The 72,089-nt window shown below is 42.1% G+C and overlaps 1 protein-coding gene, 1 long non-coding RNA gene and 1 other non-coding gene across 4 annotated transcripts; 1 reads left to right on the top strand and 2 right to left on the bottom strand.

Moving 5' to 3' along the window:
* Positions 1-4,274: 4,274 nt before the first annotated feature.
* On the bottom strand, positions 4,275-4,375 carry trnal-caa (transfer RNA leucine (anticodon CAA)). The gene is given in 2 exon segments: positions 4,275-4,320; positions 4,338-4,375. It is a non-coding gene; the product is annotated as a tRNA-Leu (tRNA).
* A 22,279-nt stretch (positions 4,376-26,654) lies between these two features.
* Positions 26,655-31,320, top strand: LOC134631899 (uncharacterized). 2 transcript variants are annotated; one of them, XM_063480466.1, is made up of 5 exons: positions 26,655-26,864; positions 27,468-28,267; positions 28,847-28,921; positions 30,789-30,870; positions 31,065-31,320. In XM_063480466.1, exons 2-4 carry the CDS (start codon positions 27,686-27,688, stop codon positions 30,846-30,848), a joined length of 717 nt encoding a protein of 238 aa, XP_063336536.1. In that variant the 5' UTR covers positions 26,655-26,864; positions 27,468-27,685; the 3' UTR covers positions 30,849-30,870; positions 31,065-31,320. The 2 variants fall into 2 exon arrangements, with proteins under 2 accessions (XP_063336536.1, XP_063336535.1); XM_063480465.1 differs by having other exon boundaries at positions 28,847-29,340.
* A 25,992-nt stretch (positions 31,321-57,312) lies between these two features.
* LOC134631898 (uncharacterized) lies at positions 57,313-66,043 on the bottom strand. Its single transcript, XR_010094422.1, has 3 exons — positions 65,871-66,043; positions 64,882-65,050; positions 57,313-58,037 (listed from the first exon to the last, which is right to left on the bottom strand). It is a non-coding gene; the product is annotated as an uncharacterized LOC134631898 (long non-coding RNA).
* Positions 66,044-72,089: the final 6,046 nt, after the last annotated feature.

Below are 72,089 nucleotides of genomic sequence, written 5' to 3'. Positions count from 1 at the left end.
TCCTCCGGAGCGAAATGGCAGCACGTAGCCTTAGGTGATCCGGACTGGGATGTTGGAAACGCCTTCACTGTTCGTTATGACCAGACTCGAGGTCCCCGTTCTTTGATATTCGAGACTGTACGTCCCACACTTAAAAAGGGACTGTCTATTCACCTCTATGAAGGTGGTTACACGTGTCCCGCTTATAACGAAAGTGTCACCGTACCCGTGAAGATATTCCTGGATTTACTGACCACGCTTCTCACACACGACACAAAGTGTGAGTCCGATTACTACAATTTTATGCCGTGCGCCGAACAGCCTTTGAATGTTATGAAGGGGTTGCCTGCAAGCTGTCCAGATAGTGGATGTCACCATGAATATTTATTTGACGCTGGGGATGAGATTGATCCTGATGCTGTCAAGGATGATGATGATGATGATGATGATGATGATGATGATGGTGGTGACGATCGCAACAAAAATCGTCCTCGGTGTACAATCACAATACCAAAGCCGTGCGACCGTCATTCACTAATGACCGGGCTCACAGGCTCTGTATGTTGTAGTATGAACAGACAGCCCAGAGGTCCTGTTTTTCTCATGACCTCTGGTTGGCTGGGGACAAAGGATGATGAGAAGTCTGTCATGATGCCGGCAGAGTTCGATGACATCGAGCACGTGTTCGCTTTATGTCACACCGAGCACCTGGCGGGGTTTGCGGTCGCATTTCACAAGTGGCTGGATTGTGATTACCGCACCCTAGGCCTATCCGTGACATGCCACGTTCCCAGTCAAGTAGTGCTCGTACCTAAGCCCACCACATTGACAAAGGACAAGAAGAGCTACCGCTACACTCCCTCAAATTTGGACAAGCATTGGCCTCAACTCTCCGGTTATAGCTTAAGTGGGATGTGGCAGACCACGTATAACAACACCCCATTGTCTGTAGAACCGATTTACGATCTCTGTCGCCTGAAAATGCTCAAGTGTCCCTACAGTACGAGACACTCCCGTGCTGACAAACGGTAGCCGCTATAAGATGAGGGAAATACGGATATTGTTATGTGTATATGTGAAAAATGTTTTCTGTGTGGTCTTTCTATTTCCACAGAACAATACATACCTTCCATTTCACATTCATTTTTGTACATGTTCGTATGTTTGGTTCGCATGAATAATAAAGGTGTCGTACATTGTCTTCGGGTACCCATGGCTTTTTCTTTAAAAATAAAACACTGTGTCGCGTGTTTGTGATATGGAAATGTTATAATTTTTCCTATTGTAAAGATGGCTCAAAAAATACATATGGTTGAATGTTTACTTGCTTTATACAAATACTTTCTCTAAATGATTGATTGTTGCCAAACTATTGTATCAGTTACTTGAAGTCCAACATAAAAAAACGGATGATATAGATCTAAAAAGTAAACACATGTGTATGTGTTCCGGGACTACTGTCACGATCTCATGATGTGAGTGATGCTTGTTGTATCTCATATAACCAACACAGAACACTCTGCGTGATACACGGAAGAAAGGAACGGTTTGACACACGGAAGAAAGCAACACCGGTTTGACAATAGCATGTTTATTTTGCACATGACATAAAGAGTAATACATGTACATTTCATTTCAGTCAAATCAAGTGTATAACAAGCATTGATGACAAGCAGACGCGTGGTACAGACGGTTAGGTGACGTGCAATAAAGTGAGAATGACACATATCTGGTGTACACGCCTAACGACTGATATAACGTGTCCTCATCTCATTCTTTTGACGCTTTGCCTTTGTTGCGCCAGTGTCTCTTATTATAGGGACAAACCAGCATTGGTGCTCGGCATACACCGTACAGCGGTTCCACGGACAGCGGACGGTGGTCGTAGGAGGTGTACCACATACAACGTTGGTTGTAACCGGAGAGCGGGGGTCAGTACATGTCCACATCTCTTGGGGTATAACGATACCCCTCGGATTCCGAGGGCGTGGGTATGAGCAATATCTCGCTCGGCACGCGACATGCAACCGAGAGGCCTAGAATGCGGTAGTCTTTTTCCAACCACTTGTGAACAGCGGCCACCAGCCCTGGCAGGTGTTCCGTGTGACATAAAGGAAACACGTGGTCTATATCGTCGTCATAGTCTGTCGGCATCATGGCTTTCTTCTTTCCATCGCTTTTCAGCTGCCAGCCAGAGGTGGCAAGAAAAACTGGACCTCTGGGCTGTCTGACTATAGTGCAACGTACGCCGGGTGTAATGCCGGTGAGCCGTAAATGTTCATCAGACACTTTTGGTATCGCGAAAGTAGCACAATCTCGATCATCATCATCATCATCATCATCATCATCATCATCATCATCATCAGCACCATGGTTCTCATATGAAAAAGCATGGAAACATCCCGCGTCATCACATGTTGAAGGTAAATCCTCCATGACATGTGCAGGCTCCTCATCATATGGATAATACTCTGTGTAATCGGACTCGTACTTTCTGCCGTGCGTGAGAACCATGTGCAGTAAATCCAAAAAGATCCTCAAGGGCACGGTCACACTCTTGTTAAAACGTGACTCTGTGTCGGTACACTCAGTGAGCATAAACTTCTGTCCCGACTGAAGTGTCCGATGGTTACTGTCGAACGTCACACAAGGCAGGCCGCGACTGGCATCGTAACGAACAGTAAACTCGTTTCCCACATCCCAGTCCGGTTTGCCTAAGTCGACGTGTTGCCAGACTTTCATTGTTGGACTCGTGATCGCGACGGGGTACTGCTCAACATCAGGCCGCTCCAGTTTGATGGGTCTGCGTATCTTGTGCTGCGTTGCAACGTGCGCGACGCTACGTTCGTGGCCCGGGTCCGCGTGGTGTTGCGCTATTTCGGTCATGGCCCTTGCGGGTTCGGTCACTGGGTATTGTTGAACATTAGGACGCTCCAGTTTGATGGATATGGGTATGTTGTGCTCGCGTTCATGTACAACAGACGTGAGTTTGCGATCGCACATCCGCGCTCTTATGAGCGTTGCTGGTGTGTGATAGTAGTATGTCCAATGGTGGGGACACCGGACCATAACATGTCGACATCTACCGTACTCTTCTTCTACGGGCAAGATCTCACTGTCGTACATAGTCTCCCACATGCACTCCTCGTCTGTCATGGGCCAATATTTTCCCATGGCCCACTTTGTATACATATGACACTCTGAGGCCATGGGTTTTGGTATCAGCGTCATTTTCTTGGGTACTGCGCATGTAACCAACAACCCCATTTGCTGGTAATCCTCTTCCAACCACTTGTGAACAGCCGCCACCAACCCTGGCAGGTGTTCCGTGTGGCATAAAGGAAACACGGCTTCAGATTGTTCATCATCATCATCTCGCGCTGTGCTGACCATAGGTATTTTATGTCCTGCAGCAATGGTAATGTGCCAGCTCCCGATGGCAAGAAACAGTGGACCGCAAGGGTATCTGGCTATAGTACAACGGACACGTGGAACGCCAGTGTACCGCAAGTGTTTTTCTGCTACCTCCGGAATCCTGATGTGTCCGGTGTCATTTGCTACACTATCTTGACGCACACAGAGGCGTTCTATGGCATCGCTACTATGATCTATGGACACAGTGTGAGAACACCCTATCTTTGAGCAAGTATTACAGACCACGTTGTGAACGGGCTCTTTCCAGTCAGGAATCCGATTGTCGTACAGGTGTAGATATTTTTCTTCATTATGCGTAAGATGCACATGCAGCAAATCCAGAAATATCCTGAGCGGGACAACTACTTTGTTAGAAAAACGCTGTTTGGTATCCAGCTGCTTGGTATCCATATCGGTTGACAGTTTTACGGTATTGGCAGCCCGGGGATGCATGCTCATCACCGTCACACACGGGAGTCCAAGCGTCACATCGTACGTGATGAAAAATTGGTTCCCCACTTTTAAATGCGGCTTGCCCAACGTAACTTCTCGCCAGTTTTTCCTATGCGACAGGTCCCCCGCAACGACATCCACTGGCTGCTCGTTTGTGCGCTTACGGTTTGCCATGTTATTACTCATGTTTGCTTGAGCGGCGCGTTCAGATCATGGAATAGCTGGGTATGGGGTTTAACTGCAGTGTGACGTATTAATAAGGTGCTTGTGTGCTGTGTTCACCACATTGTACAATAAATACTTGGTGAAAGGGACCGTGCTTTCAGTCTAAGCGTGAATACCAAAAAACCCCGGGACTCCGTGGAGACACTGAGTGTCAGGAGAGGAACCACAAAAAGAAAGCATCATTGCTCATAAAAAAAGACTATTGTCAGAAGTGGGATTCGAACCCACGTCTCCATGTGGAGACCAGATACCCCGTTTGGTTTAACCTTGAGTCTGGCGCCTTAGACCGCTCGGTCATCCTGACAGCATGTTGAAATAATAAAACAAAAACTCCTATATTCGACTCACTGTGTCACTAGGGGTTTGTTTTTTGAATCAGATAAAAATATACGTTGGTCAGGAACGTGTAATACTTGAGCGAACACCCATGTACCCTAGGTACTTTCGTCCACAATACCTCGGTCGGGAAAGTTTATTAGTTGAGCAAACATACCTGCATTTTAGGTGTTTTCGTTAACAAAACCATGTTTTGAGAAAAGTGTATGTGGTCATAGTAGTTCAGCGAACACCCATATATTCTAGGTGTTTTCGTCTACAATACATCGGTCGGGAAACATTATACTGTGGAAAATACACCCCCCTTGGTTTCTAGAAGGAGGAGTTTAAAGACAAGGTCTATAAAAACAAGCGCTGAATCCCGGGACTTTTGTATCGTTACGCTTGTTTTTGATCAACATCATCAGCAGAGCTTTGACATGTCTTTGACGCTTATCCTTGCGACTGTGCTCCTCGCCGGCGCTTCATCGGCGGTCCCATACACCTGTGACGGTTGGGCCGACACTGAAACTCTACCCAAGGGAATGACCTGTTACACGGACTATGACAGCAAAATATTTTGCACTTATGTTCGTGACCAGACTACCGTAGACAAAATCTGTGATCTCATGGCCATTTACAGGTCTCGCTATGTGTCCTATGATTTGTCATGCACCATGGACTCCAAATCGGACCGATGTGTGATGGCTCACGAGATGCCTTACGCGTTTTTGAGTTTTCACGTACTGAACCTGCGCATGACCTGCAGGGGTTCTAGTGTGGAAGATGAAGTTGTGGTGACGGGCAGATTCAAACCCTCTTGCAACGTCCAACTCGACAAACCCACCGTGTCTTGCGCTGCTCACAACTGCACATTCAGGTCTTACGAGCACGAACGGTTCCATTCTACCGTGTCCTACATGTACCAAGTTTCCAAAGACAACGGAGTCACTTGGTCTGATCCTAAAAGGCTATCAGGGCAACCGACCGAAGACACCACTTTTGTCGTTGAGGGTCTCGAAGACGGTGTTCCTACATCCATCAAAGTTTCAGCTGCTTACACGCCTGAGGACAAGTACGGCGTCAACAGCAATTTTGGACAATTCGCAACTTTCGAATGGACTCCTTGATTCTTCAACTCTAGGTTGCCGCACATCAAGTGTATGACTTTGGTGTATTGCTTATGTATTTGGGATGCGTACATGGGCTTTGTTTTATGTCTAACAACCTGATATATGTTTTTGTATAACTAACAACACAACCCCCATTGCAGATAAGACAAACTATATGTGTTTTATTTTTGTGTCTTTTTTTAAATAATCCGAGGCTCGCATTGTATGTATCGGGCTCATTTATGTGTATTGTTTTTTTTTTTGCTTTTTCGATCAATAAAAACCCAAAGTCTTGCTGAATCCACCTTGGCATTACCTTCATTTTTTTCGTGGGGGTATGCAATTGGGGCTATGTGAATACATCCAAAAAACCAACATAAGCTTTCTGCTAACTCAGCTACGGACGTACTATTTAAATGAAATTACCTAGAATACAAACATGTTTGTTTAACTACACTTTCCCGACCGAGGTATAGTGTTCTCCGACCGAGGTATAGTGTTCCCCGACCGAGGTATCGTGTTCTCCGACCGAGGTATCGTGTTCTCCGACCGAGGTATAGTGTTCTCCGACCGAGGTATAGTGTTCCCCGACCGAGGTATAGTGTTCTCCGACCGAGGTATAGTGTTCCCCGACCGAGGTATAGTGTTCTCCGACCGAGGTATAGTGTTCTCCGACCGAGGTATAGTGTCAATATCTCCTCTTCTCGACAAACACCCTAACATTAAGCACACCTGCTCTCAACTGCATCAATTTCTGCAGAATAAATAATATCGACAATAGAAAGATACCCCAGGAGAATATAATGGACGGATACCGAACATATGTCGACCGCCTCACAAAATCCCGTTGTGAGCTGATCAGAGCGGCCAACAAGCCCAAGCTGGCATTAATCGCCGACGCCCTGATGGAAAACCGCTGGATGTGCGGAGAAAGCTACGAGCAGTTTATGAACATGGCAACATCTGCGGAGCAAGCTAGATTTCTGATTGATCGTGCCTGTAAATATGGAGAAAAGTGCGCCGCTGTTGTTTGGCAAATGTGGCAGCCATTGGCGCCGGCTGCAGCATCCACACCATCTTCTTCATCAGTAGTCTTGGCCCAGCATTCTGTTTCCTCAGCCATACTGAATGCTTTGGAAGATCTGTCTTCCGAGGAAATCTCACTTTTGAAATTTCACATGAGGTCAGGAAGTAAAGACTTCAGGTTGTCACAGTTGGAGGATTTAAACACACCCTGTGCCCTGACTAAAATCATCAGGTCCAGATTTCCTGGAGTGAAAGCCGTATCAAAGCTGGCCGGGTACCTCAGAAAGATGCACAGAAACAACACCGCAAATGAACTGGTACAGAAGTTTCAGCTGGATGACAGCCTGTCTGTCTCAGATGAGGAGGACACCGGCAATAAATCTGAAGACCTGACATCCTGGATGGAGACTTCTTCAACCTCGTCACCTAGCCCAACACCTGCAGCCGTAGCCTCTAGCGGCACTTCCTCAACACACAGCGGGCAAAAGGATGTTCGGTCTAGCGCTGGACCGTATCTCTCCCAGAAGAACGCCCGGCGGGCCATGACTTACATGCACAAGGCCACCTGTGCCTTCGGAGACCTGGCAAAGTCAGACGTCCGCAGATTCTGTTGGTATCTCGACCTATCTGACAAGGCCCCGAAGAAACCAGAAGATTTGCCAGCGATGATCATGGAAAGTGTCAACTGGCACACCCCGTTTGCTCATATCATCCTGACAGCTACCCTGAGTAAAATACCCCGCATAGACATAGTTGAGCAGCTGCAGGCAGCTTTCGACTCCCAATGAAAATATGCGTGTGCAACACTGTGATATTGTATAACGATGTAATCATTCAATGTATTCACTATTGTAATCATTCAATAAATTCGTTATTGTTACACTGAGTACTGTATCACGGGAGTATTTTTTTCCACGGATGGCCCGTACCGTAAAACCATACTCCTTTGCCACACAAAACACCCAGCAGACCGGGAACGCCTGTAGCACATTTCACTGAGAACTACAGAGGTGGAGTTACACTTAGAGCTGCCAGAAGAGGTGGAAAGGACACCATCTTTAGTTCATACTGTCATCATGCTAGCCGTGAAGATACTTCTCCGTTAAACTGATGTGTAAATTTAAGACTAAAAAATGAAAATAAATGAATTACATTTATTTTTTTATTCACGTTTGTTGTCTGTGTCTTGTTTTTGCTGCAATTAAATTAGCGGGTTAATGTCACATCTTCCTCTTACTACATGAGTATGCAGTTACGACAATATCCTTATTATTGCTATCGACCATGTACTCGATAATACTCAATAACAGCAAACAGGAATAGTTCCACAGTGAATTCTTTATTTGTTCTAGACAACAAACACCTAAACACATTATTCCTGCCGCAAAAAACAACCTCTTTTTCCTACCAAAACACCACGCCGCCCGGGAAACGCGCTCGGGCGGGGGGCATACCTTTGGGGACATGCACAATAGGGGAGTGCGTTTTTAAAACGCCCCCCTGTGGCAGTATTTTTTTGTACAACATGAACAAACTGTCCGTGTTTCTGTGGCTCGCTCGGTTAACCCTTGTGCACCCGGCCCCTTGGTGAGCGCTGGGGTGTCCTAGTACCCCGATGGGGTATAATGTTTATTTTTTGTGTGTTTAACCCTTGTGCACCCGGCCGCGAAGACCCCTTGGTGAGCGCTGGGGTGTCCTAGTACCCCGATGGGGTATAATGTTTATTTTTTGTGTGTTTAACCCTTGTGCACCCGGCCGCGAAGACCCCTTGGTGAGCGCTGGGGTGTCCTAGTACCCCGATGGGGTATAATGTTTATTTTTTGTGTGTTTAACCCTTGTGCACCCGGCCGCGAAGACCCCTTGGTGAGCGCTGGGGTGTCCGAGTACCCCCCGTCACGCGAAGACACCCCAGTGTATTATTATTATTATTATTATTATTATTATTATTATTATTATTATTATTATAATAAAAACGCTATACTATGTTACAGTTCGGTCACAAATACACGGACGCAGGACATATTGTATGGGGATATATTTACATCAAACAATACATTAGATTACAATCCATCATCATCATCATCATCATCATCATCATCATCATCATCATCATCAGTCTATGTTCCTGTCTTGCCCTCCGCGGTGCGGTATTGTGTTTGTTTGTTTGTTAATCTGCGCCGATGACTTGAGCCTCCAGATGCAGCTCGGCCACGGTCTTGACCTTCTTCATTGGCACAGTACAGCGCAGCCTGGGATCGGACGACGGGTTCCGTTCCACGTTGGCTTCGAAGGTCTGTACGATCTCGTTTGTCATCTTTTCGTAGTCGTCCTCGTCGTCCGGCACGCTCGTGACGTCGACTTCGGAAAGGGCCCGAACCTTGAAGCCGTAATCGGTCGGGAGTTCGTACTGCAGTTTGATCACCTCGTGGTACCTCTCTACGTCGTCGTCCTCTCGGGGAGCGCCGTAACCCTTGACGTATTTGGGTACGACCTGCTTCTCCGAGACGCCGCAGTATGGAACGCGGAACCACAGCCACCACCCCTCGCCGGGGTCGCAGTTCCTGGCCTCGGTCTTGGCCATGTACGCGGCCATGGACTTGAAGTTGTTGACCACGCACTCCTTGGGGGACTCGACGTGGCAGGGCATCGGCCCGAGGCACCTGGTCCTCAGGTTGTACACGTAGTAGATGCACTCGGGCGCGTAGTAGAGCGCGTAGCCGGGATGACACGGGTACAGAACCACCGCGTCGTCGGTTTCGTCGTAGTAACAGGACGGTTGGCTGCCCACGGCCATGTTGAACTCTTTGAGGAGCGAACCCGCGAACTTCTTCCTCAGTTTCGAGTGTGCGTCCTCTGCGAGCTCGGCGACTGCGTTCATGCAGCTCGCCAGTCTCGGGGTGCACTTTGGGTGTCCGGTCATCATGCTCGCCAAGATGTTGTGCAACCCGGAGAATATGTCACTTTTTCCCGAACATTCGGCCAGGCCCACGATAATGTCTCTCCACAGACTGGTCTCGCTGACGAGGCAGAGGCGGAGAGCGTGAGCGATAGCGCTCGCCGTCTCCGCGGATCTCGCGAGATCCCCGCCCAGGTAAAACTGATGACACAAAAACGCAACCTTTCTCGTCAGCGTCACCTCTTCCACCAGCGCGTTTTTCCGCACGCTGTAACGCTCGCCTTCGGTGGGCATGTAAGCCTCGAACGGAGCGCACTCCGAGGTGAAATTACTCCCCAGGCAGCCCACGTCCGCGTGGGCGATCAGCGCCGCGCACGTCTCCAACAGCAGGTCCCAAACCCCGAGCGCCTTCAGCTTATCTCTCACTTGGACTTCGCGCTCATCTCCGCTGTGCGCGAGCTTCGGCGCGATCGCGCAGAGCCTCACGAGTGCCAAGGTAGATTCCACCTTGCAAGCGGGCAGTCGCGCCAAACTTCCGGGCAGGAACACCACCGCGGCTGTGGATTCCTTGGTGTAAGGCACATCGGGGTCTGTTGTGAGAGCCGATCTCAGTGCCAGTAAGGTCCGCTCGTCCGCAGTGAGTCGAGGAGCGGCGGCGGCGGCGTTGTTGTTGTCCGCCGGGGTGACTAGGCCGTCTTCGCGGGATTCGTTGTCCTCGGAACGACGGCGTTTCGAGTCCGAGTCTACCTCGGACTTCTCGCCGCCGCATCTTTTATTCGCGGCTCCTTTAGACATGTTTTTCCAATGTCACGACAACAAACCAAAACGATTCCAATGTCTGCTTTGCTTTGCTTTGCTTTGCTTTGCTTTGCTTTGCTTTGCTTTGCTTTGCTTGTCAGCTAGTGTAGCACATGACAAGAACGCTGTAGAGCTTCACGGACGGATGCACGGCCTGCGTAATGTGCTGCCGTTAATGGTTTTCTTGGGTTTGTATAGTTATTTTTTTTTATCTCCCCGACCGGGGTCCTCGCACACCCCAGTCCCCTCGGGGGTACTCGCGCACCCCAGTCCCCGCCTAGGGGGGGCGCGTATGTCCCCGACCGGCGTAATGGCTTTATACGTTTGTTAATAATAATAATAATAATAATAATAATAATAATAATAATAATTATATAATAAAAATATACAACGCATTCTCCCCGACCGGGGTACTCGCACACCCCCAGCCCCGCCGAGTAACCCACAACCACCGTGGGGTCTTCGCCGGCGGACGGGCGCACAACGGTTAAAAATGCCCAAGGCGAAGCGGTCAAAGTCTGGCTGTACTTCACAGCAAAAGATGCAAACTTAGCAGCCTGCAACAAGTGCTTTAAGCTGGTACTGTGATACTGTGCAAAGGAGGTAACACCTCGAATCTGATGAAACACCTGGCGACGCATAGCGTTTTTTTTAAAGCCGAGAAATGCACCGTAACTACTACGGGTGTGGTGCCTGTTATCGGACCCGGAGTTAGCAACATCCCCCAAGAACCCGAAGAGTAGAGTCCTGGCCCCTAGCCCTGCCAGTGTAGCAGAAATAATGACAGATGATGATGGCAGCAGCAGCCGTTCTTCTCTGGGTGAGTAGCTTAATGTTGTTCGTGCGTAATTTACGTTGAGTAGGCTAACCACGTTATTACATTAATGCATGTAAGGTGAACTAGCAAACACCGTCGTAGTTAAATGCGGCTGTCTTCTTGTTTGATGGCAGATACTCCCTTCACCCTGGCCAAAAAGGCTAAAATGACCAAAGAAAAATTGGAAAACAGTTAAACATGAGAGGTTTTTGTTTGTGTCTGTTTAAGCACTGCTTCCAGCCAAGAGTGATACCATATATGCCCTATAGTCACAGAAAAGGCTAACATTGTTATCTTTTTACAAAAAAACAGCTAAACATGAGAGGTTTTTGGACAAATTTTGTGTTCTCCATTCTTTAAGCAGCGGTTCGAGCACCGTTTAAGCACCGGCACCGTTTCAAAAGTACCGGTTTGGCACCGGTATCGGATAAAACCTAAACGATACCCATCTCTAGGTTTTAGTAGAGTTGTGGCTGAACCATATAAAAATATATCATTAATTTTTATCTCCCTAATCAATAATAATGTTATGTTGGAATGTTGTTAAAGAGGGTCAAAAATGTTCCAACCCAGTTTGTTTTGCAGATTCTGTATAGCAGCTTTAATATACTGAGAACACAACTTCCAGATTGTGTGAGTAAAATTGTTTTTTTTTCTTTGTCAGTTTAATAGTTTCTGTTTTGCCTGTCACTATTCCCTGTCTGTTTTCTTACCTGGTTCTTCCTGACCTTCTACTTTCTCCTCACGTTCCCCTCTTTCCTCTCTCCCTCTTTGGATTGACAATCATATACAAATAGATTGTATTCAATTAGATGAAAAAATTACATTAATATGAAAAAAAATACTATTAAGATCACTAATAAAAACGTCCTCTCTCAGTGTACTTTCAACCGAAAGGCAAATAACCAAAACACATGTATATCTAATAAAAGATATAAATATTGAAACACTGATCCAACATTATCCTTTATTGACGGATCATTTGATCTTACACTTTTACCTGAACGTGGCCACCATCGCTCTGGTAGAAAGGGTGCTAGAGCCAGAGTAGGGGAGAGGCGAGGTGGAACAAACCATTTGTGTGTGTGTGTGTGTGTGTGTGTGTGTGTGTGTGTGGTTGGGGGGGGGGAGGGGTAATCTATACTTTTGTTATTAAACCATTACGTCTCAAGTACTGTACGGTTTTTATATTTTAACAAATGTTGTCAAAAACATTAAGAAATCTTTGGGAGCTAAAAACGCCCCTGTCTGCATTTAAATTCATGTGTTCTGGTTCCCTTTGTCAAAGATGTGAGCCACAATCACAAACCAAACTAAATGTAAGTCCATAAAGGTGAACATTTCAAAGGGACAGAGTTTTAAAACCATAATAAAACAAAAATCCAAATTCTAGTAAAAAACCAAATCTGTCAGTAACAGATACATTAATCAATTTGTAATGTATAAAAATTAGCTAGTTAAATTATGAAAAAGTCCAGTACTCATGCAAAGTTCAATTTTTGAGCACACAATAATAAAAACCTTACAAATGCTATATAGTTACATTTCACAATACTACTAAAGGTATAAGCCAAACCCAGCATCAGTACTGTCAAATTTAATTAGTTCCCAGAACTCAAAAAAAAAATGCAAACTCGTTGCCTCAAAAAAACTAAGTAAGGCTTACTTAAGATGACTATGTTAGGGCAACGTATTCAATCTAAACTACCCCATACTAGCAATTTATTACAAAGCAGTTGGTGCCTCCTGTTGGACACGAGACCACATCAGTTGTTCTCAAACTTTTTACATCATTCCCCACATGTCAGGAAGAAATATTTTCACGCCCCATCTAAACAAAACAATGACAGAAAAGGCTAGCTGCAACTTTATTTAGATAATAAACTCATTCACAATAATTCCTTCGTTAATTTTTGTTTTCAATAAACAACTTTCATTTCAAAAAACAATTTTTAACTTTTATCACTAGACTGCTTCATTAGTCTGCACCACTTCTTCAAAAAAGCAACAAGTTAAACAGAATGTGAACATTGCCTGACGTCTTAATGCATGCTCAATCATCCAGGTAAGTAAATCTCCAAAAGTTGATTCTATTTATCTGGACGTAGCATTTTCAGTGGGAGAAACTTTTCGTCACTCATCCAAGTGACTTCTTCAGTCTCAGCTGACTGGTGGTTTCCCCAATCGTATAAACAGTATATTTGCATAATGGCTGAAACTAGCACCAGTGAAGGAACAATGAGCTGGGAGGTCAGTTCCTTCATATTAATTATGCAAATGCTCATGACCACTGATCAAAGACACTGATCAATGGCCATGAGTACCATTCACAGAGAGTTGGGGAATGGCTGCAATCACAGCATTGTAAGGTGACGAAAGATGTACCCTTAGGCCACAGAAACAGAAACAGCAATTCAAAACAACAATACTGCAGTAAAGTGGAAGCAGAGCAATTATGGACAAAAGTTTCAGCGTGTCTCAGCAATGCAAAGATCCCAGCATCCAACATCAGCATGGAGGAGGGCACTCACATCACTTAGTAATGACAACAACATTATCATCCTTCCGGCAGACAAGGGTAGGTGCACAGTTTTGCTAAACCAGAAAGACTATCATTAAAAAAATTTTGTCACTGCTCAGTGGCGAAAATACTTATGAGCCCCTGAAACGAGACCCAGGAAGTGGTTACAGGAAGAGGGTGATAGACTGTCTGAAGCAGTTAGAACAAGACAATGCTATTGACCGTGTCAGGTTTATATTGATGGATTGTCATTTATGCTTAGAAATATATAATCATGTATACTTAGAGGTATATAATCATATGTATAATGATAGAGGTCTGATCCTTAGTAGTCTGCAAAGACTCTGTGTGCCTTCCAGAATGTTCTGGCATGCACACACATCCTAAGGTCATGAGAGAGGTCGTACCTTCTCTTTCTGATTTATGGTATAGGAGAACACCTACTCTGTATCTGTTTAAGCATAAGAGCCCTTTGTTTAGGTGGACCGCTGGACTCCTGGCACCGGCTTTTAAGGAGGCGTTCACAGGGCCATATCTACGGTGGCCCTGAAGTGCAAACCACAAAAACAAATCACAAAACGCACAACAAATTGAAAAGCGCAAAAACAAATTGAAAAGCGCAACAACAAATCACTTAACGCAAAAACAAGTCACAAAACGCACAACAAATCACTTAACGCAAAAACAAATTACTTAACGCAAAAACAAATCACAAAACGCACAACAAATTGAAAAGCGCAAAAACAAATCACAAAACGCACAACAAATTGAAAAGCGCAAAAACAAATCACAAAACGCACAACAAATTGAAAAGCGCAAAAACAAATTGAAAAGCGCAACAACAAATCACTTAACGCAAAAACAAGTCACAAAACGCACAACAAATCACTTAACGCAAAAACAAATCACTTAACGCAAAAACAAATCACAAAATGCACAACAAATTGAAAAGCGCAAAAACAAATCGAAAAGCGCAACAACAAATCACTTAACGCAAAAACAAATTGAAAAGCGCAAAAACAAATCGAAAAGCGCAACAACAAATCACTTAACGCAAAAACAAATTGAAAAGCGCAAAAACAAATTCACTAAACGCAAAAATAAATTGAAAAGCGCAAAAACAAATTCACTAAACGCAAAAACAAATCACAAAATGCACAACAAATTGAAAAGCGCAAAAACAAATCACAAAACGCACAACAAATTGAAAAGCGCAAAAACAAATTGAAAAGCGCAACAACAAATCACTTAACGCAAAAACAAGTCACAAAACGCACAACAAATCACTTAACGCAAAAAGAAATCACTTAACGCAAAAACAAATCACAAAACGCACAACAAATTGAAAAGTGCAAAAACAAATCACAAAACGCACAACAAATTGAAAAGCGCAAAAACAAATTCACTAAACGCAAAAACAAATCACAAAACGCACAACAAATTGAAAAGCGCAACAACAAAAACCAAACCGGAAGAGGTAGGTACCAATGCTGCAACAACAGGCATCACTGATTGGATGATGGATCCGGTAGCCTTTTGAACCGGAAGTTGTTCTGCCAAACGCATTTTTACAAACATGAACGTTAAGAGTGATCCACACGTTGCTTCCGCTATTCGGGAATATTTTGATTCAGGGCATACATACGAAGTTATTCTGGATATGCTCAAGACTAACCACGAAATTTCAATTAGTTTACGTACACTGAAGACGCATTTAAAAGAAGCAGGACTGTATAGACGTGGCAACTACTCTCCTCTACCTGAGGTCCTCGAAGCCATTTTAAATGAGCTTCGAGGACCAGGACAATTGTTTGGCTATCGGACCATGTGGCAAGTTCTCAAACAAAAACACAAGCTGCATGTTAAACGTAGTGTAGTTATGGTGTTGCTAAGACAGCTGAATCCTCAAGGAATCGTTTCTAGAACTCGCAGGAGGTTTACAAGACGCACGTATCACTCCATGGGACCCAACTACATATGGCATGTAGATGGTTATGACAACTGAAACCCTTTGGCTTTGCTCTGTCAGGATGTATTGATGGGTTTTCAAGAAGAATGATGTGGCTTGTGTATGGAGCATCAAACAACAATCCAGCCGTCATTGCTCATAATTTTATAAACTGTGTCAAGAGTCTTGGTGTTATACCAATGAGATTACAAACAGACCTCGGGACAGAGAATGGGACAATGGCTGCTATTCAGTGTACCCTCCGTCACGCGCATGCGGATCATTACGCCGGTTCCTTAAGCCACAATTACGGATCGTCAACGGGGAATCAATGCATCGAGTCATGGTGGTCTTTTCTTAGAAGAGGAAGGTGGGTACAGTGTGCCTGGTAGAGTGGAAACTGATAAGCAGTGTTTTTTATAAATTTTTGAAAACATTTGTTTAAAACGATTTGTTGAACCCATTCATTTTAAAACCAAAATTAAGTCGGCTAATTAATTACCATAATTGATTATGTGGTAAAAATTAGTTGTTTCCATTGGCCACCACAGGTGTCAATTCTATTGAATAGAAATATGCATCATTTTGAGTCATTTCTGGCATGGATCGAATTAGAATAGGAAGGACCTTTCCTAAACCACTATAAAATAACAAAGATGTTTTCTTAATGTATTCCCAGGTCTCAGTTTTGGATGGACCTGTTTGGAGACCTAAGAGATTCTGGAAACTTTAATGGAAGCCACGAACACCAATGCTTGTTGAGATTCTGCTGCATCAATGTACTACAGAAAGACCTGGATGAATGCAAAGATCTCTGGAACAAACACAGGATCCGTCCAAGCAGACTTGCATCATGTCCTGGGGGAATTCCAAATGAGCTCTATCTCTTGCCTCACAGGTAATTCACATCTTCACTGAATAAATTAAGCTTTTGCATTAAAAAAAATTTAGTGTGAAAGCATAAGTTGACCGTCACAATTATTTTGTCTATTGGTCTACTAATCTGATCATATTTGCCTTGCAATCGTAATTTATCTTAGCAGCATGCACTCACCCTTGTATTACAATCATTATCATCTGTTTTGAAGTGTTAGTTGAAGTGTAATTTTGTGCTATCTGAAAAAAAACAATGTTAAGAGATGATTGCAGCACATTAAAAATTTTAATGAACTTTGCAGTTTCAGGTAAAAGGAAGAAAACTGTCAGATTTCTACACTTTGTAGCAAAAAACGGCTACATTTATTTATTGCTTTGTCCTACAAAATTAAATAACCGTAACCTTCAGTTTTCCAATCTACACTTGTTCAAAAATAAAACGTTATGTTGAATATTAAATTGCTCTCCAACAATTTTGCTGGATGACAGTTTTAATTACACAAGTAATTATGATAGCATTATATTTTTTATGAGCAGTCAATGCTACCATACAGTTATATATTGTAAACAAACGAATTTCGCATTTTAAACCATAAAAAACCTTAATTCAATTTCCCTTTTGCAGATATGGTTCAAGGGACTGTGGATTTGCTGTTGAGGAGAGAGAACTGGATGTATTTCCCGAGGGGAGGCAAGCTATTGAATTGTGTGGTGACCCAAACATTGAGGAATATCTACACCACACTGTACAACAAAACAGACTGGAGCAGCCACAAGACTGGGAGTCAGCCACAGAACTGTATCTAGCCCTGAAGAATGTAGCTGGATTTTAGACACTAACTACTGAACTCCTGTTTTTAGTGTATGTTCCTCTTGCTAAAGTGAAACTTATATTGTTAATATCATTTGATATACAGCAACTGATTAGAATTAAAACACTCAATGTTGAACCACAATTTAAACTTTCAAATGTGCCAAGAGCAGCAGAGTTTCAATAATGGGTGACCTCTCAAAAAAATAATTTAAAAAATCCCTGAGATACCGAGTCAATGAAATCTTCTGTAACAATTTATTTAAATCACTCAGTGAACATTAATAACTGTCATGACACTTAAGACGTGTGATTTAAAAATTTCCAAATCCAGGGGAATTTTGTATTCCAAAGTCCATATTTGCCTTAAAGATTCTGTATGATTCAGAGAGTGGTAGCTTCAGTGCATTTGCACAGGTGTTGGCAACAGGAAAAGGTGAATCACTCGAAAACTCTAGGCATGGAGGTGGTGTCATCCCAGCTGGTGGAAGTGCAGTCAAACCTGTTGCAAACATTAACATTGGTTTCACAAAAATGTTACTGAGTTGCAGACTGAAATACTCTTAAATAGCTAGCCTAGTTAGCACTTGCGGAGTGGCAATTTATTCAGTTGTTCCGTCAGATTGTGTTTCCCCGTCACGATCTGTTTCCCTTATGTGACTGGTGTTAAAACACATGTCATATAGCGTTTCCCCTGATTATTACAGGGGGAACAGTATGTGACAGGTGTTAAGACACCTATCAAGGAGCCAGTGTTTCCCCAGAATATTATAGAGAGAATGTTTCTCTCTAGTAATTTGTACATTGTAATCAGATCATGCCATTTTATTTTGATTAACTGCACAGTGCTTTGCCCCTCCCCCAATATTCATACATGTTTCTTAATTATGCTTTAATATTTTCTCGTGTGAATGAACATCGGTGCTACTTTTAACTCCACTTTATTTTCCCCTTTTTTTGCAAAGAAATAAACAGATTATTGTATTCTACAAAATGTTTTTTTTAAATGCTTGGCATCATTATTATTTGTTTATTGTTAAATCTGTCTGCCTGTCGTCATGTACACAATACTATCGATCCACCACCCCTTATTTTGGATTGAGGACTGAGGACCGTAGCAGAGGTAATAGTGGCGAAATGCTGCGCGAAAACAGGAATTTTGACCTTCCACGGGTGCCGTTGCTCCCATGTGTATGAGCAGAGAGCTGCGAGTACAGTTCGGGAGCGAGCTGGCGAGGACGCGCGATTTTTGCCGCGTGAGCAACGCGTAGAAGCAGGGGAAACAGATCGTGACGGTGAAACACTATCTGACGGAACACCGTCAATTCGTAGTAATGCACATCATTTAACATTCTGTATTGGTAACAGCGTCAAAACGATGGAAACTGTAGTTAGTTAAATTATTCCATTGTGGAGGTAAGAAATAACGACACGAGAGGTCCCTGTGTCTCACTCCAACTGTTTATTCACACACTGTCTCTCAGAACTTAAGATACAGTAAGCGCCAAAATCTCCACCCAGCTCTTCCCTTCAACTTGGGTGTGAGTGGAGCCATCTGGTGGTCCGCCACACATACCCCCCCTTGAACACACAGTTAGGTCTCTATTCAGTCCAGGACCCTGGGCCTAAGCAAACGACCCGAACGACTGAACCTGGGAGGGAGAGAACAGGCAGAGGAAGGCCCATCCTGTGAACGAGGCTGGTGAAGGCGAGCAGGAAAGGCAGAAGGAGGCTCAAACGTTGGTGGTCCGGGGGTAGTCCTGCGGGGGAAACCAGAGTCTGTCAACCCCATTGAAGGAGGGCGGCCACGGCGAGGGGCCTGGGCCGGCACTACATCACTGTCCGGAAGAACATGTGCAGGCTTAAGTCTGTCAACACACACAGTCTCCCTTCGACCCCCAAAATCCAAAACGAAATGTTTCTGGCCCGGTTCGATAACCCGGAATGGGCCGTCATACAGCGGCCGCAGCGGTGTCTTGCGGGCATTGTGCCTGACAAAAACAAACTTAGCAGTCTCTAAAGTCTTTGGAACAAAAGTGTCAGGCACGCAATGGTGCACAGGACCAGGAACCCGAAGCGAGCGCAAAAGTGGGTTGAGCGATAGCACTGATGGATCGAAGCAGGGGGGAGGGTTCTCAGGCAAGAATTCTCCAGGCACGCGGAGGGGCTGACCAAACACGAGCTCAGCTGGGGAAGCGCCGAGATCCTCCTTAACCGCACAGCGCAGCCCAAGCAAAACCCACGGGAGGCGGTCAACCCAATTGCCATCTTGTAAGGAGGCACGAAAAGCAGCCTTAAGCGACCGGTGGAACCGTTCACACATCCCATTAGCTTGCGGGTTGTATGCGGTTGTGCGGTGGACTTTAGCCCCCAGTCCATCAGCCATGGCCGACCAAAGCTCGGAAATGAACTGGGGGCCTCTGTCTGACGTAATGTCCGCGGGCGGGCCGAAACGCGAGACCCAGGTTGACAAAAATGCCCTGGCCACCACTGCTGCAGTAGTGGATGCCAGGGGGACTGCCTCCGGCCACCTGGTGGTCCGGTCAACAACTGTCAAAGGGTGCGTAAAACCTTGTGACGGCGGCAGAGGACCCACCAGATCGACATGCACATGATCGAAACGTTTGCCGGGTATAAAGAACTGCTCCAGAGGCGCCTTGATGTGTTTATGAACCTTCGCACGCTGGCAGGGAATGCACGCCGACGCCCATTCCTTAACTGATTTGCGAAGGCCTGGCCAAACAAATTTAGAGCTGACCAGTTTAACAGAGGCCCGGACCCCCGGATGAGAGAGAGCATGTACCGAGTCAAAAACCCGACGACGCCAGGAAACGGGAACCACTGGGCGAGGGCGGCCGGTGGAAACGTCACAGACCAGGAAAGGACCACCGTCCTGCATGGGTCTGTCCTCCAGTATGAGGCCCGTCTGGGTGGATTTAAGCTCGAGGATGTCCGGGTCACCGCTCTGATCGGCAGCCATGGCGGAGTAGTCTATGCCGAGAAAGACAGGAGAAACCAGCGCACGGGACAAACAGTCAGCCACATGATTGGATTTACCAGCCACGTGCCGAATGTCTGTTGTGAACTCAGAAATGGCTGCCAACTGGCGCTGCTGGCGTGCACTCCATGGATCAGAAACCTTGGACATGGCAAACGTCAAGGGTTTGTGGTCCACGTATGCGGTAAAGTGACGACCCTCGAGAAAAAAACGGAAATGGCGAGTCGCCAGGTGGAGCGCGAGTAGCTCCCTGTCAAAAACGCTGTAATTGCGTTCGCTGTCACGCAGCGTACGGCTGAAAAAGGCGAGCGGTTGCCAGACACCCAAGATTCGCTGTTCCAGCACCGCACCCACCGCTATGTCCGACGCATCGGTGGTCAACGCAATCGGCGCTGAGGGGGACGGGTGGGCCAGAAGGGCAGCATTAGCTAACGCTGACTTAGCATCAGAAAACGCTTGGATGCTTTCTGGACACCAGTCGACGGCGTCATTAGCCTTCTTACCTTTTAACGCCCCGTAAAGGGGCTTCAGCAGATGTGCCGCCCTGGGGAGAAAACGATTGTAAAAATTCACCATCCCCAAAAATTCCTGCAGTGCTTTAACGTTTGCAGGACGCGGAAATTCCGAAACAGCTCGGACTTTGTCAGGCAACGGAACCGCGCCCTCAGCGGAAATGCGGTGCCCAAGAAAATCGAGAACGGGCAACCCAAACTGGCATTTAGACGGATTAATAATCAGTCCATGGTCCGTCAAACGCTGAAAAACCTGACGCAGATGGAACAGGTGCTGCTCATTCGAGCTGCTGGCTACCAGTATATCATCAAGATATACAAAAACAAAGGGCAGCCCGCGCAAGACAGAGTCCATCAACCGCTGGAAGGTTTGGGCGGCACCTTTCAGGCCAAACGGCATGCGCAGAAACTCGAAAAGGCCGAAAGGTGTAATAACGGCGGTTTTGGGGACGTCCTCCGCGCGCACGGGAACCTGATGATATCCCCGTACCAAATCGATCTTCGAAAAAACCGAGGTCCCTGCAAGATGGGCGGAAAAATCTTGGATGTGGGGAATGGGATAACGGTCGTTCTCCGTGACGTTATTAAGACGGCGGAAATCCCCACAAGGTCGCCACCGACCATCAGATTTAGGCACCATGTGTAAAGGAGAAGCCCAGGCACTATTCGAACGCTGCACGATGCCCAGGCGCTCCATGGTGGCAAATTCTTCCCGAGCAACAGCCAGTTTAGCAGGGTCGAGGCGACGCGCGCGCGCGAAAACCGGGGGCCCTACTGTAGTTATATAATGCTCCACCCCATGCTTCGTCACAGTGCTCGAGAAAGTGGGGACAGTGAGTGAGGGAAACTCAGAAAGCAAACATTGAAAAACGTCACCCGAATCCACTGAGTTAGCATGCACCACGGGCTGAGCACCCCGAGTAAAACAGGGTAATGAGGAAAATGACACAGCATCAATTAAACGTCTGTTAGCAACATCAACCAGCAGTCCGTGAGCACAAAGAAAATCAGCGCCTATTATAGGCACAGAGCTAGCAGCAACAACAAAGTTCCACTGAAAGTCACGGTCATGAAAGCAAACAGTCACCAACCTTTCACCGAAGGTTTTGATGGGAGAGCCATTAGCCGCTGTTAGCAATGGCCCGCAGCCCTCAGCTAGCCTGTCCGAGCCAGCCGGGGGAAGAAGGCTCTTCTGTGAGCCGGAGTCCACCAGGAAACGCCTCCCCGAGCGTGAGTCCTCTAAGAAAAGCAGCCTTTCCTTGTTGCCAGCGGTCGCGGCTGCTACCGAGCGCTGACATGCCCGTTTCCCTGGGTCTGGAAACTGCAAGGCGGGAGACAGCGCCGGGCCTTCGCTCCAAAACGCTGGTGATAAAAGCAAAGCCCTTTTCCGCGGTGCTGCCGCGCAGCGATTCCGGCCACCGTGGACGAGTCGGAGGGTCCCTGGAGCATCGGTGAGGAGGCAGGGGAAAACGCTGGTGAGTCCTGAACAACCGCCTGGACGCCGAAACTCCTGGTAGCAAGGAGGATGCGATCTGCCTCTTCCGCCAGAGAGCGGTAATCCTTCGTGGCCAATAGCGGGGAGTTGGCAAGGCCAGCGCGCACTGGAGCCGGCAACTGTCGGAGAAAGAGGTGGGTGAAGAGAAATCCTCCATCATCTGCGCCCAGCAAGGACAGCATGCTCTCCATGAGCTCGAGGGCGGTGCCGTCGCCCAGGCCCGCGAGGGAAAGGAGTTTCTCGGCTCGCTCAGCATCAGAGAGGGAGTAACGCCGCAGCAGCAGCGCCTTGAGAGCGGTGTACTTGCCTTGGGCTGGAGGGTCCCGGAGGAGAGTCATCACGCGGCGGGTTGACAGCGGGTCAAGAGAAGCCACCACATGGTGGTATTTAGTATCGTCGGCTGAAACTCCACGAAGAGCAAACTGAGCTTCTACGTGCACGAACCATGAAGGGGGATCGTGAAGCCAAAAATCCGGCAATTTAAGCGCCACAGCAAACGCAGCCATCGGCGGAGGTGCAAATCCGGCGGCAGCCGATGCTTCCAGGCCGGAGCTGGCTTCGTCGTCGAGCCTTAGCATGTTCGCAACTGGGGTCACCAATGTGGAGGTAAGAAATAACGACACGAGAGGTCCCTGTGTCTCACTCCAACTGTTTATTCACACACTGTCTCTCAGAACTTAAGATACAGTAAGCGCCAAAATCTCCACCCAGCTCTTCCCTTCAACTTGGGTGTGAGTGGAGCCATCTGGTGGTCCGCCACACCATTACTAATAAAAGAATTGCGTTACCTAAAACCCTAAAACCTTTCAATTAACAGCTATTAGCGACAAAAGTGCTAGCGACAAAAGTGCTAGCGTCAGTAAGCTCATATGTCCATGAGCAACAGAAGCCTTTGAATTTGATTTTAACTCACTGGATGGTTGTAGAGGGTCTGTGATAGAGTCTTGAAGTCTTTTGCCACAACCGCTGCAAAAGTTTGGTGACTGCTCTACCAACTTTTTTCCACAACTTGGACAAAACATGTTGACTGCTCTTTCTCATAACCACGTTCGGCAGAACAACTTCCGGTTCAAAAGGCTACCGGATCCATCATCCAATCAGTGATGCCTGTTGTTGCAGCATTGGTACCTACCTCTTCCGGTTTGGTTTTTGTTGTTGCGCTTTTCAATTTATTGTGCGTTTTGTGATTTGTTTTTGCGTTTAGTGAATTAGTTTTTGCGCTTTTCAATTTGTTTTTGCATTAAGTACATTTGTTTTTGCGCTTTTCAATTTGTTTTTGCGTTAAGTGATTTGTTGTTGCGCTTTTCAATTTGTTTTTGCGTTAAGTGATTTGTTGTTGCGCTTTTCAATTTGTTTTTGCGCTTTTCAATTTGTTGTGCGTTTTGTGATTTGTTTTTGCGCTTTTCAATTTGTTGTGCGTTTTGTGATTTGTTTTTGTGTTAAGTGATTTGTTTTTGCGTTAAGTGATTTGTTGTTGCGCTTTTCAATTTGTTTTTGCGCTTTTCAATTTGTTGTGCGTTTTGTGATTTGTTTTTGTGGTTTGCACTTCAGGGCCACCGTACATATCTTCACACACACACACACACACACACACACACGCGCACACACACACACACGTGCATACCTACACGTACACACAGACTGGTACTCTTTATTCACATGCATGCCTGTGTGAGATGTCATATGTTAATGAACCTATGCATATTCATAGAACCTCAATAAATAGCAGTGCTACGGGGGAGCTGATGGTAAATTTGATTCTTTTTACTGAATCGAGTTTGAATGAGTCACTCACCAAAGTGAATCAGGTTTTTTGAGTTATTTGAGTCACTGAGTCAGGTGACCAGAGAGAGCAAAAAATGTACATTTTCACTCAAACTTAATTTGTCTCTCTTTTCATGTAAATCCTACTGCTAAGATGAGTGATTGAAAAAGAAAAACAACTATTTTTATAGAGCAAAAAAAGATTTCTAAAGGGAATATTTATTTTATTTATTTTTATTTTATTTTATTAGTATTTTCCTCAAATGTGTCAAATATATATTTTCTCATCTAAATGTCCACTGAGCTCTGTGCCAGGGGGCGGTAATGCTCCTTAACATTGGTTGCCAACCAAGAAGAAGAAGCTGTGAGTCAGAAGGGACGGGGTGAGTGAGTCCTGAGTGATTCGCTTACGCTATGATTCAGCACAGGAAAGGAGGGGGTGAGTAACTCAAATGTGCTGTTAGCATGTTAGCAGAGCGATGCTACTGTGAACTGAGGAGCTATTGTCTTGATGTGAGCTTCTACTCAGGGTTTTTTCTTCCAGTTAAGAGCAGAAATGTTTTTGTTAAGAAAATGGCTGTTGTTTTTTTCCACACAATTTTAATTATAAGCTAGATATATTTCTACAAATGAAATTAGTTTGCTAACAGCAACAGGGATGAGTCAGTGAGTCAGTTGGGCTTGTGAATCATGATTCACGAGTCAGTAAAGTGATTCTCGAGTATTGAACGATTCGTTCATGATTCGCGCATCACTACTGAGAGTGAGTGGGAGTTCGAGCGGCAGGAACAGCGCTCGTCACAGTTCTCTCCCTCGTGCACGAGATCACACAAAGAGTTCTGCCTGGTGTCCAATGCTTTGCTAGCGGTACTAGAATTGTCTTGGCTGTTCCAGCAATAGGGATGTGCCTAGACAACCCTATCAGACTGGACCTCATACCACAGGCTATACCCAGGGGAATCTACACCAAGTCTGTATGGTTTACCGAAGATACATAAACAGGGTGCACCTTTAAGACCGATTGTCTGTATGATCAACTCACTCACCTATAACATCTCTAGGTTTCTGGCTTCGATCCTCAACCCACCGGTAGACAGCTCTGAACACCACATCCAGAACACCTTGGATTTTGTTGAGAAGGTGAGAGATGTCATTATGGAGGCAGATGAAACCATGGTCTCATACAATGTTACATTTCTCTTCACTTGAATCCCAATCATGGGATTGCTTTTGGTACTGTGTCTTCATTCCACCTACTTCACATACAAGGGTCAGTTCTACAGGCAGAAACATGGTTGTGCCCCAGTTTCACCCATCATGGACAATTTGTACATGGAAGAAGTGGAAAACAGGGCTTTGTTATCCTACCCTGGAACTCTACCAAGTCATTGGTTCAGGTATGTGGATGATACCCGGTGAAAATCAAATCTCAGGACGTACCACATTTCACGGATTACATTAACTCGGTGGACCGACACATCAAATTCACCAGGGAGGATATGAAAAGTAGCAGTTTAGCCTTCTTAGACTGTGAGATTTCCATCAGTAATGGGGGCCATCTAAAAGCTGATGTGTACCGTAAACCTACACATACGGATCAGTATTTAAGGTTTGACTCTCATCACCCACTGGAGCATAAACTAGGTGTCATCAGGACGCTACAACACACAGCGAACACCATCCCCACAGACACAGCGACCAGGGAAGCAGAAGAACATCAAAGACTTTTTGAATCTTACTGATACATTTAATTTAGTTGTGTGTCTGCACCCACAGAACAGTGTGGCCACACTCTCGATCTGGTTTTGGCGCATTGCCTGTTTTTAATCTGAAAGTCTCTGACCCTGTTTTCTCTGATCATATGCCGGTTCTGTTTGACATCTCTTTATCTAGAAATGAATTCAAGGGGCATGTCCATGCTCAGCCATCTCGTTTGTTAAATTCTTTCACTGCAGCATGGTTCTCCACCTACTATAATCAATTCTCCATTGCTGAGACACTCCAAAACGTAGAGGAACTCAGATCTTGGTTTCATACCACTTGTCAGACTGCCTTGGATATTGTTTCCTCTCTAAAAATCAGGCATCCCAAGACTAAGTTTGAACCCTGGTTGAACGATGAAACCCGAGCTGCGAGGCGAGTATGTTGTAGGCCTGAGCAGAGATTGGAAAAAGATAACTTACATGCAGTGTAGGGACCAGTGTTGGTCAAGTTACTTGAAAAAAGTAATCAGTAACTAATTACTGATTACTTCCCCAAAAAGTAATCCCGTTACTTTACTGATTACTTATTTTCAAGAGTAATTAATTACTTAGTTACTTTTTAAAAACACGATTTACAACCTGAATAGGTAATAAAGCAATAGATCTTTCAGCCCAATTCTACTTTTTCTGCATAATCCATCATATAAAACATAATTAAATGGAAAAGTCTCTTTTTAAAACTTGTTTTATTAGTTTTAATCTTTTAACTTTATGCATCAAGCAAAAATTAAATTATATGCAACATTCTCTGACTGGAAGAAATTTGTTTAATATTTAAACCTATTTTCTGCACATTCCAGCACATAAAATACAATATTTTTTTTGTTTATGTAGCAGGTTGAAAAAGCTACATGTTTATTTTTGTAAGAAAACTAATTACCCCCTTATTTTTTGTTTATTATTGTGACTTATTTTGACATTGTGTTGCCAGACCATGGTTATATTTCATTATGCCAGTAGATGGTGCTCTTGCACTGCTGTGGAACTACCAGAGAGACTCTAGCTATAGGCTCTGCGCATGCGCAGCTCAGAAATAAATGAGCTCCGGCCTGAGCAAGTCGCTAACTTCGGTGTCCTCTCTATTAATCCACAGGTACTGACAAACAAACTTTTACGTTACCGAACTGGTTCTGAATCTCATGTAAGTTGAGTAACAACTGTTCGGCTATATTTTGAGATGATTGTGATGATGTTGTTTTGTGGTATTTTGTTGTAATGAGTGTTAGTGTATCATTGGCATAATGCTACATAGCACTATGAGTATATGCTATGACGGTGGCAACCTGCGACTTCAGAAAATGTGTTGTAGTGTTTGTTTTAGTGTTATCCAAGCAGTACTGAGTACATGTATTAAGGGGAAAGCTTTTCATTGGTGAAACAATGTTTGCAGTAGTCTGCCGCCATGTTGTGTTGCGTTCAGGGGACGCCATGTTCAAAAGTAATAGCGTATCTGGCGCGAATGTAGGGAAAGGTTGTGTGAATGTGAGATGGGTTATTTTGGTATGTTGTTATGCTTTAGCCGGGAGTGTTTTGTTTAAGTTGTATGTAAAGTCATTCTGAATTAGTTTGTATTTATTTTGCTTTTGAGAGAATGCTTTTTGTAACTTTATTTTTGTTTATGAACTCTGTTATTTTATGGGAAGAATGCATGGTCTAGTGTGATTTGTATTTTGTATATGTGGAAATAAATGAGCTCCGGCCTGAGCAAGAAGCTAACTTTGGTGTCCTCTCTATTAATCCACAGTTTGCTCATATTTGGCTACGCAGTGCTCTCTAGCCTGTGTGCCGCTTGCTGCCGGTCCAGATTCCCCTAGGTCTGGTGCCAGTAACAACTGGGGGCTCGTCCGGGATCGTCTAGTGGTGACGTGTGTGCCAAACGACCAGAACTGGTGTCCAAAGTCTCAGGGAAGGCTGCATTGAGTGCGTCATCCAGGGAGCCCAGGTCACAGTCAAAACGGCAAGATGGCCACTGTTACCCCACGGCGGTTGTTGATAGTAAAGATCCAGAAAAGACTTTGTGATTTGAGTGTGAGCCAGCTGCGCACTGTTCTTTCTTCAGTGGAGGATGGCAGCATGACTCGCAATCTTGATGGCTTACGTGAACCAGAACTGTATGAACTGATCGTCGAGTACATCAGAGGTGAAAAGTTGAGAGCGTTGGAGGATGAAGGTATGGCCCAGCTCCTGCTCCTCGACGACATCGTGAGTGACCTGCTGTCAACGGACGTCGGAGGGGCTGGAGATCATCTGGCCGTGCCGCTTGAGATGGAAGATATTCCTAACCAGCAGCAGGAGTGCCCTACTTCACCCCACACTGACCCCACACATCCTGACAGACATCTGGCTATGCCAGCTGACCACATCCCCATTCCACCATCACACCCTAACACAGACTCTCACACACAGCCCATTCTACCGCAGGACAGAGACATCTCCACCTTTCCCTCATCCATGCTAAGAGACACTGATACGCCCACCAAGAACTTCAACATCCCAGCTTCAGTGTCACTGGCGCCTAGTGTCGCTGGGGTTTCCCCTGGCAGGGTGAGTCGTCCGTCCAGAGGATATGACCAAGCTTTGAGTCTCAGTGATGTGGCAGCTTTGTTTCCACGCAGAGAATTCAAGTTGCATGGTGGACAAATTTCAGATCTTGGCTCGGATATGTCCTATAGTAGTCTGTGCAAACAAATTGATGAGGGGTTACGAGAAGGGTTTACTGAGTGTGAAATAATCAGAACCGTGCTAAAGATAATGAAGCCTGGTACTCTCAAGGAAATGTTAACCAACAAAGATGATTTGACAGTTGATGGTTTGAAGAAGCTTCTCCGCTCTCATATTCGAGACAAGAATAGCGCTGAACTCTTTCAAGAGCTAAGTAATGCTAAGCAGCAAGACAAAGAGAGTGCACAGCAGTTTTTGTACAGAATTATAGGGTTAAAACAGCGTGTACTATTTGAGTCATGACAGCCTGGTGCAGACTTTAACTATGACAAAAAGCTTGTGCAGGGCACATTTCTTCACACACTTTATCAAGGGTTCAATGAAAAAAACAATTATGTGAGACAAGACCTCAAGCCTTTTCTTAATGACTTGCAGATTAGTAACGACTTTTTGCTTGAACAGATTACAAAGTCCACCAGTGAGGAAGCTGAGAGACTGAGGCGACTGGGTACAGCATCTAAAGCCAGACCTGTGACTGTAAGTGCCGCTCAGCTTGCTAACACTGACTTGACTGAGCAAGCGAAGGTTGACACTGAGCTACAGGCTAACCGTGCAGCTATTAGAGAACTGACTGCCCAAGTGTCTTCACTGACCAGACAGCTAACTAAAGTGGTGAGCCAGACTGATAGTGTGACATCTGGAGACTCCTGCTCGCCCCTGAACCACCCTCCAACACCTCCAGCTGAGAACCGGGGCAGATGTGGTGATTGTGTACAGCAAGGCAAAGTGAGCTGCCCCCACTGCTTTGCGTGTGGCCAGCCAGGACACCGGGCTATTGGCTGCCTGCGGCGTAAGGTGTCGGGAAACGGGGTGAGGTCACTGGAGAGGGGCTGCCAGTGACCGAACAAGCCGAGGAGTCCCCAGCACACACCAGTTTTGCTAAGACTTCAAGTGTGGTGAGACCAAATGCACCCAGTCATGCACCACCAATGAAACCCACTGCACAGCTTATTGGGAACAGATGTATGGTCTCATGTGCCATCAATGGAGTACCACTTAAGATGCTGCTTGATTCAGGGGCCCAAGTGACTATGGTATCAAGAGCGTGGATAGAGAAAAACATCCCCTCCATTAAGATCAAGCCACTCGAGTCCCTCCTTTCAGACCAACCTCTGGAAAAAGCGGCAGCTAATGGTACAGATGTTCCATTTGATGGTTGGGCAGACACGGAACTTCAAATTCAGAGTGTGAACTATGGGCATGTCGCCATACAAGTGCCAGTGCTTATCAGTCAGCACAACCTTAACTGTCCTATTTTAGGCAGCAATGTAATAGCTGAAATCCTAAAAACCAATAAAGAACAGAGAGGTGGGGCTGACCTTTCTGCGCTCCTCAAAGAAGCTTTAAGTGTCAGCAGCAGTGCAGTAGATGCTCTAGTTTCAGCACTTCAGATGCCCACCCCTGATGAAATAGATCCTGAGTGTAGTGTGAGAACAGGAAAAAAAGGTGTAATGATTCCTGCAGGACAGATTTGTGAAGTAAAGTGTAGAGTCAGAGAATGGCCAAGAGGTGGCCCACGACTCTTCCAACCAAATCTGGAGAACAGCTGCCCTGAGGGCTTGGAGTTGTTCCCAGCTTTGGTAGATGTTCCCAGTGGGTTGACAAAAATTGTTAAGATTCCCATTCAGAATCCTACCAAACATGACATTTTTCTCTCCAAAAGAACCATCTTAGGTTTTGACAACCTGGTTCATTCATTTCTCTTTTTACATTTTTCACTGACCCGGGGAAGCCGCACAAAAGCTAGCAAGCCACCGCTATTTTCCCACTGATGTACAAATACCGTTCTGCTTTTATGCATGTTGTCATATAGGAATATATTTTGTTTATTAATAAACAGCACACAGTGGTCCCGCTCATCCGTCACTGCCTCGCTTTTTCGCTGATTTTTTATTACACAGTACAGCATTGCATTCTGCAGCCTGATTGACAAATCTCCTCCGTGCTGTGTCTCCTGCGCTTGTCAAATTTATCATGTTTTGTTTTGATAACCATCACATCCAATAGATAAAACAGCACAAAAACACCCATAACTATGACCCTCGTTCGGAAATACACACCTGCACCGCGAGGGAAAAAGGCGCATGAAAGTGGCAGGCAGACGAAGACAAAACGCGACATAATAATACTTTTACGTTTTGCAATCTACAAAGGTTTGCACTTTGAGAATCAACTTGTGAGAACTGTGACTAATGTTCATGTGTGTGGGGAAAACAGTGTATAAAGTGCGTGGCGAGGGGCTAGTTATTCTGACACCCCTGCTGCAATAAATGAGGGACCACTGTATATACTTTCTCTATGACTATTGTTTAAAACCTGTTAACATTTAATATTGTCTTGATAGAACCAGCTGATTCTGCAGCAGAGCATCACCTGTTGCTTCTCCTGGCTCCCCAGTCCCTGAGTTCCTGCTGCTGCACCCACAGGTATGCAATTGTAGCATCAGATGTACAGCACGCACTGATAGCTTTTTACTCGCTGGGATTCCCTTGTGATCACCTTTACTAAATATCTACAACCAATCTGATTATATCCTGTTTTTTTTTTTTTTCTTTTCAATGTTGAAATGAAAATCTAGCATCAGCCTTCTCTTTTCCTTGTGTTTTGTGCTGTTTTACAGGCCCAGAGAGGAGGACGGCTCCGAGGCAGATGAGGGACTGGTCCCAGGACCGTCCATCGGTGGTGGAGCTGGCCATCCTGGAGTTCCTGAAGAGGCCACGCCAGTCTCCAATGGAGCATTTCCTCCTCAGCCTTGTTCCTGCTCTGGAGAGCTGCTGGGTCCTTTTAATTCCTGTCTCTCTGTAAATACTTATATTTTATATATATATATGTTTAATGTTTTTCTGTTTGAGAATTTTAATATTATTTCAAATAAATTTGTATAATGACTAATGTCTCAGTTCTACTACACAGCAAATGTTGGCACACGACTTGACACATGTAGAATTTATTTCATATTATACTAATGACAAAATATACTAATACAGTGGGATGCAAAGGTTTGGGCAACCTTGTTAATAGCCAGTATTTTCCTGTTACAATAAAAAATGTCAGTTAAATATATCATGCAGGAGACACACACAGTGATATTTGAGAAGTGAAAAGAAGTTTACTGGATTTACAAAAAGTGTGCAATAATTGTTTAAATAAAATCAAGCAGTTGCATAAATTTGGGCGCCACAAAAAAAGAAATGGAATAAATATTTAGTGTATATCAATGTGTGTGTCTCCTATATGATATATGGGGTGCCTTTGTCTGGACGTGCTTCCCATCCAGAGCTCCACAGCAGAGAGGGAAGTTCCAGCGCTCCTGGAATCCCTCTGTGATGGACCGCCAGTCTCCAGGTGAAGGCACAGCCATGAAGTCGTCCACTAGACAGTCCCAGATGGCCGTCGCTACCTGGGGGGTGATCTGGCACACCGTGGACACACCGACTCTGAAACTGAACGCGATGGTCCTGAAGGAGTCCCCGGTGGCAAGGGACCTGGACAAAATTGTTCAAAATTAGTATTATGTGTACTGCAGTTACAAAATACATTATTCAAATTCCAAAATACCTTTGTGATGTCAGATTTAAATTACAAAACATAAATCTTACATAAAACATTATGTAATTATAAGGATAATTACATAATATATATTAGATATAATATAAAACAGTCAGTTGTGTTTTGTTTTAACTTTCAAATATCATAATTTCATTGGTAGCAACTTTTACCACTACAGTGAGCCAATGACTTATAATTCCTCAACATGTCAGTGAGGTAGGAATGAAGTAAGACATTAATAGAAATAAAGAGTTGTATGTTGAGATGTAGCCCTTTCCTTGCTTAAATCATTGTTAATATTTTTGAAAAATTAGCCTGTGATAAGACAGCTTATCAAGATAGAATATGCTAGATAGAACCATATAACTAAAGATGAACCAAACTTCACAATTTTATCTAGCTCTCAGTTTTAAGAAATGCTGGTGACCCCTGTTATAGAGTCTGACAGCTGCAAGGATTATATACAAATATTCAACTACACCAGAATTAAACCAGGTCTAAATAAAAAAAAAGGAGTGAGTATCACTACAAAGGTTACCAACAGTGGTTCTCGTACCACAGTTTGATATCAGCAAACACCGAGAGCATACACTGATAGACACCACAGCCATGCTATCATTGCAAACACTGATAACAGCATAAATCAAATTAAATCGGGACTTGATGAGACCTTTTGAGTATCACTAGAAATATTATAAACAGTCGTCTCCATACCACAGTTTGCTATCAGTAAACACTGACGGCATTCACTGTTAGCATACCACATCCATGTTAGCAGTGTGTAAACGGATGGTTTAGCATATATTAGCACAGGTATCAATAAAGGACTGCCGTATTAAAGACTTTTACTAACCTCAGGCAGATGGACAGGCGCTCTGCAGGTGGGATTGAGCGCCTGTAGTTGGTGTCTAGGCGGGCGATTCTGGGACCGACGCGGGACAGCAGCTCCTCAAACTGGGCAAGTGAAAGATGGTGATATCGCTGAAATCGGCTGTCATCCAGGTGAAACTCACCAAACTGCTCACACCTCTGGAGGACCGGACCCAGGTACGGCGAGGACGTCCTTAACGCCGCTGCTCTGCTCTCCACAGTAAATAGAGAAGGGAGACTCTCTCTTCAAGCGCTAGCTCAGCAGCTGCCATCTAGCAAAGATACCGTCTGGCACAACTTCCTCCCACATCCCTCCCACATTTCCGGTTCACGCGAGTCAAAATATGCAATTTTGAGGCGCGATGGATTTCTGTTGGACACGCGTCGAGGTGTGAATGTGCATGCGTCAAATTAGGGGCGTTTGGGGCGTTTTCGCTCGCGCCTATCGCGTTCGGTGTGAACACACCGTTAGTGTATCATTGGCATAATGCTACATAGCACTATAAGTATATGCTATGACGGTGGCAACCTGCGACTTCAGAAAATGTGTTGTAGTGTTTGTTTTAGTGTTATCCAAGCAGTACTGAGTACATGTATTAAGGGGAAAGCTTTTCTTTGGTGAAACAACGTTTGCAGTACTCTGCCGCCATGTTGTGTTGCGTTCAGGGGACGCCATGTTCAAAAGTAATAGCGTATCTGGCGCGAATGTAGGGAAAGGTTGTGTGAATGTGAGATGGGTTATTTTGGTATGTTGTTATGCTTTAGCCGGGAGTGTTTTGTTTAAGTTGTATGTAAAGTCATTCTGAATTAGTTTGTATTTATTTTGCTTTTGAGAGAATGCTTTTTGTAACTTTATTTTTGTTTATGAACTCTGTTATTTTATGGGAAGAATGCATGGTCTAGTGTGATTTGTATTTTGTATATGTGGAAATAAATGAGCTCCGGCCTGAGCAAGACGCTAACTTCGGTGTCCTCTCTATTAATCCACAGTTTGCTCATATTTGGCTACGCAGTGCTCTCTAGCCTGTGTGCCGCTTGCTGCCGGTCCAGATTCCCCTAGGTCTGGTGCCAGTAACATTTACACTCAGTCTTTCAAATAAATGCAAGTGAAACACAGCAGAGAATAAATAAAATCAAAGACTCAGCGGTCCTGTTGCTCTATTTTCACCTGTATAGCAGGCGGATGTTTGCCCTGGTGCAGGTGTGCCGCAGCGGTCAGTGGAAGAATCCGCGAGTTTGTCTGTGAATTTCCCATTCTGTCGTAGCGCACTCGGTGCTTGCTCAGAAGTTAAGGGTTTTGGGTTTTTTTTCGCTGTAAAAAGAAGTTTTCTTCCCACGCAGTGAGCAGCGGACACTAATGTTTTTGTCACTTTTTACGGAATCAAACTCAAAGTAAGGTCAGTACTTCCACGCTTTAAACACTGCACGGTCATACTCTCTCCCGCACTTGATATATTATCCTTTGTTGATCTGCACACAGCTGTTGCCACGAACGTCTCACTCGCTTACGTCATTGTCATGAGACACTCTCGGAAAAAAATCACGGTTTAAGTAACGCAGTAATGCAGCGTTCCTACGGGAAAGTAACAGTAATCTAATTACCTGTTTTGCAATAGTAATCCCTTACATTACTCGTTACTTGAAAAAAGTAATCGGATTACGCGTTACTGCCCATCTCTGGTAGGGACTAACGCGTTATTAAGTAACGTGTTACAGTAACTACGTTATTATTGTGGTAATGAGCACAGTAATTAGTTATTATGCCAAAATCAGGAACGCGTTAATCGTTACTGGGATTTAGATAGGGTCGTTATTCGTTACTTCGTGTGGTGGCTATCGTGGAGCTTCCTTCAGTAACATTAGCAAGTGGTGAAGGCCAGCAGGTGGATGAGGGAAAGGGCGAGGCGGCCCGAGGCAGCTGCCGTCCGAGTGTCAGGTGAACTGAACTTCAGGTCAGAAGTTATGACCTGCTGTCTATCTGGGTCAGATATAAACCAAGTTTAGGTGTAGTTTATTTTAGTTATGCTGACTTTTTCGTACTGGGTACTAGCTAGCATGACGGAGTTTCTATACAGCTGGGTGGGTGCTATGATGTTACTGATGTTAAACTTTATTTTGTTCATAAGGTTAATTATTAGAGTTGCCATCCGTCCCCTAAAAAACGTAATCGTCTCGTATTCAGCGAAAATATTTCGTATTGAGCTGAAAAGGAATGCAGTTTGTCCCGTACTTCAGCTACACTGCAAAAAACGATTTTCAAGAAAGTAAAAAAAACCCCTTGTTTATGGACATTTTTTCTTATTTTTTGTCTAAAAAGAAAATATATTCTTAACAAGCAAGTTTTGCACAAGAAAATAAATCTTATTCTAGGAAAATATGTCTAACTTTTCCTTAAAAGGATATTTCAGCTCATCTTGAGCTTTATTTACCAGTTACAAGGTATGAAAATGGTTTGGTTGAAATTCCAGAATAAAAACAAGATTATTTTTCTCATTTCAAGAATAAGGCCACTTAAACAGCTGCTCAGTTTAAGAAATGTATTTATTGACACTAAAGTGTAATATAATTGCTTTCAAGTCTGACACAACATGCAGTACATGAACAAAAGCTGGAACTAAAAGCACATGATAAACATGAAATACAGGCCCATTTAAAAAACAGAAACAGCATAACTCATTCACTTTAGGCCAGGTCAAACAGATTAATAGACCAGCATCATAGAAGTATCAGTACACATATCTTCACTAATGCTACAATCGCATTCAACTGTCAGATTTGACAGAAAAATCAACAACAAAACTGTCCAAAACAATAACCTGATAATACAGTTCATGCATGTAAAGCAGTGTACCTTTTATAAAACATCTGTTGAACTCATGTGTAGTCCAATTACATCACACAGGTAATATTTCATGACTGCATATGTCATATCTTTGTGTGTGAAACTGTAATATGGAGTGAAATCTATAAGATTATCAGCAGATATCAAATCAAATCAAATCAAATCAAATCACTTTTATTGTCACGTCACATGTGCAGGTACACTGGTACAGTACATGTGAGTGAAATTCTTGTGTGCGAGCTTCACAAGCAACAGAGTTGTGCAAAATACAATAACGTAAAACAAGCAAAATATAAAAATGGCTAATCTAAAAAGTTCCGTTGCTTGTGCCATGTTTGGAATCTCTATCTTATATGACATGTAATCTCTGTCATAACAAATGGTATTGTGCTGCTGGAATTCAAAACAGTACAATGATGAATTGATCACATAGATATTTTTCACAAGCCCAAATATAGGTAAACCACTAGAACCAACAGCACAAACAATTAATGACCTATCCCTTATGTATTTGTTACCATTTAGATTAAGCCATTTAACACTCACTGCATGGTTTATTTCATCATTTCCAAGGAAGGCCCTCATTTTTTCTTTTAAGTATGACATGTTGCTTACTTCTGAGGTTGGTCCTAATGTGCATTCATTGGAAAAAATGGGGTGATCAAAACTATCCACATTCTGACAACATTCATACATTTGATTATGCTTTATTAAAGATTTGCAAACATTTTTAAAATTTATTTTTGACGCCCATTGTTTGAAAAAGCAATGTTTCGATTCAAATCTCATGCACATATGACGGACCATTGGTCCCAAACGTTTAATTTGGCTTGGTGTATGAATCAAATAATGTTGTTTTGGTGTGATGTTGTTATCTGGGAAAAGGGCTTTCATGTGCTTCAAGTGCTGTTCAATGAGGATTTTCAACTTGTTAATCGTCTGCAGACTGATGACAGGAGCAAGTAAAATCTGAACTATCTCTATGAGTTCAAGAATGAATGCGTAGTATTCAGTACCTTTGGCTGCATCAATCAGAAATGGCAAAATTTTCAGAAGAACAATCATTTGCCCTGAGGACTGCTTCAACTTATTGTCACTGGAAGCTAATGTACTGTAGGTAATAACACTTGGTTTATCTCTAATATCAACTGGAGAGTATGGGAAACCAGTTATTGCAGCATTGAAGAGATCTAAGTCTAGCTCTCCCATAAGAACTAAGTGTTTCAACACACACTTTATTTCTAATGGAGCAATCCCTTCAAAAATTACATGTATCATGTCTTGGGGTGTTTGTTGGATCAAGTTGAATGCTGGGAAATTAATAAGTTTGCTTCTTCTGTTTATTCCATATGTTGTTTTTAAGCTGCTTCTTAGATACTCTGTGTTGGCCTTCTCAATTTCGCTACATTGCCGGACATGGCGTTCAAATGTCCGTTCCTCAAAGTTATCCTCATCAAAATAAATTTGCATGTCCTCAATGGAACATTCACACTGCCTGCATTTACTATGAGCAAACCCAACACCCTCTTTAAACCCGTAAAGCTCATGTTGCGCCAAAGTGTCTCCACATAATGAAACTAATGCTCCAAATATTTCACGTTCACCATTTCCAGTTTGAATTTTAACTCCATTATATAGCTTTACTAAGTCCTCATGCAGCCTTTGCAAGATTCCATCTACACCACATTCAGAAAGCGCACTCTTTTTTGCAATGGCAAGTAGACGAATGGCAGCTAGTTTTGATCGATATTTAGGATTAATGTTTCCCAAAGTATAATAGAACATTACCAACTTATTTTTGGAGGCATGAGACCCAAGTGGGTTACACATTTCAATTTCATCTGAGTAAAGGATAATCTGTAAGGCAGAGGGGTGTGCAGAAAATAAACGGTGAGACTTCATGAGTTCTCCGTCTATGATATCATATAAATACTCATTTCTGTAATTTTTCTGCTCATCTATCAATGCCAAAACTCTTGGATGGGACAATAACTGTTCCAAACTTCTGACAAGTGGAACATAATGAAAACATCTGGGCACAGTAGTGAGGAATCTTTTTTTTCCCTTTTTTTTTTTTACCGTGACAGCAGTATACCCAGCACAAACCTCCTCGTAGGGCTGCTCACTTAATCGAATTTTAATCGTGATTACGATCTGGGCTTTCAACGATCATTAAAAATGACTGAGCCGATTATTAGCTCCTCCTCTCGCGCTGCTCCGTGTGGCAAATCGAGCGCACCTCTCTGCGTTTCGAACACACGTCACAACAATTAAGAGGACCCGAGGGAAGCTCGGAAAGCTCGGAAAGCTAAGCAGAGGTTATTTGGTGAGGAGAGGATAATGGCTGCTGAAGAAAGAATGCCGTTGGTTGAAAAGAGAGGTAAAACGACTTCAGTGGTGTGGAGACATTATGGGTTCGCGGAGTCAGACGTGGATCAAGTAGACATAGTGTGGAAACTTTGCTACGGTGTCGCAGCTGCACCACAGAGCAACACTACAAATTTATTCAATCACTTGAAGACCGCTCACAAAGTGACATACGATCAAACAATGAAGGAACATAGAGAAAAACTCTTGACAACACCTGCTTCATCCTCACAGACTTCCATTCACGCTCCCCTGTACAACGCGACTAAATATCCCACCAGCTCCCAGAGACACAAGGAGATAACAAACGCGGTAACGTTTTCCTCGCCAAAGACCACTGCTCAATTAACACAGTGAACAACCAGTATTATGCAGTATTTTGAAGTTCACTAAACATAGATGTTTACATTTTTCATTTATTTTTTATATTGCAAACATTTGCACTGTTTTCAGTATTTGCACACTATTTTATATTATTTTTTGACATCTTTAAAGCCATTATTCAATACATTGTTATTGTTAAGTAAATATCGTCAAATAATCGAGATCTCAATTTCAGTGAAAATAATCGTGATTATCATTTTTGCCATAATCGAGCAGCCCTACCTCCTCGGACTCCACAAAATTGAAATTTCTCTTTATCACATCATCCTGCCTGTATGTTGTTGAAACAGAGGCAAATGGATCCTCAATCTGGTCGAACACTGCCAAAACATCTTTTTCAAATCCACTTCCATGATGCTGCTGGAAAACCTTTTGTACCTGACTTCTCAGATTATTGACCAACGATGCCTGATACTGTTGTAATGCTGCAACGACATCATTCACACCACTCTGAAAAACAGACAGAAAGAACAAACGACATCTCAGTTGTTTGCTATTAAAAGAGATTTATTTTTAGCGAATAGACAACTTATAATGTAAGGACTAATAACGTATGTAGCTCTGCAACCAAAAAACTGCATAGAATTATTTGACTGTTTCTTATAGATTTTTTTCTCACTGAAACTGAAAAAAAAAATTAATAACATTTTTAAAATTCCATCTCGGATTTCTTGCAAAACTCAAATTTTTAGTTTAATTAAGATGACAATTTTCCTTTTTAAACTGAGACTAAGATTTAGGTGGTGGAGGAAGGCTTGGGATGGGAGCAACCCTGAAAAGGATAGGCGGAGGCGAATGGATGGATGGCTGGAGACTATGACTGCCTTAGGTAAACTGGAAAGTTGGAGGCACATACAAGTGATGCTCAGTTTTCCATAGTTACTATTAGGATAATCAGAATGAATTAAAGGCTGTTACAGTTTAGGGAAAATTGTTAATAATAAATGATGAAAAAAAATAGAGCCACATGTTAAAATAATCATTCTAATTTTGTATGAGCACAAACCTGTGAAAGACGATGTTTCTCTCTTGCAGTCAATACAAGAGCTGTTGCTTGTCTGGTAAGAACATCGTGGCAGGAGTCATCCTTCAGAAAAGAGAAATAAATATAGGAGTGTAATAAACTGGTAAAATGTTTTATCAAAAGACCTTGTTATTGTTCAGTAGTGATAGACTCACCATAGATTGGGATGATGCTACTCCATCTGCGAACCCGCTTGGACAACCTACTGAAATGTTTGGAGTCGAGGTATCATTGTTGGTCTGGGATGGAACAAGGGGCCTTTGCGAGATATGGGCGCCATCATCGAAGCCAGAGTACAATGTCATATTACTGTCAAAAGTACCAAAATGTTCCGGGCACACACTGTCTGGATCATGCTGTATTGTGTTTTGCTCAATCACTGCATCTTCTCCTGAATTCAGTCTGGTGTCTACAGCCGCATCCATTGTTGCCTGGTTGTTGGCTGGTTTTCGACCACTGGATCAGTCCTGTAGGCCCACATGTTACTCAGACTTCTGTTCACCGCTGATGAGGGTTCCCTCCTAGAACTGCAATTGAGATTAATTGATTAATTGACTAGTTAAAGACATTAATTACAAGCTACACTGATAATTTCTAAATAATTCTATTCTGCATTTGATAATTTACTCTAAAATATGTATGTTTTCAGACTGAGTTCAATAAATTGTTACTAATTTAATGCTGATTGATATTTGGCAGCTTAACTGTAGTTTAAAAGCTTTAAAAATCCTCAAAAACCTAAACCTGGAAAGCTAAACTAAAGAACACAGGAAACATGGAAAATGTTGCAAAAACCTTACAACCTGGAGCAAGGAGCATGAGACATGAAAACCTGAGGGAGGGAACACAGATGACACAGAGGAGAAAATGCAGACAATCCGACAAAGAACAGAGGGAAGCACACACTAAATGATTATGTTAGTTTAAATGAATCAACACCCCCGAGTCATTCTAACTACCAGAAACCTCGAAGCACAGGCCGAGGGGGCGGTGTGGCAGCAATTTTTCACACCAGTCTATTAATTAACGAAAGACCAAGACAGACTTTTAATTCATTTGAAAGCCTGATGCTTAGCCTTGTCCACCCCAGCTGTAAAACTCAGAAACCAGTCTTATTTGTTATCATCTACCGTCCACCTGGGCCTTACACAGAGTTTCTCTCTGATTTCTCAGACTTTTTATCTGATTTAGTGCTCAGCTCAGATAAAATAATTATTGTGGGTGATTTTAACATCCATGTAGATGCTAAAAATGACAGCCTCAAATTGGCATTTAATCTGTTATTAGACTCAATTGGCTTCTCTCAAAATGTAAAAGAACCCACCCACCACTTTAATCACACTCTAGATCTTGTTTTAACATATGGCATAGAAACTGAACATTTAACAGTGTTTCCTGAAAACCCTCTGCTGTCTGATCATTTCCTGATAACATTTACATTTACAATAATTGATTACACAGCAGTGGAGAGTAGACTTTATCAAAGTAGATGTCTTTCTGAAAGTGCTGTAACTAAGTTTAAGAATATAATCCACCCACTGTTATCATCTTCAATGCCCTGTACCAACATAGAGCAGGGCAGCTACCTGAACGCTACTCCAACAGAGGTCGATTATCTTGTTAATAATTTTACCTCCTCACTACGTACGACTCTGGATACTGTAGCTCCAGTGAAAACTAAAGTCTCAAATCAGAAGTACCTGACTCCGTGGTATAATTCTCAAACACGTAGCCTAAAGCAGATAACTCGTAAGCTGGAGAGGAAATGGCGTGTCACAAATTTAGAGGATCATCATTTAGCCTGGAGAAATAGTTTGTTGCTTTATAAGAAAGCCCTCCGCAAAGCCAGAACATCTTACTATTCGTCACTGATTGAAGAAAATAAGAACAACCCCAGGTTTCTCTTCAGCACTGTAGCCAGGCTGACAAAAAGTCAGAGCTCTACTGAGCCAACAATCCCTTTAACGTTAACTAGTAATGACTTCATGAACTTCTTCAGAAATAAAATTTTTATCATTAGAGAAAAAATTACCAATAATCATCCCACAGATGTAATATCGTCTACAGCTACTTTTAGTACCATTGATGTTAAGTTAGACTCTTTTTCTCCAATTGATCTTTCTGAGTTAACTTCAATAATTACTTCCTCCAAACCATCAACGTGTCTTTTAGACCCCATTCCTACAAAACTGCTCAAAGAAGTCCTGCCATTAATTAATTCTTCAATCTTAAATATGATCAATCTATCTCTAATAATCGGCTATGTACCACAGGCCTTCAAGGTGGCTGTAGTTAAACCTTTACTCAAAAAGCCATCTCTAGACCCAGCTGTCTTAGCTAATTATAGGCCAATATCCAACCTTCCTTTCATATCAAAAATCCTTGAAAGAGTAGTTGTCAAACAGCTAACAGATCATCTGCAGAGGAATGGCTTATTTGAAGAGTTTCAGTCAGGTTTCAGAGCTCATCACAGCACAGAAACAGCTTTAGTGAAGGTTACAAATGATCTTCTTATGGCCTCTGACAGTGGACTCATCTCTGTGCTTGTCCTGCTAGACCTTAGTGCTGCATTCGATACTGTTGACCATAATATCTTATTAGAGCGATTAGAACATGCTGTAGGTATTACAGGTACTGCACTGCAGTGGTTTGTATCATATCTATCTAATAGACTCCAATTTGTTCAAGTAAATGGAGAGTCTTCTTCACATGCTGAGGTTAATTATGGAGTTCCACAGGGTTCAGTGCTAGGACCAATTCTATTTACATTATACATGCTTCCCCTAGGCAGCATCATTAGAAGACATAGCATAAATTTTCACTGCTATGCAGATGATACGCAGCTCTATCTATCCATGAAGCCAGGTAACACACACCAATTAGTTAAACTGCAGGAATGTCTTAAAGACATAAAGACCTGGATGGCCGCTAACTTCCTGCTTCTTAATTCAGATAAAACTGAGGTTATTGTACTTGGTCCTGAAAATCTTAGAAATATGGCATCTAAGCAGATCCTTACTATGGATGGCATTACCTTGGCCTCCAGTAATGCTGTGAGGAACCTTGGAGTCATTTTTGACCAGGACATGTCCTTCAAGGCACATATTAAACAAATATGTAAGACCGCTTCCTTCCATTTGCGCAACATCTCTAAAATTAGAAATATCCTGTCTCAGAGTGATGCTGAAAAACTAGTTCATGCCTTCATTACTTCCAGGCTGGACTACTGTAATTCGTTATTATCAGGATGTCCTAAAAACTCGCTGAAAAGTCTTCAGTTAATCCAAAATGCTGCAGCAAGAGTACTGACAGGGACTAGAAAGAGAGAGCATATTTCTCCTGTATTGGCTTCCCTTCATTGGCTTCCTGTTAAATCCAGAATTGAATTCAAAATCCTGCTCCTCACTTACAAGGTCTTAAATAATCAGGCCCCATCTTATCTTAATGACCTTGTAGTACCATATCACCCTATTAGAGCACTTCGCTCTCGCTCTGCAGGCTTACTTGCTGTTCCTAGAGTATTTAAAAGTAGAATGGGAGGGAGAGCCTTCAGTTTTCAGGCCCCTCTTCTGTGGAACCAGCTTCCAGTTTGGATTCGGGAGACAGACACTATCTCTACTTTTAAGATTAGGCTTAAAACTTTCCTTTTTGCTAAAGCATATAGTTAGGGCTGGACCAGGTGACCCTGAATCCTCCCTTAGTTATGCTGCAATAGACGTAGGCTGCCGGGGATTCCCATGATGCATTGAGTTTTTCCTTTCCAGTCACCTTCTCACTCACTATGTGTTAATAGACCTCTCTGCATCGAATCATATCTGTTATTAATCTCTGTCTCTCGTCCACAGCATGTCTTTCATCCTGTTTTCCTTCTTTCACCCCAACCGGTCGCAGCAGATGGCCGCCCCTCCCTGAGCCTGGTTCTGCCGGAGGTTTCTTCCTGTTAAAAGGGAGTTTTTCCTTCCCACTGTCGCCAAAGTGCTTGCTCATAGGGGGTCATATGATATGATTGTTGGGTTTTTCTCTGTATTTATTATTGTGCGATCTACTGTACAATATAAAGCGCCTTGAGGCGACTTTTGTTGTGATTTGGCGCTGTATAAATAAAATTGAATTGAATTGAATTGAATTAAATATATACACACACACAGGGAAAGAGGAATTGGCAGACAGACACGAAACACAGCTGTCACTAATCAGATGAGAAGAGACAAGGGGGAAGCGCAACAGAATACACTGATGCAGGGCATGGGACTATCAAAGTAAAACAGGAATAAACATGTTTTTAATTAAATTGCTAAGCAGATAAGCTACTCCGAAACACCACTGTGTTTGAGCAGGAACAGGAAGTGATACTCTACCGCAGAGCAAGCGAACACCAAGTGACAGCGCCACTGTAAGTTGATAAAAGTTATTTTTAAATATTAATGTGTTACTAATGGTGATCCACCCTCTTTTAAGTGGCTTTGACTGAGACTGACAAATGTGATTATTTCTTATCAATTACTTACTCCTTATTTTGCAATCATTTGCAAATTTGACACAAACAATGCACAGTAATTAAATTGCTGTACAAATGGCTATGATTTATTTTTGTTTTTACACCTTTTTTAGGTTCAATCCTGCTAAAATTGGATTTTTGGTTGAGCAAACTGCTGTGATGAAGCCGTTGCCATGGGCTTCTTGCTGCCAACACTTTACCAGTTGCTGGAGAAGCTGAGGAGGCTGGAGCCATCTTGCAAAATGTGCATACCTCTTGTTGATGGTCTGCGGGATGGGATCCAGAAACATTTCAGAGAAATAATGAAAGACCCTGAGCTGATTGCAGCTGCAATGCTTCTACCAAGATTTAGAACATCCTGGACCACAGAGGAGAGCATCTTAAAAGCTAGTAAATATACTGGTTATGCATTAAATTGTGAGCCACTAGATACTGACTTACATTGACTTTTATTGTTACTGTGATTTGGGATTATAGTGTTAGTGAGAAACCCCGAGGGTGACAAAAACATCTCCAGTGTGATTAAAAGAATTTTTTATGCCAAACATCAGCAGCTTGGCAGTCTATATAGCACACTAATGCACAGACCTAATCGTTTGAAAACCATATAAAAAAAACCTTCAAAGCCTTACTATTTCTTAAGCTTATGAAATAGTTTCTTGCGTTGATGCAAAGTGCGTGCATTTTCCATACTTTAGTTAGGTTATATTGTCACACTGGTATGACTCCAAACTCTGAAGCATACTGAACGTAGTGTTGAGCTATGACTTCTGGGTTGCTGTTTGTTGCTCCGCAAACCAACCATAATACCTTCTGCGAATAGCCATCAAATGCTGGTGATCAGTGCATTTATTTACAGTGCAGTCAATCTTCACACAAACAATCTCCGTGAGTTCCCCTGACTCCCGTGCTGTTTCTTCCTCCCAAATAAGTCTGTGCCCCATGCTCTCTGCTTCCATGTGTCTGCACTCCTCGTGCTCGCTGCTCTCTGGTTTTCCACGCTACTCCTGCAGGAAATGATAGAAGCAGCCGTCAAGACACTAAACTACTGCGGGCATACATACGCTAGACTTGACAGTAACAACACTAACGTGGAGTCTCGCACAACGATCCTGCACCGGAGGAAGCTCCATCATTCTCTTAAGTAGCTCCCCCCGACGAGCCTGATCAGCAGCAGGTGTGTGAGGTCCTAGGCGTGACCAGCCAGCTGACAGGGCCACACCCACCAGACCTGGGAGTGTCACCGCTGCACTCACACATGTGATTGCAGCCATTCCCCAACTCTCTGTGAATGGTACTCATGGCCATTGATCAGTGTTCTTTGATCAGTGGGTTTTGGTCAGTGATTGTTGATCAATGGTCATAGGAATTTGCATAATTATGATTAAGGAACTGACCTCACAGCCCATTGTTCCTTCAGTGGGCTGGTTTCAGTCATTATGCAAATGTACTGTTTATAAGATTTGGGGAAACCTGCAGTCAGCTGAGACTGAAGAAGTCACTTGGATGAGTGACGAAACGTTTCTCCCACAAAACGCTACGTCCAGATGAACAGATTCAACTTTTGGAGATTTACTTTCCTGGATGATTGAGAATGCATCAAGATGCACTCACACATGCACACACACACACACACACACACACACACACACACAAGCATGGAAAACAGGACAGCAGCACAATGCAGAAAAGATACAATAATAATAATACAAGTCCACAACTGCTTAGGGGTCCTGGGTCTAACATCAGTCTTTGGTGGAAATGTTTTCTTGAATTGATCCTGATAAACAAAAAAATAGACTAAAATGGGAAATGTTACAATAGATCATCAGACAAGAAATGTGCAGTGTTAAATAACAATGACATTTTAAAGATAATGTATTGTCTCATTATTAAGCTAAATTAATATGCTGCTTATTTGGGCCTCAGTAAATTCAAGAAAAATAAGGTCTACAACTATAACCGTAACCTGGACGACTAAGAATCTTCAGAGATATATACCTTTCTGGTTTAAATGATTGCAAAATAACATGTATGCAATTTATATAACATAAAATAATATAGTAAATTAGGACTGCATTCAACTGTAAATAAACTTTAAACAGCCAAATGGCAGCTTATAGAACTGGTTGAGACAACCTTTTTTAAAAAAAATAAATAAAAATTATTTGTGAAATACTTACTGTTGTCTACAAATGCCAAAAACTCAATATTTTTGCCACATGAACCGCAGAACTTGACAACTTCTCCCACGTTATGGCCACAATATGGACAAAACATTTTTCCCTGAAACAAACAGCATTTTTCTTTTACAGTGGAGTACAATAACGGCAAAGGGCAAACCCTAAGCTAAGGTGTATATACACAGATGCATTTCCAACACCTAAAGTACTAAACGGCTACGTTGCTAGCGTTGGCCCCCCCCCCGGTCTGACAGGTGCCTGGGAAGGGTGCGATCCTAGATCCCGCAGCTGTTTATTTATTTTGCAGGATTTATCCTGCAGATTTGCCTCCAAGGGGGGTTCACGCTCCTCCTGAGCGTTATGCGCCACCTAGTGGTATTTTTAAGTAATGCCATGGAAGATGCACAGTGTAGTGGGAAAATACTGAATCAGCAATTAAAGACATAACAAAAAAAACTGTGGTGTTCCCCTTTTTTCTTGTATGAAGACATGAACTGAACTAAAATCCCCATAAGTCTTTTTATCTCTTAACTTTTTAACTATTAGTTTAATCCAAATTTATTAAACACATATTTAAACTTAAACACACTTTAACCTTTTACACTAGCGTTAACTGAACTTCCAAAACAGAGCTACCTAGATCACTTAAATTACACAATTTAAAAGCATATGTGTATTGTTTGTGTATTTATACACAAACACTCATATATATTCAAATAATTAAAAAGCATAAATAGCCTCATTCCCAGCGACGACTACTCTGTCAAATACTCAACAGTAAAACATGCCATTTCTCTCATTAAACTTGCCGGCAGAGGCGCATGGCTTTCTAAAGCCGACATCACAAGTGCCTTTAAGGTCTTGCCGATTCACCCCGACTTCTAGCACCTGTTTGGAGTCAAGTGGAGGGATGCCTATTATTTCACCGTCAGACTGACCTTCGGTTGCAAAAGCAGCCCCAAGCTGTACGATTCACTCTCCGAAGCTCTATGTTGGATCCTCTCTAACAACCATAAGCTGCCTTTTTTGGTTCACCTCCTCAACGACTTCCTAGTCATCTCCCCTCCCACATCACCACCAGCTCACGGGTTATCCACTCTGAGGTCAGTCTTCTCCGAACTCGGCATTCCTTTGTCGGAAGAGAAAACAGAGGGACCTTCAACATCCCTGGAGTTCCTTGGGATAACCCTCGACACTGAATGTTTCCAGGCCTCCCTGCCCATCGAAAAGCTCAATCGCATCACCCTTCTCCTCTAAAACTTTCTCCTCGCTCCCACTTGCTCCAAACGGCAGCTGCTCTCCCTGTTGGAACACTTAAACGTCGCTCTACGCATAATCCCTCAAGGCCGCTCCTTTATCTCTCACTTGCTTTCATTCGCTGCATCTAAACTGTCACTCCTTGACTCCGTCACGCCGGATAGCTCTTCCACGGCCGAACTGCGTCTCTGGCAACTTCTGCTTGCTAATTGGAACGGCATCACTTTCTTCTGGATGATCAGCTGTCCCACCCCGATGGCGTTCAGCACTTCACAGGTGCCGCCCCTTCTGCCGGCCTTGGGGGCTATTACGGGCGAAGACATTTAGAGCCTTGGCGCCCCACGCAGTGGCAGCTCCAACCCCAGTTCCTCCATTTTCAGCCTCGACCAGTGATGGGAATAACGGCGTTACAAGTAACAGCGTTACTAACGGCGTTACTTTTTTCAGTAACGAGTAATCTAACTAATTACTATTCCTATCGTTACAACGCCGTTACAGTTACTAACAAGAAAATGTGGTCCGTTACTATTTTTCAACAAACAGACGGTTGAAGCTGTGTTCAGCTTACCGCATCTTATATCAGTAGCACGGAAGTAGCTGTAAGTAATCTGGACGCTACAGCTTTAAGCAGCTGTGCGCTCCCACGGACGGTAATCACGATCACTGTCTAGCACAACACCTGGTGCTAAGGGGGCAAAACAATCGCAGGAGTGCTGCTGTTTGACTGAGGAAGAATAAAGTAGTTGTGGTAAGCCAATCACATGACCACTTCAAGATGACAAAGCAACAAGGTGATATATACCAGTTTTTAAATTGTGTTGATAGGCCACGTAAAACCAGAGTCATGATAAAATCAAATCAAATCAAATCAAATCACTTTTATTGTCACATCACATGTGCAGGTACACTGGTACAGTACATGTGAGTGAAATTCTTGTGTGCGAGCTTCACAAGCAACAGAGTTGTGCAAAATACAATAACGTAAAACAAGCAAAATATAAAAATGGCTAAATCTGAAAAGTAATAAATATATGTACAATATGTAAAGGTATATACATTACTGAATGTGTATACTAAATATGTTTTTCTACGTGTGTGTGTTTGAGTGTGTATATAGTATGTATATACATGTTTTACAAATGAAATAAAGTAAACAATAAAATAAGATATATAAAATATACAGAGGTTGGTATGTGCAAAACAGTGGCATTAATGTACAGTATGGAGTGCATAATGTTGAAGTTCCAGTAGTGAGGGTGAGGTGTCTATGAAGTGTTCAGCAGTCTGATGGCCTGGTGGAAAAAGCTGTCTCTCAGTCTGCTGGTACGGGACCGGATGCTGCAGAACCTCCTTCCTGATGGAAGTAGTCTGAACAGTTTATGGCTGGGGTGACTGGAGTCCTTGATGATCCTCTCCGCTTTCCTCAGGCACCGCTTCCTGTAGATGTCTTGGAGGGAGGGAAGCTCACCTCCAATTATCCATTCAGAGCACCGCACTACTCTCTGGAGAGCTTTGCGGTTGTGAGCGGTGCTGTTGCCGTACCAGGTGGTGATGCATCCAGTGAGGATGCTCTCAATGGCGCAGCGATAGAAGGTCCTGAGGATGCGGGGGCTCATGCCAAATCTTTTCAGTCTCCGGGGGAGCTCGCGACGAGGCTGCCATACTCGGCGCCATCTTGAGATTTAGTTACAGAACAATATATAGCTGATTGTTCTGTAAATAGTTTGAATGGTTATTTAAAAAAAAACAAGGTAAAAGGTAAATGGATGCAAATAACTTTGTTTGCAAAACTTGTGCATAGGATTTTAAAATTGACAATTTATATTTGCATTTAAAGTTATGAAATATGATTCATTCAACATGTTTGTGGTTGTTACAGTAAAAATATAACTTTTTCTACTCTGATTTTATGTTTTTTGTCTGATTTTAGATCTATTGTGTTAATACAGTATGTCAAAATGAAAACATAACTGTAAATTCAGACGCGTGAGGTTGTGCTGAAAACAATGACACCAAACAAGGCAAAGTAAATAGTTTTTAAAGGTAAAATGTGGCGGGAAAATCAAAAGTAGTTAAAATGTCCAATTATACCCTGGAACCCAGAGAGTTGAATGTTTTTTTTAAAGTAACGCAATAGTTACTTTTCAAGTAATTAATTACTTTTAGAATATTGTAACTCAGTTACTTTTTTGAAGAAGTAACTAGTAACTATAATTAATTACTTTTTCAAAGTAACTTGCCCAACACTGCTAGCTACGTGGTGAGTGAGATGATTGCTAAGGCTAGGAGAGCCATTCAAAGGCAGCGAGTTCATCAAACAGCATATATTACAGGTCTCAAATATAGTTGGTCTGGAAAAGAATGAAGTATTAATATTTTTTTCTATATTAAATTTGAATATATATTTGTTTTTGTTTTTTTACTTGGAATAAATTTTTACACCCAGAAATCATCATATTTACATTATACATTTTTTTATTAGAAAAATATTTAAAATTGTTTATTAAAAAACTACTTTAAAATGTGATTTTTTTTTAATATCCACTCTTCAATCTCCCCAATGACTTTATCAACCCTACACATTCGCCATATTTATCAATTTTGTAACCCCTCATTTATATTTTGAACCCTTCAATTGTCATGGTCCTGGGTCTTTTTAGGGAATTGACCCTGGAAGGTCCAAGAGGGGTCCTTCCCCCAGTCATCTCCGCAAAACCCATTGCAGTTACACTGCTGGGAATGCTGCTGCCCATAGTGTACTGTGGCCCAGCCATGGACCTCATCATCAAAGGACATAATTATTTCTTGTGTGTTTTTATGTTTTTGTATTGTAAGCTTTGTTATATATTTAATAATTAAAGTGTTATTTGTTTTATTTATTGAGGCAGAATGAAAAAAACAATAACAAACAATGAGCAACCAAATAAAAGAAAAATTAAGTTAAACCCTTTTTATGAATTTGCTAATCATGGATCAACACCAACACGAGGATATCGGTGAATAGACCGGTGAAACGGGCCTCAGACTTGACCTCTAAAAACACTCTCAGATGAGTTTATGGGATCAGTCATTATTTGAGGTCAAAGTTGCTGTTAGTCAAAGTTTAGTGAGTTTTAATATCGAATAATATCATATTGTGACACAACATTTGACTCACAACTTTGAGTTCCCAGCCACATGAAATGCAGCTGATTCAACCTCATAGTCATAACCTCTTAACACTGTTCATAGTGCATACTGCTTTGGCAGGTTGTCTTTATTTTCAGTAGTACCATTGCTCACGTTACCTGTGAATGCTGAAAGCCATGTTGGTTTCCACAGGATAAACAGGTTTATTACAGTCAAGTCTGTGGTTGTACACTGACATTACACAAATACCACAAATGTTTCCGTGACATCACTTTAAAACTTGCGAGAATGAAAATGACTTTCATTTTCCTCAACACCTGAGCAGGGCAGCTGATGACATCCACTGACCGGTAAAGAACCAAACTCAATCTTAAATTTTCTGCATGGCATTAATCTTCTCTTGTATGACATTAGATTTTACATTGTATTATTTTTTGTTAAAGATTTTTCCCAAATCCTGCCCCTCAGTAACTTTAATTTTGTCCAGTTTAAATCAGTTTTGGCCTGCCAGGTTCTAGCTGGGTGTACTGAAGGGTGCATGTCTGATGCATTTACAAGCTAAGAAGCTGACTAACAGAGTGATGTTTAAATGCTTAGGCAGACTGAGAGAGGAGAGTATAGTGGACAAAGAGAAACACATGTATGCATTTGCCTCGAGACAATTTTTATTTTCAGGGAACACCCAGCAGCAAAAATGCAGAGTTTTGCAGAGAACAGAGGCTGTAGGGACTCACTGAAGTGAACAGAGTTTAGCCACAACACAACAGGCTGTTTCTTTGAGCTAGATCTCCTGTTTGATGACTGCCTCAGGGAATTACATGGGAAAAACTGTGAGAGGAAGCTGTGTGAGACACATTTTGCATTAAATTGGAGCATGTCAGTAAAGCATGCATATCTGGACCTCGATGAGAATCTCATTTCCCAGTGAAACTGAATGTGACACCCCAGTTTTAAACTATAGCACTTGTTAAATCTGACTTTGGCAACAGCTTTTACATTTCCAGTTATAGATGTTATTTTCTAAAATTTGGCATTAAATTTATCACATTTTTATTTACTGTGTCATCTTCCTCCACAGATTTGAAGCTTTAATGCCTCAATAATCGCTAATGTATTCTTACACCAGTCTTGGCCCTGACAGCAAAAATCAGTCATTTTAAACACTGTAAAAGATTGATTCCAAGTTTTTCCGTCTGTATCCAAGCAGCCCCTCCCAATCCAGCTTGAACAACCAGAGACAGAAACAAATCCAGAAGGTTTCTTCTGAAGTTTGTTGTTTTACCACCAAATTCTCTCTTAATGTCCGTACATGAAGTAGGAAAATAGATCATGTTTTGACAGTATGAGGTCAGCAGATCATGTACTTTATTGCAAAGGGAGTTTTCAGTATCTATCAAAAACACAACTTTTCACAAAATAGTTTCACTTTTCATTTGAACTAAGCCTTGAAGTATTTTTTTGAATACAGGATGCTGTTGCAGAGGACGGAAATCTATAGCTCTAGATACGCCGTTTGAATTCTAGAGACAAAGAGTAGTCGTGCAAGTCAGTTGTGAAAGACTGCACAAGTGAATGTTTAGTACTTCTGTGATCCGCTGTAATGAAAGCAAAATATAATTTATGGATGAAACTGCACTCATTTTTCCTCTGACATCTCACACTGTTGTTGTGGGAGTAAGATTTCTTACATTGTGGTTTATTGTTTTAGCTTTTTAAATTTGGGGTCTGGTTTGAGTCTCTAAACAAACCGTTTTATACCCAGTATGAAAAATAAAAAATGTGCAGCTGTTGACAGGAGAGAGTTTGTGGTTTTCAAGCTGAAAAAAATGCCTTATCTTAAAGGCAGTCCTCACATACAGACCGAAGAGCCGATTCTAGTGAATGCTTTAATTAACCGATGTGTCTGAGATCAAAGCTTGTGATGTTGATTGTTCACAAGATGGGAAAAATCCCATCAGCTGTTGAATTTAATTCTCTGAAAAGATGACTTTGACCAAGCAACGCAGTAAGGTAAAAATCTCTTTAAAGAGAGATCTGAGAGCAAAACCTATTCAACACAGATTTGACAGACAAGAACTCTAAAAAGTATTTGAAAAGCAGTCGAGTATTTGCAGAAAAGCTGGCACAAAAGCAGCACCCAGAAGCGCTTAAAGAACATAAAGTGAAATTTTAATGGCTAATATGGAAACACCTGAGATGCACAAAGTACAAAGGGCTAAAACAAAACAAGACAAAAAGCAAACTGATGAACTGACAACTGACGGGGGAAGAGTTAAGACTGTATACAGCATTGAAGACGATCATAAAAGACAGTGACAAAGGAAGCAAAAACATCGGAGGCGTACAAACAAAGTCGATACCAGAAAACAAGTACAATGATCGAACTGACAAACAGGAAAAAATGGGAGAACAAATACAAGAAAACGTGCGAAACGTGATGACATATGAAGTCCTGAAAGAGAATTAACAAGATGCCAGGATGATGACAAAAATGTCTCCAAAAACAGCCTCAGGGTTCAGTCTTGAATACCTTAGATAACTTATCATGATGTTTAAAGCTCAAGCAGAACAATGAAGTGACAACTGATGATTTAAAGGAAAAGAGAAAGAAAATGTTCCATTTAAATAGTTTTAAGTAATCGCAAAGAAAAAAACACAACAAATGAGTCAATTTTACAAACAGTGAAAATTTTAATGTCTGAAACTTGGTCTACACTTTGTCATGAAGAGCTAATATTTTTCAAAGGATACAAAATCTCGACATGGATGTGGCCTGTATCAGACATATACAAATAAATAAATTAAAGCATGTAGTGCTTGAAACTGGGGGAAAAAGTAGTTCCATATAAGTGTGTAGTAGGAAAATCCTCTCACTTTTTCCATTGTGCCATATTTTTTACCACTATTACTTACAGTTTTAGTTTTACCTAACTCTTGTCTTTACCTTTGCTCACGAGCTCTGGGTGGTGACAAAATGAATAACTGTTATCCTCTTATGATCCACCAGGTTTCTGGACCTGGACAGAGTGATCTAAAAAATAGCAGAGCAGAAGCAGTGCAGAGGTGCACAAAGAGAGGCCCTTGAAGAGAAACCAAATCTAAAAAAGGTAGAATTTTTTATTTGTGTGGGCAGTTACTCAATCCATGATCACACATTGTATTTTCCTAAGATTTTTTTGGGATTGCCCAGGCGAAAGTGGGAAAGGTTGCATATCCTTCCAGTTACTTTGGATATAAGGTCACATTCAGTCTGAACGCACCTTCATACATCTGACTGGAAGATTTATGACTTTAATTTGATAAACTGGCTTAATATTGACACATCCCACCTTGTCACAAGAGTTGACTTGGGATGGATTTTTGTTGCGTACTCATAGAAACATTATCCTTTTGGGAAATATCAGGTTTAAATGAGTTTAGTTCAGTGTGTTACAGTTTACTAGCACCATTACAATCACGTTAACACTTTCTCTTTCCCTGCAGTTGATCATGGACTACATTGGACCAATCTTGAAGATTACCCCAACCATAGTGTTATCCATCAAAAAGATGGCTGACACTATGAAGTCCAATAAGGACAGCTGCAGACGGATTGCAGAAAGAGTCCAAGCCGTGGAAAGACTGGTTTTAAACATCAGACAAAGTGATCAAAGCCAAACCTCACATACTGTAAATGAAACTCTCAAGGAACTTTACACCAGCTTGAATTCTGCCAAGGCTCTGATAGAAAAACTCTCTCAAACTAAGGCTGTTGAGGGCTTCTTTAAGTCTGGCAGCATTGAGTCAAAGTTAAACAAGATAAACCAAAGGCTCACAGAGAACTTCCAGACCCTTTCTGGTGCTCTGCAGATTGAGCAAACCAACATGCTACAAAAGGTGTATGCAGCTGTTTCAAGACAAAGCACTGAGGAAGAGGTTTGCCATATGATGGCTAATACTAGTCTCACACCCCCTATGCTTCCCTCTTCTCCAGTGTCAAGTCCCACAGCTTCTATGCTTCCTCCTGCTACAGTGTCAAGTCCTACAGTTCCCATGCTTCCGCCTGCTCCAGTGTCACTCCCTCAATATTCTCAGCTTCCTCCTACACCAGTGTATAGCCCTACAACTCCTATACTTCCATCCATGCCACTGTCTAACCCTACAGCTGCCATGCCTGTCACCTACGTTATGCCGCCCATATCGGTGTCTACACCTTATGTGAGACAGCCTGTCTACAATACTACAACATCACACTTTATCATCACCAACAACATAGCCTCCAGACCTGTCATTCAAGCCATTCCTCAGGGGTCGGTCACTGGCATCAGAACTGTTGCTCCAATCACTCTTCCAGCTCAAAACACGCCCATTGTGTCAGCTTATGTGGTCAAGAACGCTTTTTAATGTTAAAACAAGACAAAGGTTTTGCTAATGGAATTTGCTTACATCGATTACAGTCAAAAGTAAAGCTGCTCACAAGAGTGCAGTCAGGCACAACTGAGGACCATCTTGCTCATGTTCACACCAACCACAGTTTTTCGGTTTGATATCATGTGCAGCAAAAATAGAAGAAACTGTGTGAACTGAGTTGTTAGAGCATCCTGAAGGCTGAGCTTTAGGCTCACAGGGATCACATGTACATACCAAGATCATCATTTGAAATTTTGGTCCTGTTTAAAATGAGCATCCACCTTTGGAATAAGATATAGGACAGAAGACGGTAACGAATTAATACGATTCTTTGTGTATTTCTATGATATTTTGAGATATCCAGGAAGACTATTAGCAGCTAGACAATGAATAAAGATTACTGAGTGCTTTTTGGGACAATATCTGTTTAGAGTTTGGAAAAAGAATCACTTCTGTACTCTCGCCTGGAAGGTCTTCAGAGCGTAGTATAGTTATGCTTGGTGACTGGGAAATAGTAACTTAAAGTATTGGAAAATTCTTTCGTATAAGAAACTGGTGACATCCTGACCTCTTTTTTTAAAAAAAATGTTTCACTATTGACAATAGTTTCTAAGCTTTATTAGAGCTCCTGGAAAAAAAAATTTTTGAATTGATGTTTATGAAGCTAACCACTATAAATGAGTGGGTGGAAGTAGCTTCTCTTTTTTCTGATGTATTTGTTTTCCATTTTATATGTTTTGTTTATTATTATTATGTAATTTACAACATATTTTGCTGATGAGTCTATAAGAACTCAAGAAATCTCTTTGTGTCTTCCTGTTCATTGTTTATTGTTTTCAAAAACTGTTCATCTCATCGATGTCAAGCTGTCTGTTTTATCTGAACACTTTATGGATTCGGCTGGTTTTCTTCCGACTTCTCTGTCACATTCCAGGTGTGTAGCTGAACATTTCCATCAGGCTCCGGAGTCCCCTTGGTATCTGTCCCTGGGCAGGGCCATCCCCTCCTTTGCAGCTTGTTTATCATCAACGCCACTTCCCTGAACTCACATCCCAGACTTAATCTCATTTCTCAGATTCGGGATACCTCACCCACACCTTGGAAATCACTCTGTGCCTCACCTGCCTGCCCCTCTGCTGCTGCGTACCATCAGGAACCTTCTGAACTCAGGTCAGCCGTCTTGCACCATCCAGCTTGCTCAGGACTCACGTCACCCCTCCCTCACTGCCTACTCACTCCACCTGCAATGTGACCACTAACCTGCCAGTCTCCAGTCTTTATCCCTGGCCCAAATCCCCCTTTTGACCCATGTCCATATAGCTACGTCAAGTCCTGTGTTTAACTGTTTCAGCTCTCCATGTTTAAGTTCTTGTGTTTAACTAATAAACATTGTAAAACGCTCTGGTGTCTCCGCTCTGGGTTTCCTGCACCCGAACTCAAGTTGGTGCCAGCCTCTCGGCCTTGTGACACTCTTACCCAATTATGGTCACTTCTGAAAATAACAGTGGCTAAAACGCTAACAGTGAATCTTCAGAATGAGTCTAGAAACCTTCATTCGTTAAGTTTTAGATTGAAAGTCTTCAACCATGTCTAAATATTTAATGCACTCTGTTCTACATGCCGTGTTTTTACCAAATATATATTTTCATGTTAACAGGTCACTGTGTGGCAGCATGATGGCAGATCGATATACCCTCAGTGAGGCTCTTGTTTATATATTCGATCACCACACTGATGAGCAGGAGACGGGAGGAAATTTCAGAAACTGAAGACGGCGTGTAATCTGTGCAATCCAGATGAAGAATGACTGATGAGAAGGCTGCTGTCACATTCAAGTCAAAGAATGGGAACATTTACTATTCTCAGGGAACACCTGAGAATAGAACTGGGCTTTTAGCTGAAATGCCATCAGCATCTCTGGCTCTTTTTGACAGTATTGCTTGTGTCCTCTCTTCCTCCCCTCACCTCAACCGGTCATGACAGATGGCCACCCCTCCCTGAGCCTGGTGCCGCTGGAGGTTTCTTCATGTAATTTGGTGCTATATCAAATGAACTGAATTGAACTGACCACGAGACCTACATAATATTGGATTGATGACATCAAATCCTGACTGATCTCAATACCTGACTGAGTCCATCAAAACCTTAGTGGGTAACTCGCACAACCTGGAGGGGAAGCAGACTTACAAAGATTATTAGATGGAGGTAACCCAGAAAGACATCAAAGCATACATGGGTCTTCATTTTGAGTGGTGTGTATGGATCCAGAAATGAATCTACCAGCTGTTTATGGGATGCAATTTTTCAACCACCAGGTCACTACAAATATGTTACATGTTGTCATGGTTTATTCACTCTGACAACCGTGATACAAGACTGGGCCATTGTTCACACATTTAATCCCACCGGCAACAGTTGTTGCTGTTCTAACCTCCCATGACATTAAAAAAATTAAACATATTGTCTGTAGGGGAAGTATAAGGAGTGAAATGCATGCACTTATTTTGCAGGGAAAAATTTGGGATTAAATGGGTTAACAAGACAAAATTAGCAGCAATAAAAGAGATTTGGGACAAGTGTGTGGAGCATCTGCCATTCAGCTACATTCCAAGTACAAATGTCACAGTGGACGAGCATCTGGTGCCAAGTAATCAGTCTAAATATGACACAACGATATAAGCAACCTATGATGGCAGGACAAGTTATGGCTGGACCAGATAGTGCTCCTGAAAAGAAACAAGCAAAGTTTGTGGTTGTGGAGATTATTGCAGGTGTCAGAAGCAAGTGTAATGTTTGGATCACTTTGTCCCTGCACAAATAACATGCACAGCAGGTGTTGTCACGTTGTATCAGGCAGGACTCAAAACTGAGCAACTGAAGGGAGGTTAATGTCCAGCACCAGGTGGAAAGTGTACAGTTATGAAAGGACAGGGGCTCCAGGGATTCCAGGGAAAGGTCCAGGGCAGGGGTAACTCTTTCAACCTCCTCTTCACACCGTCTGTGACTCACACACACTCAGTCCAGTCCCACGCTGAAAACGCAATCTCACTCACGCTCATCCAAACAGGGTCCACGGGAAACAGTCAGGGGTCCAGGAAAGTCTGTACAGAGAGAAGAAAAGTTCCTTAGGGAAAACCAAGAACCACGATGGGAGACAAAGCGATTGTCTGTTTCAGAAAAATCACCTGAAAACATTCAAGTATCCTTTGCCCAATATTTGAATTAAGAAAATGAAACGAAGACAACATGAGAGTTAATTGAACTTTAAGTAAGAGAAGCAAAGAGAAAGATGTGTATGCATTTCCCTCTGGAAAATGTTTGTTTTCAGAGAACAGAGTTTGTGTCTTCACTTCACTTGACAGCAGCAGAAATACAGAATAAGAAGCAGAGAACAGAGGCTACAGGGAGTCACTGAACTGGAAACGGGTGTGTAGCAACAGCTCAACAGACCGTTTCTTTGAACTAAATCTAAAGTGAAGGAGCTGTCATTTTCTTTATGTGCAGCCAGTTTCATGGTAGAAGGATAACATTCATGAAAGAGGTAACTACATGACCAAACCAGTTTTTTAAAATGAAACTTCACACACACAGTGAGTCGACCTGTTTTATTAAAATCCCACAATAGCAGTAGCTAGTTACAGGCTGTTGTGAACTGGAAGCTGGAATTTTTCAACTTCTACTTTTGTTATAAAAGCTAATGAACTTTTGATGATCTGTTGAGAACTTTACATCAAACCAAACTGTCAGTGAAATTCCTTGTCCACACCTGATGCATCCGATATAATATAGCCTAAATAAAGAAGAAGATCTATGGCCATTGTTGTCTCTACAGCACCTTTGGCTCTGACTAGACAGCGCCAAAGGTTTGATTGCTTCCTGCTCACATTTATGACAGACAGGTGGTGTTTCTAGGCTAGAAGGCAAGTATCATTTCCGTAAAGTTTTAGAAAAACAAACTCACCGTGAAGAGCTTAAAGCTATAAACGTGTTTGCACAGCTGTGACATATCCTACTTAGTTTTATACTAGTCGAACATTGAAAAGTTCAAAGTTTATCAATGTAATCTTATCCAAACAGCCCTTCATGATCATCCCCTCCTAACGCACAGTCACAGAGTCTGAATCTGAGACACCAAGAGGGTATCTGCCAAAAACTGCCCTATGACCAACAGATTCTCTCTTAATGTTCCTGCATGAAATGGGAAAATCGATCCTGTATTTATGCAGAATGAGGCCAGCAGATCATGTCTTCAAAAAAGCTCTTAGTGTCCATCACAAACACAAGTGAAGAAAAGTTTCACTTTCCACATGAGCATGAAAAATAAGTCATTAAAAACAGTTTTTCTTTATGTAAGAACACACACATATACAGGTCCTTCTCAAAAAATTAGCATATTGTGATAAAGTTCATTATTTCCTGTAAAGTACTGATGAACATTAGACTTTCATATATTTTAGATTCATTACACACAACTGAAGTAGTTCAAGCCTTTCATTGTTTAATATTGATGATTTTGGCATACATAACTCATGAAAATCCAAAATTCCTATCTCAAATAATTAGCATAACATGAAAAGGTTCTCTAAATGAGCTATTAACCTAACCATCTGAATCAACGAATTAACTCTAAACACCTGCAAAAGATTCCTGAGGCTTTTAAAAACTCCCAGCCTGGTTCATTACTCAAAACCGCAATCATGGGTAAGACTGCCGACCTGACTGCTGTCCAGAAGGCCATCATTGACACCCTCAAGCAAGAGGGTAAGACACAGAAAGAAAATTCCGAACGAATAGGCTGTTCCCAGAGTGCTGTATCAAGGCACCTCAGTGGGAAGTCTGTGGGAAGGAAAAAGTGTGGCAGAAAACGCTGCACAACGAGAAGAGGTGACCGGACCCTGAGGAAGATTGTGGAGAAGAACTGATTCCAGACCTTGGGGGACCTGTGGAAGAAGTGGACTGAGTCTGGAGTAGAAACATCCAGAGCCACCGTGTACAGGCGTGTGCAGGAAATGGGCTACAGGTGCCGCATTCCCCAGGTCAAGCCACTTTTGAACCAGAAACAGCAGCAGAAGCGCCTGACCTGGGCTACAGAGAAGCAGCACTGGACTGTTGCTCAGTGGTCCAAAGTACTTTTTTCGGATGAAAGCAACTTTTGCATGTCATTCGGAAATCAAGGTGCCAGAGTCTGGAGGAAGACTGGGGAGAGGGAAATGCCAAAATGCCTGAAGTCCAGTGTCAAGTACCCACAGTCAGTGATGGTCTGGGGTGCCATGTCAGCTGCTGGTGTTGGTCCACTGTGTTTTATCAAGGGCAGGGTCAATGCAGCTAGCTATCAGGAGATTTTGGAGCACTTCATGCTTCCATCTGCTGAAAAGCTTTATGGAGATGAAGATTTCATTTTTCAGCACGACCTGGCACCTGCTCACAGTGCCAAAACCACTGGTAAATGGTTTACTGACCATGGTATTACTGTGCTCAATTGGCCTGCCAACTCTCCTGACCTGAACCCCATAGAGAATCTGTGGGATATTGTGGAGAGAAAGTTGAGAGACGCAAGACCCAACACTCTGGATGAGCTTAAAGCCGCTATCGAAGCATCCTGGGCCTCCATAACACCTCAGCAGTGCCACAGGCTGATTGCTTCCATGCCACGCCGCATTGAAGCAGTCATTTCTGCAAAAGGATTCCCGACCAAGTATTGAGTGCATAACTGAACATAATTATTTGAAGGTTGACTTTTTTTGTATTAAAAACACTTTTCTTTTATTGGTCAGATGAAATATGCTAATTTTTTGAGATAGGAATTTTGGGTTTTCATGAGTTATGTATGCCAAAATCATCAATATTAAAACAATGAAAGGCTTGAACTACTTCAGTTGTGTGTAATGAATCTGAAATATATGAAAGTCTAATGTTTATCAGTACATTACAGGAAATAATGAACTTTATCACAATATGCTAATTTTTTGAGAAGGACCTGTATATTAGGACTGTCTGCATTAACCTGTCATCACATTTAAATTTTTAACACATCTATATATATATATATATATATATATCACATTTATATATATATCATGTCATTGGACCCAGTGTTGTCCACTGGATTCTTTACAAAGAGGGAAAATATCTTTCACATAAGTTTTATTTCCCAATTCTACAGATGTAAAATACACTTGCTGTTTAGGTATGAAAACTGAAGTTTGAACGAATCACCAGTGTAACTGCAAACTGTAATAAAAATAATTTCAATAAGAATGAAAAACAAAAATCATTTAATATTGAACTTGCACATATTTTCATTACCACCTCCAGCAGTTCGTCTGCCTTCTGCTGCCTGGCAGGTGTTTTTCAAAGGAGTGATGTAATGTGTATGTTGCACTGTGAATTATAAACTGAGCCATAAAGAACGGAAATATGTTTTAAAGTTTCACTACACAAACTAGCTCCATTAACTGGAGTTCTACAATTATTACTTATATACTGTGTTTTATCCCCACTATGAAAAATAAAAATTGTTGAGCTTCTGCCAGGAGAGCTTTTTTTGTGTGTAATCTAAGGGGGGGGGGGGGGGGGGGGGGGGGGGGGGGGGGGGCAAGGTAAAAAATCAACATATTTCAGATCGTGAACACCAACAGTCTTCTTCTTCCTCCTGCTCCCGCAGATAATCTGCCTCTATCTCCCCCCATCCCCAGCATCTTCCTCTCTCACATCAAACCTCTGCATGTCTCTACATCCATGAATCTCCTCCGAGGTTTTCCTCTTTTCCTCCTGCCTGGCAGCTCTGTAATCTTCACGCTGCATCCAATTAATCCAATATTACTCATTCCCAGTTTACTTATCTCTTCTCACTTCCTGCTTTAGTTTGATAGTTGGACAAAGTATTTCATTTTTCCCACTTAGACTTTGGTTTGTTTTCTGAACTTTTTCCAAGTGTTTCAATAAACAGCTCACCTGTTTTCTGAAACACATTAGACCTTACCTAATACATGTGTATTTGCATTGGTATGTCTTCTGTTTGCTCATGTTACCCGAGGATAATAAACTCCATGATACACATTGCCGGTTTTAACTGGACAAACAGGCTTAACATAGAGAGTTAGTTATTTCTCTTACTGTACGCTGGAGCTGATGTCAGATGATGTTAGTTTCAGAAAAATCATCTGAAAACATTCAAGTATCCTTTGCCCAATATTTGAATTAAGAAAATGAGACCTTGTGTAGATATCCACTTGTTTTAAAGGAACATGAATACCTGTTAAACCTATGACTAACCTTTATCTTCACCTTTGCTCATGAGCAACAACACAAACACCTGTCATCCTGCTAAGATCCAACAGGTTACTGGACTTTTTTCAACAACTGTTCATCTGATCTGTTTCATACAGTCTGTGTTAGCAGCTTGGCAACCAGTTACCTCTAGCTCATAACTTAACACTCCATCTCACCTAATTGCACTTGGATTAGCTCATGATGTGGATTTAGAGAGTTTCTATCAATCTGATTTTCACCGAAGGACACTCCTCTTCACACAGCAGTGTGCTGCCTGTTGTTGAAAACTGGAATGAAATGAAAACTCACTTTTGTTAAACATTTATATGACCTGCACGACTTCGTCACAGGACAAAGAGGTGCCACAGTGACCGCCCCCTGCTGGTCATTCTGCGTTTTTATACTCTCTGTATAATTCATCCTCTGCCTCAAACAAGCCATCTTAACTCCTTCGGCTTTAAGCCACTTTTCTTATGACTGGCTGCCCTTCAGAAACTTAAGGTGTAAACAGGAAGTGGGTGTGGCTTGTGTGCCTGAAATTACCATTCTCCCTCATTAGAACATCATAGAGATCCAAGAGTATAATAAATGTGTTAAAGGAAATGGATCCTTTTAATTTTCGTTAAATAAACAAAATCTAGACTAACAAAAAAAACAAAGCTTACATTTCTATGATAAACATATCTGATCAACATATTTGGAGGACACACTGTAGCCACATGGTCCCTCACCTCCAGCTCCACCTCAAAGCTCTTCAGAGGAACTGACAGAGATTCAGAATTACCATGAATACATAAACTATACATATATTTTACAACCAGCTGGCTCACAGATTATTTTGTCCGTTTATTTTGTAACACTTCAATGATCCTACATTTAGCGCTTCTCAGCCTCCTCACATAGCCTAAACTTATTTCTGAGTAGCAGCCAATCAGAAAGCCCCAAAGGACACAGCTGGTGGTTGGTGGTTAAAAGGAGTGGAAACATATCCAAACCTCTACAGGTATGTCATCTGGACCAACTACCTGTCCACTCTTCATCCTCTGTACTCTTCATGCTCTTCATAGCTGTCCTAACTGCCTTTTTACCGATTCTGCCCATCCTGGTTCACTAACTTTCCTCCATTTGTTATCCTCTTTCTATAATTTTCTTGTCTCATCAGCTCATCAAAGTACTCTTTCCAACACTATATACTAACTGAACAGTTAACATATCTCTATATTTAATGACTCTGCACATCCATTCAGACTCAGGCTTTCTGCCTAGCCGGTTGATACAAGTCCTTCCTTTCCTTCCTTACTGTCCAACCTCACATGCACATCACATTCACTATAAGGATTTTCCTTTGCCATCGCTCTCATTGCCTAGTCCCCCAGTAGTGCTGTCTACTTCCTTCTTTTTCAGCCTCTTCCTTTAAATACTTTACTCTACTTCCACCACCAAGTTTCCTTGCCTTCTCTCCTCTGTCCAGAGAATACAACAAACACCTTCTTGGCAGTTTCCCTCACCACTCCAGCTGTACTTTCCCAGCACACAACAACCTTGTTGTTTATTCCTGCATGACTGCACGTTCTTAATAAGATGACAGGAGAATATAGTTACTTCAGTAAAATTATTAATATGACATTAAGATAATACATTACAAGTAAGAAGCTGACATTTAAAATCCTAATTAAGTAAAAGTTTGCATGTTATCATGAGTATTATATTTATCTTTATTATTTTATACTTTATAAATATTATCAGCATAATACTCTGGAAAACTTTGAGTACTTTAGCAGCCTAGCAGAATTGTGACAGTGAGTAGAACTGAATATGAAGTAAAAATATGAGCCTTTTTATTGTAAATATTAACATAATATTTAATTATATGTTAAACCAACCACATTTAATGAGCAACACATTCACAAAAAGATGAGCAGCCCAAGATGTCTTAAGGAAAATAATAGGAAAGGTTTTCCACATTTATTACATCTACTGACTTTTACATCACAATCAATTTACAGATCAAGGTCGATCAATGAAGGCACAAACACTTCACCTACAGTCTGATTTGGACATTAAACAATGCGACTGACAAAATTAGAAACTTTTATTTTACTGCATATTGATTGAGGAAGCCATATCCTTCCACTGTTTACTAAAATATGTCTGCATTTTTCTGTGTAAAACAGTTTTAGATGTTCAGAGTTAAGTGTCATGCCTGAGATACTCGCTCACAGATTTGCACTGAATTGTTAGCAGACTCTAAAGAGCATCTGGGGAATCTGCTGCTGTTACCTACAACTAGCCAATCATGAAGGCAGTCCTCTCCTCAGGGACCTGCTATTGTAGCGCCTCTACTCAGGACCAGTTTAATATCAATTCAAATAGAGACCCTCGACATCTAACTAGGTTCAGAAGGAGGTTTTGATTTGGGACTCACAAAAGGAGTTGGCTTGGAAGTGAACAACTGGCACCTTTATTGCCTCAGTACAACTCATAAACACATACAATCACAGTCAACCAAATTGCACACTAATAGTGCTTTTTAAGGGTGAATAAATGGAAATCAAAACAAAATAAAATAAGACACTGAAACAAAAAGACTGACTGAATTGTCCTTTAAAGTTTGTTGAAACCCAAACAGGTGTACTGTAAGGGAAATGTCCGTGTGCAGACCCTATTACCTACCTACTGCCCAGGAAGGACTAACAGTGCATCGGCTTATCTGAAATTCAAGGTAGGGCTTGAATCAGTTCTTCAGGCAATCCCCATAATCCGATCACATGGCTGGTCACACCATTTCACCATCATCCAGGATCCCTTTTGGACTGGGCTCAGTGGTTCTCCAGAATCCTTTCTAGCAGTTCAAAAAACAATCAACACAAACAGTGCACACCAATGAATTTCCATTGCATTTTGTGCTCATTAACCTCTTTTCCTCCAAAAGGATTTTATCAAATATTATCCAAATACTTAAGAATCTACTTGGATTCCAAATGTATTAATAACAAATGGTATTTCTTTTAGCTTTACCAAGTAACCACAGTTACAGTAAGAAATTATTCTATTTTATTCTACTGTATATAGTATTTAATTTTATTCTATTCTGTAAAGTTGTGTACAGTATATTATTCGTATTGTATTCAAATTTTTGCTATATAACTTTTACACTGTCCACTTCCTACTGTGACAAAACAAATTTCCCACATGTGGGACTAATAAAGGTTATCTTATCTTATTTTATTAAAATTATGTCACAATAAACAACATAAGCAGCTTAAACAGTAATAACCACTGTTTACAATGAAAGTGAGACTTATTATTCTTACATCTTAACAAGCAAATGCAACTTAATTTACAGTACAAACACTTTTAAAACCTGAAATGTGCTGTTTCTATTAAGACGGAACCATTTTAATACAGACAGAGCAAGTACTTATATTTGAATACCTCCGATTGTGATATGGCTTGGGGGGGGCAAATAGCAGCTAGCATCACACCTAGCATCGGCAGTAACATCTGTAGCTTAAAACGTTCAACACTTACACCACACTGTATGAACAACGAGATAAATAAAACGACACATAGCTCCCGATTGTTTGTTTTCCAAAGGTTTCTCAGCTTAATCGGCGAGTTAAATAAGCTTAACAGGAAGCTAACGGAAGGATTTGACTCACCGGGAATTTCCAACACAAATAACTCGACTGATGTTATTCCCTTATTGGTCAGAGTTCGGGGCCTAATAAAAGACTAGTTTAATAGCATTGATATGTAAACATAATTTGGTCTCATTAACTGGTTTGCAGCACCGCACACCGAGATATTCTCTGCCCGTGCTCAGACACACACTTGACCGTCATTTGAGGGAAGCTCTCACAGGAAGAGACACACAATGCTTCCTGCGCACGAGACGCAAGGTCGTCGTACCGCAAGACTGCATTAAAGCGCCCCCTTGTGACAATAGTAGGCTATAGCTTTAGATGACAAAACGGGATTTTGTAGCCTTGAATTTCGCACAGGTTACACTGTGCTATCAAGTTGCTTGACCATTACACAACTTAAATTTAGTCCCAACTTATCACATATGATTAGGTAGTGTATTTGTAAATCAATACAAGTTTGTGACATGTTCTTTTAAACGACTCAACCTAATAAATTAACAAGACACTGTGCTACATGAGAAATATAGAAACCAGGTAATTATTGCTGCTCAACAGTAGCCGGGGGTGGAGCTTAGCAAACGCGTCAGACGCATTTAGAATGCGTTTTGTTCAAATGAATGTTGTCATAGCATTTATGGAAAAAAACACATTTTGAAGAATGCTGGCAGAGCTGGTACATGCACTTTGGATTACAGAGGAGAAAAAGAGAGGAGAGGAAAGAAAAAAAGATTATTTTCTAAGGTAAGGACCGCTCGGCAAGTGACAATTGCTGAAGTGGAATTATTAAGGGGACACGCAGTGTCCACGTTAATGTTAAACTTTTCTAAACACAGTGTGGACCTGTACATGTGTTGGTCTTCTAAGGTACCTTCTTGCTGCATAGTGTGAAATGCTGTAAAGAGTAGAATTTGATATTCGCTGCATGCACGTACATGTACATGGGTGCTCACATTTTGTAATTCCTTTAGTGTGATATAACCAAGCAAGTACTATCTTACAGCCTGTTCTTACTCAAACCATCTTTGTTTTCATTTTCCTGCCTACCGCTAGACTCTGAGTAACTGCTAAGATCTAACAAAGAGGAGTGAAAATGTTTGTTTCTTAGGATCTGTTATCTTTTGTTGTTTGGCTACAGAAACTGTGTGTGTGTGTGTGTGTGTGTGTGTACTTGTGTGTGTGTGTGTGTGTGTGTGTGTGTGTGTGTGTGTGTGTACTTGTGTGTGTGTTTTAATTTTATTTCATAATTAAAAGCACACTTGAATTTGTGTCATCCATCAGTGAAATCCCACACTGACAGTTTAATGCTTCTCTGTCCTAAAAAAAAAAAAAGAAGTGAGATTTGTGCCATCTCAGAGGCTCCTGGAAACTTGGGAACATTTGTTATTTTACAAAAACATGAAAATTTAAAATATAGAAACCAAGTCGATTATTTTTATTAGAATGTAATTTGTTCAAATGAATGTTGTCATATTATTAACAGATTGAAACCTTTTGAAGAGTGCAGTAAGGACCGCTCAGCAAGTGACATTTGCTAAAGTGGAAATGTTAAGGGGACATGCAGTGTCCACGTTAATGTTAAACTTTTCTAAACACAGTGTGGAGGGGACCAGAGTGTTTTTGTGGCGTGGGAGTGGTGTAATCCTGTGCGCGTGCAGGAGCAGCTCGGAGTTGTAATCTGCTGCGCGTGCGAGAGGTGGCCCGGATTGAGTGGTGGGCTGGGTGTGGCCCCCTCTCGCGCGTGTGTAGGAGGGGCTTGGAGTGGCGTGATCTTGTTGCGTGTGCTAGAGATGGGCCAGTGTGGCACTCTCTTGCGCCCGTGCAGGAGGAGCTCGGAGTATGAGGTTCAACGCTGGAACGTTGAACCTCCTCCCCCCCCTCCCGGACCAGGTTATGGATCGTTCCTCAGTGGGTTTGTGAGAGGTGGCTCGGATTGAGGTGTGGGCTGGGTGTGGCCCCCTCTCGCCCATTTGCAGGACGAGCTCCGAGTGGCGTAATCTTGTGCGCGTGCAAGAGGTGGCCCGGATTGAGTGGTGGGCTGGGTGTGGCGCCCTCTTGCGCGCGTGCAGGAGTAGCTCAGAGTGTGAGGTTCAACGTTCCAGCGTTAAACCTCCTGAATCCCCCCTCCCGGACCAGGTTATGGACCTTTCCTAAGTGCACGTGTGAGAGGTGGCCCGGATTGAGTGGTGGCTGGGTGTGGCCCCCTCTCGCGCACGTGCAGGAGGAGCTCGGGTTGGTGTAATCTGGTTCGCGTTTAAGAGGTGGCCAGGATTGAGTGGTGGCTGGGTGTGGCCCACTCTTGCACGCGTGCAGGAAGGGCTCGGAGCGGGTAATCTTGTGCGCCTGGATTTTATGTGATGGCGTGGGAGCAGCGCCCTTTCGCGCATATGCGAGAGGGCGCTGCTCCCACGCGTTTTTCCTGTTCCTGCAGGAGCAACAGGAACTGAAGGAGGAGCAGGAGCGGCTGGAGATGCGACCGGAGAAGCAGGACCTGCCGGACGAGCATGAGTAGCATTCTAGACCTGATGGAAGAGACAGGAGCAGCAGCCATCATTAATAAATGCAACATCATATCAAAGTAATAAAATCAATCAGCGTCATTCATAAAGTTGAAGTTGTGTCACTTCAGTCTTCAGCACTTCCTCAAAACATGAAGAAATCCTTTCTCCTTACAAATATCTCTGCCTCAAGGTTTTATGACAGCATGATTCTTTGATTAAAACTCATTGTTTAAGTTTATTGGTAAATATCGACCCTTGAACCACATCTTCACACTACAACAACACTGATACACACTGTGAATGTGTATGCCAGTGTTGTTGGTCATCTCAAGTTCACTGTACAGATAAATCCTGTGAGTCTTTGGGACACCTTTGTGTTCATTGAACGTCTTCTTCCTTGATTTTGATGAACTGATGGTCAAGTGTGTGGTGTTCCTGTGGAAAACCAATCCTCCTGACATCACCACTGCGTTCCTTTTACAGGAAAATATGTGAAAGGAAAAATGACACAACAGCAACAAAGACAAAACAATGTTTGCAATTAAATACATGAAATACTTTTAGGTTCATGGTCATTCGGTTGACCAAAGAACCCATCTACTTATACAAAAAAACAAGAGTAACACAATGTTAGGAGTAAAGCACTTTGAAGCGGTGGTTAAATATACACAGTGGCGGTCCTAGCCACTGTGTAATTTTGAAGATGGCAAAAACTGTATATGAAAAACTGGGAAAAAATGAAACTTGATTTCCAATTTCAAAATCCTAATACTCAGAATACTTTAGTAATCCCTGAGAAAAAGACAGAGGAAGAGGTAAAAAAAAAAAAGAGAAAACGATAAAGGACTGTTGTGATCGACTCAAAGAAAGGCAGAAAGCAGCAGAAAATATTCCAAGTGGTGAAAATATAGCTCAGGATCTCAAAGATCATCTGGAGAATCACAAACATAACCAGTACTCATTTGCCATTTTTTTCATGAAGTGCAGTAAAACCATCTTTGTTTCTACAGAATTTAAGAGGAATGAAATTAAAACACACACTGAGCCACTTGTATGTGAAGAAATTGAAACAATTTTGGAAAAGATTGGAATTTTGTGGAGCACATTATGGTTTATACATTCAATAGTCCTTGTTTGGTTTGTACATCTATACTCAATGAAAAACATCATTCCTGGCTTAAGAAATATGGATTTTTAACAATTGTAGAATTTACAAAATATTATAGATATTTTCAAGAGTTTTTCAAAGACATCACCTTCTCAGATCTAAAAAGTGATTTTCATGACTTCTTTCAAAAATACAAGGGTGATCCCTTCAAACTGAACCAGGGGCGAATCTAGGATCAGAGCTTTGGGGGTGCTGAGCACCCAGAGAGCTGCCCATCCAGGCAAGGTAAACTTTACTCGTCATAATGAGACGTCTTCCCTGTCTCTGTCAGTCCCTGCATCCTTAAATGTCTCCAGTTGTCCCGAGTTCCCTCTGTTGTCTCCTTGGTGCATTTAAACCCCTGTTGCTCCCTGTCCTCATCGTCTGTTGTCTTCATCTCCATTATCAGACATCATAATTGTACCCTCTCTGTGCAATGCTGCAAATTTCTTTATTAAATCATAAGATTCTTAAATTCATCAAGTCTCTCTGTGCCTGGGTCCTCGTCACAAAACATGACATGACTGTTTTGTACATTTTAACACAATTTAATACCCACATTTGTGAAAGAAAAGCAAAACACTTTTTTGAAAAGTCTGTAACAAAACCATCAAATCTGATAAAGGTTATTTAAATGCTGCTAAAGAAGAATGGATTGGAATTTTTAAAAAAATACATATCCTAACCTTAATTACTGCGGGAGAATAATGAATGATGCTCACAGTGAGTAAAAAGTAAACTGAGTGCATTTTTTGGACAGAGATTCACTTTTAAAGTGTTTGTATAATATAATACAGATACATAAAAAATACACTCCAAAAATAGAAGAGTCCTTGAAATGTACAAAATATTATTAAAAAATTTTAAAAATTGAGACACCTTGGCCTATGGTACAATGTATACAATGTACGAAAAGATCTTTAGTGCAGATACTACTATGGCTCTGCAGATTTTTTCTTTTCTTTTAACCCATGTCGCCTCACCTTGAGGTTGGCAAATCTGTCTATCACATTTTGGTGGTCAAGTCTCTCAAGCATCTCTTTCTCAACTGACATCACAGCCAGGTGCTGGAGTCTGCTTTGACCCATGGTCCTTCTCAGCCAGGTATGGAGCTGACTCAAGACACTAAAAGACCTTTCACAGCTACAGCTGCTAACTGGGTTTGTTAGGGCAACCTGAATAACAGTTTTCAGTGTGGGGAAGATCTGATTATCCAGAAGATTGTACAATGTTAACATATCTGGAATGTCATCAGCCTCACTCTTGAGCTTCAAAAAGTTTTTGGCAACCATGACTTCCTCTGACTGAAGTTCAATATGGTAATGCAGTGCCAGGGCTGACAACCCAGTTTGTTTTGCAGATTCTGTACAGCAGCTTTAATATAGGGAGAACACAACTTCCAGATTGTAGGAGTAAAATTAGTTGTTTGGTTTTTTTTCTTTGCCAGTTTAACAGTTTCTGTTTTGCCTGTTAGTATTCCCTGTCTGTTTTCTTACCTGGTTCTTCCTGACCTTGTACTTTCTCCTCTTTCCTCTCTCCCTCTTTGGACTGACAATCATACACAAATAGATCGTATTCAATTAGATTTAAAAAAAAAAATACTATTAAGATCACTAATAAAAAAAGTCCTCTCTCAGTGTACTTTCAACCAAAAGGCAAATAACTAAACCACATGTACATCTAATAAAGGATATAAATATTGAAACACTGATCCAACATTATCCTTTATTGATGGATCATTTGATCTTACACTTTTACCTGAATGTGGCTCCTGTTTTTGAAAAAACTTCCTCATATCCATTATGAACCTGGCTGTCTCTCTGTACACACACACACACACACACACACACACACACACACACACACACACACAATGGGAGTTATAAGGTTAATGAGAAACCAGTCAGTTAGCTAGTTAGTACCTTGGGTTCAATATCGGCACATGCACATATGAGAAAATAACCAGTTTCTCTCATTACATTTCAAACAGGACAGTGGTAACAGCAGCAGGCTACGGACAATGTTAAGTTTTAGATTTTAAATAGGCTGTATACATTTCAATGGGAGCAACAGGAAGGTCAAATATTGCTGATTTTACTACAGAGCAGGACGGATTGTAGGGTAGCAAACATAGTCGGGAAACACGTTTTCAACCCAGCAGGTTACCTGGTGTAATGTTTTTCAGCTAAAAAGAAACATGGCCTGTCTCCTACCTAACTATATAAAGAGTAACTGAAGGTTAAATGCAGCTAATATGTCCTGTTTTAAGCCAGGCACTTGCACCTCCGCTCCGCTGCGTCTCAGCCACCATAGCTCTGGCAGCAACAGCGCTAGAGCCAGAATAGCTGAGCTGGAACAAACCATTTTGGGAGGGGGGGGGATCTATACTTTTGTTGTTAAAATGTTCCATCTCAATTAAGTACTGTATGCTTTTTATATTTTTAGTAGTGTGTCACACACACAACAAATATTGTCAAAAAAGTAAGAAATCTTTGGGGGTGCTTTGATTCATTTTAAATGGGCTAAAATCGCCACTGAACTGAACCCTTTCAGAGTCAACAGTCAAATCTGTGAAAATATCAGGAAACT

The sequence above is a fragment of the Pelmatolapia mariae genome, linkage group LG7 (assembly GCF_036321145.2).
Source record: "Pelmatolapia mariae isolate MD_Pm_ZW linkage group LG7, Pm_UMD_F_2, whole genome shotgun sequence".
Lineage (NCBI taxonomy): Eukaryota > Metazoa > Chordata > Actinopteri > Cichliformes > Cichlidae > Pelmatolapia > Pelmatolapia mariae.
Note: the sequence above shows the minus strand (reverse complement) of the source record. Positions and strands in the feature narration are given on the sequence as shown.

What these genes read in the sequence shown, in the direction of transcription:
- LOC134631899 (XM_063480465.1), top strand. Translation starts at nt 27,686, where the DNA reads ATGGCCACTGTTACCCCACGGCGGTTGTTGATAGTAAAGATCCAGAAA. An exon ending in CTGGGGTTTCCCCTGGCAGG is followed by an intron (nt 28,268 to 28,846) that starts GTGAGTCGTCCG and finishes TTGCTTGAACAG; the next exon opens with ATTACAAAGTCCACCAGTGA.